Raw genomic sequence first — 72,089 nt, forward strand, 5'->3', positions numbered from 1 at the left:
AGCACCGAGATCTCAATTATAGATTGGTCTAATTAGCTGACATTCTGTGACAGGCAGCCGGCCCGGGCGAAGCTTCCAGTGGCGGCCATGGAAATCAGACCCGTGGAGAATCATGTTTCAGTCATATCGAGGAGTGATAGCGGGTTGATGCCGAGGCCATACAAACCTAAGCTGTTTTCAATCATACACCCAAGTTTAATGATTAATCCATCCTGCAGACACTGGAAACGCGCGACCTGATTAGTTGGGTTTGGTCAGGCGGCTCACGGTGACCTCGGTTTAGTGCAGGTGCTTTAATTTCTCGACGGCCTACTGAACATGCGTCTCAGCAAAAATGAACTTATCTCACAGACGTTCTGTAAAAAGAGAACATTTATTGTAATGAAAGTAATCCATTTGTACATCGTATGAACTGCAATGGGTTCACTTTTTAAAGTTGCACACCTCCAAAACACATTTAAAATGGTAATATTGGACAAACATATTTCAAGAATATTTAGTCATTATGTTATGTAATATAAATATTTAGTACAAAATATCACAAGATTTAAAGCAAAGTAGTACATGGACATCGCCTAGTTTCCCAATCCACTGCAACAATGCACTGTTTCATAGAACCACGTTTTTACAAGTTAGCGTCATTTTTACATCACTGACAAAGCACAGGAATATTGGATGTAAAATCTGTATGCTGCGCACGCCTAAAACACAAATATTTACCTGCCCTTGCACTGCTGCAAGCCCAGTTCAATCATATGTATATTTTCATCTTTTCATCCCCCTCGATAACTGAGGTGGTGGATGCAATTCCAGACTCATTTTGCGGCTGGCAGAGAGGGCAAAATAACAGGGCGGTGATTTATTTTAACATCCCGGTCATACCTCACCGTCAGACTGCTGTGATTATCATTCACAGAGGGGATGAATCACCTGTGTTTCATTACTTACAATGGCGGCCGATAGTTTCTTTGAAGAGCAGAGGATTGGCAGAGGAACAAATTTATTAGAGAGCATAGGTGTGGAAAACACTCCTAGCTTTTTGACCTTGTCTTTCATAAATTAAATGCATGGCAACCATATGCATCTCCAAACCTTTATCCTACTGTTTTGGCAGAGCATACTGTATCTGATGGTTTTTTTTTTCTTTTGCTTAGATATTTGAATAAGATAAGTTAGTTCCACTTGTCTGAGCAGTAAAAGTGGGAGAAAAAAACGTATGGATGTTTGGTTTCGGCACAAGTCATTAGGTGAGCACGTAAATATGTTTGTCTTGCGAGGGGGGGATACAAATTTGGAACAGTTCAGGCAGACATGTGCCAAAATGCAGCATAAATCCAAGTAAACCACATTTAGTGTTTATAATGAGTAGATGATTGGATGCTTCTGGCATTTTTTCCAGTGGATGATGAAAACCAGCACCAATCATCAACTACCCCCCCCCCCCAATAAAAATTCTTGAAGCACGGTCTGCTCTTGAAGCACTATGTACGAACAGATTTAAAAAAAGTAAAAAATGAGCACATGATTGACGTTAAAGAGCTAAACTGTGATCTCAAACACACAGCCGCTAACACTTATATAGAGAACGTTTGTGAGCTGCTTGCCACACGCCGCGGCCTGGTGGAGAGGAGACCACATCGCTTTCGTGTTACTTCCAGACACGCTCGTGGAGATGTCGGTAAAGCTTTGGTGGCAGCTCGCTAGCCAATTCACTTCACGCTGGCTTCCAAAGGCTTTTCAAGTGATGCGACCTCTCGCCGCTGCTAAACTGCTTTCGGCAGCGTTTCTCAGGACGGAGTTCTGAAAACGTATAGTGGGCGTTTTCTAAAGGACATTGGCAGCAATACGAAAAGTAACATGGCCGAGGAGCGTGGCGCGCTTTGCCAATAAAAGTCGGATTATCCAAAAAATATGCCACACAGCGATAACCTTCCTCCCAGAGAATTACGCGCAGAGGAGGAGCCGACGCAAGTCCACGTGGAGTTCTCTTGCACTCCTTAATGCTTTAGCCTTGCAGAGTAAACGGTCAACAGACTGGTCCCGCGGGGTGACTGCCTGTGTGTCGGACAGAGTTGGGGTCTGAAGACAAGGGCACTTTGTTAGTGTGGAGCTCCGTCTGCACGCTCCGCGCTCGGGGGATGGCGCCACGGCTCTGTTAGGAGTCCCAGTCATCGTCGTCCCCCCCGTACATGTCGGCCAGCTTGCGGAAGCGCGGACCCCACTCGCTGAGGTAGTTGTAGTCGTGGGCTCCGTTGGACGAGGCCGAGCCCAACGAGCTGAGCGACTCGGCCACAGAGCCACTACCCTCGTAGGCGTATGTGGCCAGGGAATCGTAGGGCGGCGCCGCGGGACTTCCGTCGTGCTCCTGCACTCGCTGGCTGATGAAGTCCCGCACGTCACCATCATCCCGGGCCGGCGCAGCGGCCCGTCGCGTGACGGCCGGCGCATACAGCGGCTCCGAGGGGAGGATGTCTCGCCGCAGTTTGCTGCACTCCTCCATGGCCTCCGGGTGGCGCAGTGCGCCGATGTCGAAGGCCTGCGTGTCCTCCTCGCCACCGCCCTCGTCGTTGTAGCTGACCACGTTGTCTCGCACGTCCTCCTTGGACATGATCAGGGGCTCCTTTTTCTTTTGGCGCTTCATCGCGGCGAACAACACCACGATCACTGGGGAGAGAGCGAGAAGCTTGTGGTTATTGCGGCAGATAACAGGCGAGCACCAAGGAGAAGAATGCGGACCCGCGGCGGGGTTTTCCCACTTCACCGACTTCTGCATCGTTCCTTTTTTGAAGCCACAGTGGTCAGTCTCCTGCACAGGCTGCCCAGTTAACCGGCCCTGATTAGGAGAAAAAGCCCCTGGAATTACATTCGAACGCTAGATCTGAATACCAGTGGTGTCGAGAAAGAGACAGACACGGACGACAAGGGGAAAAAAAAAAAAAAACGGAACGTGGAGGGTTTCGGGAGAGAGGAGATTTAATCTTTCCTCGCAGCTTCGGAACAGGCAGGCACTGTGCGTGGCAACAATTCAACAATTTCAACAATTATGCCCTCCGTGTGCACGATGGCCTGTCACCTGGGCTGGAGAACCGGTAAAGAGTAAAGAGGCAGGTAGTGCTACCGCATGCGCCTTTAGTAAGGGGCACCGCACAGACGCATAAAATAGGGCTTATTTAATATCGCTGAGAATGAGCTGACTGAGTATCCAAAGGGCTGGGGCACACTTCCCTGCTAAGAGCGGTCTGATTAAACGTAGGCACAAGTGCTTTCAACAATTGGCAAAAATTTTGCTCCGCAATGCAAAGCGATAATATTGCACTTTTTTGTTGAATTAATTTAAGACGGATTTAATTTTGAAATCTAGTCATTGTTCTTCGGAGTCCTGATTCAAGGGCTAACAATGAGCATACGAATCACATGGACCGTTTAGGCGTGCGAGATCTTCTCTCCCCCTGTTCACATTTTGCATTCAGGCCAGATGTGCACGTTTCCGACCACCGGAAAAGTAATTAATCTAATGCGCGAGCAGAGAGAGGCGCAGACTGACGGGCAGGAAGCACCGTCTCCCTGAAGGGAAACTGAAGGATGGATGAGTACTCAGACACGGCACCAACAGATCTGGAGACAGAGAGAGCGAGCAATGATCAGACTGCTAAAACCATAGAAACGGTGGGTTCGGCCCAAGGAGGACGTGGTATTTTGACTGGGGTTCTTATGGGAATACTTGGAGGGGGTGGGGATGGAGGGGGGATTTTTGATTACCATAGCAACAATGCAAAGCATCAGGGCTGTGCCTTCGATATGTCTCTGATGCGACAGTAGCCTTGGTGACAGCGGATCGAACGGTGCTGTGGTCATCGTATTTCAGGATCATTTTTAGCTATGTTTAGCTTCACAAGCAAACTAGTAAATTGCTAGATGTGTAAGAACCCCTCATTTATTTCCTTATCTGTAGATCAGATGACCTCATACTAGTTATCTGCCAAACTCATTAACTGCTTCTTTATTTACTATGCACCTTATCTCTTAATTAATGAGTCTGTTCTCACTGCCTGCGGTCGTTTATAGAATGAAGTTGAGTGATTTCTTCACTAGATGTAAAAAAAAAAAATGTTACCTGTAATTTGCAAGTCCATGGGCATGATTAAAACCATTTACCTAACAATTATTAGTTTTGCACAGAAAGGCGATGGCCTTGTCAGTCCATTTCCACTGACGTAAAGCATGCGCCTGGGTCTATACCAGTGGTCAGAGCCCTCTTCCTGCAGAGTTCAGTTCCTGTCTGCATCTAACGCAAGGTCTGCCTACATCAAACATCTGATCCAACCAATCAAGGTCTGGAGAAAGTACGGATTAGCAGGATGAGGTGTGTGCGATCAGGGGCAGGGCTAAAGAAAGACCACGAGGAAAAGTGCTGATCGACACCAGTAGTCGGATGGTTCTGCATTCATAACCTTTGGCTACACTTAGATTATATTTCAATTTCATAAGATTAAATAGCAGGCAGGTTGTCCAAACGATTAACTTTGTCATATGATACCAATTGTTGGCGAAAGTGTCGGTACACTGGGGCTAAACTCTGGCCGGAGGGGTTGGGGTTGTGCGGCGTGCCGGGCCACTCACGGAGAAGAATGAGGATGCAGAGCAGGATGGCCACGAGCGCCCCGGTGCTGAGGCCTGCTGCTCCCCCCAGGGCTTCTGCGCCGCATGCCTCCATGTTGCCACTGTGGTCGCACGTGCACACGCGCACCGTCAGCGTGCCCGTGCTGCTGCGCATGGGGAAGGTGGCATCCGAGATCACCACGGCGACTGCGTGCGCACTCTGCTGTGTCCGCCGGAAGCCTGTGCGGCGGGTGAGGATGCTGGCGGTGTTGTCTGTGGAAGAGGAGGTGGGCAGACAGGGCAAACTGAAGCGGGTACAGGCTGTAAGCCGAGTAGGCGGGGCTAAGTGTGCAAAGCCGAGGGGGCGGAGCCACTGTAGGGTGATTGTCCTGGACAGGCCACTCACCGTCATTGTCTCGCACAGAGAAGTTGGCCCTCACGGAGCTCTCTGGCGCCAGGCTGAAGTAGAATCGGTGTCCCCCTGGCGGCTCATCCGGATCCACCGCGGTTATTGTTTGGATTTTCTGACACAAACCATCGACAAACATTTTCTTTACGCATGGAGCAGCACGCACACACTTACACAGACACACACACACACATTCTATTCAGCTACTTGCTGAGTTTAGTCAAATGGTTTGGGGGGAAAAAAAAAATAAAATAAATATATATATATATATATATATATATATATATATATATATATATATATATATATAAAATTTGTGTCTATATATATATATATATACAAAAAGTAAACACAAATAGAGTATGATGAGTCAGGACAATAGTTTTTTCCCACAAAAGTAAACAAATCAGAAAATGCAGTGAAATATTCAGTCTCAACTCCTACAATCTCAACTCCTACAACTGCTCACACGCGCATACACTTGCACAGTGAGTTCATCAGGAAGGAGTAGACAGCTCGGCGACAGAGCTCAGGGTTGTCTCGTGAGGCCACCAAGGGCGATTCGAGGTTAAACGTCTCGCTGCGGGCCACATCAGCAGAAAGCTGGGTCTAAAATTGAATCAGCAGTCCTCCGGTGCTAGGCGGGTTTCTGCCTGTTGGGCATAGCAACTGGCCTGGCTCCTGCCACCACTGGCTTGCTTACCTTCCCCTAGGTGGTACGGCTAGCCTGATCAGTGGGAAGAAAAACATGCGCGCGCACTCCCATGCATGCGGTGGGCCCTAATCAGCTTCCATTTTATGCACAAGCAAAATGCATGATGCTGTGTTCAATCATTACCATCAAATGACTGTTTAATTACATAATTTTTCATTTTAGCCAGACTTGAAGTCTGAATCAGCTGCGGCGCGTCTGGGCGACTGGTAGGAATAATGGCACAGTGAAAAGTGCATTTGCAGGTCTCTTGGTGGAGGAGTGTTTCTGGGGGCCGTTGCCCAGTGGACGGGTCAGCGAGCCATGTGATGATGGATAGCAGGTATGGCGTGCGATGTCAGGCACCGGAGGAGAGGTGGACAGTTATTATAAAGTGCCTGTGGTAAGTGACAGCCTCTGTCATCTACCGTGACACATAATCTCATCAGGCATGACAAAAAAAGGACCCGGTGTCTAATCCGCAGAGGAGAAATACTCATCACTGATCTTTGTCATCACCTGAGGGGGGCACAGAGTCCCACAGAGGTCACACAGTGTTCCAACACTCGCGCCTGCTTTAGGCTGACACGCTGGCCCAGTGGCCAACGGGTTGAGGTGATCCAGTTCCTGCCAATCTTGCACCAAAATTGACACGTTCACCAAAAAAAGCTTAACTGTCTATTTGGGTGGCCCTTTACCTGACCGGCCTTGCCGTTTTCGCACACAAAGGTCTCGTAAACGGAGGCCAGCGTGGGGGCGTTATCGTTGACGTCCAGTACGCGGATGTACACGGGCACTCTGCTCGTCTGCTGGGGGTTGTCTGCCGGAAACAGAAGGGAGTCCTTTAGAATGCGGCACGCCAAATTGGCAGTGCATGGGAACGTCAGGCACAGGCCAGTTAAAACAAGCTTGACGGCCAGACAGTATTTGCGCTGCAAATAAGTTGTAATTTCGTTTTGTATATAAAGGAGACAGAGTCAAATATTTTAAAAATGTAAACCTGCAGTTAGGATCATGTTGCTAGCACTAACATGCAGTTTTTTTTCAAGCTAAGATGACAATAGACTCCAGATACTCTAAGCAATATTCAATAAATTCACTTGCTTGACATAATACAGTTAACTAGCTCAGGAAATAATATATGTGCACGTTGCATAGAAAAACTCCCATTTATCATATAACAACACTAATAAGCGAATTAGCAAACTCTTAAAAGGGAAGGCCAGCTAGCAGGTATGCTGTCATTTCTCTGTGCTGCTGAACAGCAACGTTTGGGAAAGGCTTCCCTTGAATACCAAGTTAAAACACCACCTTAAACATTCTTCCAAGATCGTGGGTTCCTAAGACCTCCGCATTCCCTGAACTACAGTGAAGATAATGGCCGGCAAACTTAATATTCCCAGTCACCACGGGGTCAGACTAGAGATGCAGCGCGCCCCGAGGAAGGCTAGCGTCAGAGGATTCGAGCTTCTGTCTCACCCCATCGTGAAATAAACGTGATTGAACGCTGAGTGTCAAGTGTGAGCACCACTCTCTTCAATATTACCATACGGACAGTGAAATAAACTTGTTGTTTTGCTTGCTCAAAATAACATTATACGAGCACAAAGCTCAAAGCCTATGCATCTACTGTGATTATACTAAAAATATTGAATGGCCATGTCATATCATATCATCTCATACGATACTACAGCTCAATAAGTAACAGCAACTAAACATCAAAACCATTATTGAAATCCTACATGCAACTAAGTAACGTAACTGGATTGTATCATGCGATATTATGTCTTAAGTGACAGATCATTCTAATGGCAAAGGATCTAGTCAGTCAGTAGTGTGTTTCTTCGGTGTTCAGTACTTTGGTATAAACTCCAAAAGATCCTTGTTCAGATCTTGACTCACAACCAGCTACGGCTTTGGGTCCGGGCCAGAACTTATGGCTGACTTTGGGCCAGGCTGGAGCCAGATACCCCGCTTTTTCATCTTCTGAGACATGGATTAGGGCAGAGAAATCTTGAAATGAACATCAAGGTGGGACCTGAGTGTGTGCGTGACTTACTGAATTCCGCCGCGATCACAGAGATGTTATGCCATGCAAGGTCCTCTCGGTCGAGAGGTTTCTGCAGGAATATAGACCCGTTCCCGGAATGCACGTTAAAGATCCGGTCCACGTCTGTGTGCCGATCGATTGTGTACCTGGAAACGACACCTTTCACTGAATCAATACTCTTAACTATGGAGTGATGTAGCCATGGTGGTGCATGTGAAATGAACAATCAGGCTTCGTGTTGAATTCCCCCGTGTTAAACGAACAACTGCGAAGTTGAATTAACTCCTCCAGTGCTCATTTAAATTCCGCTTGGCACGAACACAGCTGACGTTGATTCGTTGCGGGAGATTTTCACCGGGCTTAGGGAGAGCTGGTTAGAGCCGGCTCGACCATACGGTGACAAAGCCAGGGCGTGGTGACCGTGCCCACCTTTGGACCCGTGCCGTCTGGGATGCAAACGTGCATTCAGATGCAACTCGGCATGGCAGAGCATGCGTTTACCCTTCGGAATCGCTGTTGCTCGGCCCTCTCCTTCGTGCTCCTCGGGGAGCACACCTGTCTGCTCCACCCGTCCAGCGTGTCCCTCGCATCCCTCCACCCTTATCCGGGGTCACGCCAGAACACGCATCTGCGCTCCGCTTAGGTCGGGGCTCTCGCATGCATGCCCCGATCGCCTGACCGAGGAGCCTGCTCACGTATGCACGGTTACCATCCTGAGTGCCCATCTCAGTCACAGTGCCCTCTGTCATACTGGCTCTTTGGTTGGGTGGGCAGAACACGTTTGCCCACCTGGGGTTTAAAGCCAGGCCTGTCTGATGATCTGCTCGCTATGCATACTGAAGTTCCACATACTGAAGTAAAAGCAACAAATAAATAACCCAACTTTAGTAAAAATGTGGCAGGTCGATGAAGTCCTGATACTTCCAGAACTGTACTATACTTACTCAGATAAAACAGTATCTAGGAACACAGGAAGTTAAGTTTGTTAGGCGATGTTCTTTTGATGATATTTTTGGTCTCACATAAACCCACGTAGCACCAACATGAGAACATAATGAACCTCCCCACCACCACCAGTAACAAGTAAAAAGCAGATTGCCTTTCTCCCAAATATATAGGAGTATGACGTAATGTGCTATATTACAATACTCCAAAAAGTAAAAATTAATCAGGATTGTAGTTAAATACTTTAATTACGGAGCAATCACACAGCAATCATATATTAATCACGTTAAGGCTCTGAGAATCAGTGAAACAAACACACACACACACGCACGTACGCACACACACACACACGCACGCACGCATGCACGCACACACTTGCACACACGTGCGCAAACACAGAGGCTGAAGGCCACTCATGCCCTGTGCCCAATTGTTCTCATCTCAGCAGGCGCTCACAATATTGCTCCTTCAGACTCAATCATTCAGGGGGACTGCTCAATTTGCTAATTATCGTCCTGATCTCCGGCAGGGACATGGCTCCCGTGTATGCCCACCCGCCCTGGTGCCTTTCTGATAATTACAAGCCCCCGAGTCCCACTCTCTGTCTGCCAAGGCGCTTTAATTGCGCTTCCGCGCTTTGCACTTATTTACCGCCGTCTCCGGAGGCGAGGAAGACGAAGGGCTCGTTTATTGGAGCGGCGAGCCCGCATCGCCTTCGTCGTTGGCCAGCACTGGACAGCGATAATATCCTCGTTTATTCTTATAAAGGAAGCCTATTACGATTATCTCGACGAGTGCCTGCAATCAAGGGACCTTTCGATTTGAAGTAGCGCGCGGCACGGGCACGCTGTCGGGCGACTGTGACAGGCTGCGGGGCGCAAAGTGAAGCTGTGCAGGCAGAGGTCTCGGGATCGATGAGGACGGATGCTTGCGCACGCTGCTGAGTCAACACTCACATTAATGCACACGAGATTACTGTGAAAATGCTGCATGTAGATAACATTCATCTCACAGAAAACAGCAGACATAAATAATAATAGCAATAACAATAATGATAATAATTATAATTAGCCAGCTATTATTATTCTGCATGTACACTTCAAAAGATTCCATAAAGAGGTTAAAGTACTGACATGGTTGTGAAAGTCGCAGAGGAGATCACGTTCTCAAATCAGGTGGAGTACGCAACTGAAACAAACTAACCAATTTTTGTGATGCTTGTATGTATTAATGACCAAAATGTAAAAAAAAACAAAAACAAACAACAACAAAAAAAAACTGATTTGGGATTAGGTCTTCTCTGGTAACACAACTGATGTTCTACATCAGCAGTTTTACTTTAAAACGCTTGACAAATATGACCCATTGTGTTTGTATTGTATTTGCCAAAACACACAGAGCTCAAAATGATTTGACAGTATCTCAGGTCACTGAGACCAGGGGGCTAGCACACTGCAGCTGTGGGAGGGGACCTGGGCATAGGGCCGGGCGGGGCGGTCGGAGCTTGGGGCCGCTTACTTGACGGGGACGCGGCGGATGTCTGGGTCAGCGGCGCTGACGGAGCTCACGGTGGTCCCCACGGCGGCATCCTCCTTCACCTCCAGGACGTAGCTGGGCCGCTCGAAGCGGGGCGGCTCGTCCACGTCCTCCACGCTGATGCGCACCATGGCCAGGTCCTTGGAGTCCACGCTGACGTAGCGCGGGTCCGGGTGTGTGTTGCGCACCTGCAGCTGCAGCGTGTACGACTTCTTCCGCTCGTAGTCCAGGACCTGCAGCGCGAGGGCGGGTGGTTAAGGGCCGCCCTTCTTCAATGGCCTGCAACTCCTCTAAAGGCTGGCAAAGGTTGCCATGGAGTCGCTTACCTTCTTGACGGTGAGGACTCCCTCCTGGGTTCGCCCGTCCGTGGCTATGTCGAACGCGTCCAGGCCGTCGCCGCCGACCACGGTGTAGTCCATCTCGGCATTCCTGCCGATGTCGGCGTCCAGGGCTCGCACCCGGCCCGCCACGGCCCCGGCCGGGGCTAGCTCAGGGACGCTGAACTGATAAACACCTGAGGGCAGAGGACCACGGGGGTGGGGGTGGGGGGGGGTTAGAGGTAGGGAAAAGATATTGAGGAATAATTGGGCTATGCTTGTTCTGTCCATTGTGATCAGCATTATCACCCTGACCCGATGCGCTCTGCGGAAACCGGAATGCCAGCTTCCCCTAGTCAATGCCCCCCTGCACCCCCGCACCCTCTGTGATCCCGAGCACACCCATCATGCGTTCTGATGCTTGTATTAATCAAAATGTACCAAAAAGTAATAAATTGATATTGGATTGAATCCCATATCTGTACCACTAGCGTTGTCCTATATCAGCAGGTTCACTAAAATGACCCATTGTGTTTGATTTGTGCTGGGTTTGCTAAAACACAGAGCCAGCGATTGATCAAAATGATTTAGCAGTATCTGCGTGACTCCTTAATCACTCGTTTAGAAAAGCACATACGGACAGAAAATAGGTAAACTAAAGCAAGACTAAAGAGCCTTCGCAAAACCCCAGTGTGTGTTGTGCGGACTTACTCTGGGAGAACTGGGGGGGGTTGTCGTTGACATCGGTCAGGGTGATGTTGACCGTGGTGATGCCCGTTAGGCCTCCCCGCTGGCCCGCCATGTCCTTGGCCTCGATCACCACCTGGTATTGCTCCCTCTGCTCCCGGTCCATATCTGATGGCCCCAGCGCTGTCCGGATGATACCTGTGGGGAACACACACGGTTTGGGGGATTTTCAGTTATTTTCTGGTTATTCTTTGGAGGTGCGGCATGCACTGTGTAAGTCGTGGTTGCTGATGGAGGATGCGGCGAGCGATGCGATGCTGAACACTGTGTGCTACCGAGACAGATTAAAGCCGTGTCTGTTCTAGCTGAGGCTGGTGACTGAAGGCCCACGGTGCTCCTTGGGGACGTAGTGGCAGACGTTTCCATAGCAGCTGCCAGAACGGCGCAGCGCTCTCGGGTACGGGGTGGTACCAAGCATCGGCGCAGCCCCGGCGTGGGCGAGTTTAACCCAGCGGCAGGATAAAGGCATATAAAGCACAAGCGGGCTTCCTTCAGACCCGCCGCTTTGGACCCGGCTCTCGGAAATAGACGGGAGACAGATGATGGTGTTCTGCTTCAGCTAGCACTCGCCTCCTCTCTGAAAAACCTCTTTGTTATGTGGCGGCAAAAAACTAGCACTCATGGCGAATGCAGAAAATGTAAGGGTGCGGGCGACCGGCTGTAAAGGTACCACAGGCGTGGACGGTGCGTCTGAACCGTGCACGTCCACAGGAGCACAGGAAAAGCCAAGCGAAGCCGATAACTCCTGCGCTGAATCACGCGTGCATTACTGTTGTTCTCAATGCCGCTAACTCTTGTCAGATTAACCGCGGATCCTGATGAACGTGTGTGCCCCCCCCGGCAGCCCTAAGCTCTTCTAGGACGGCTATGCGATCCTCTACATCGTCATTTGTGTCACATCCTGGCTAACCTGTATCGGTGTTAAACCGCGCGCTAATCTGCCACGCAAGCTTTTGGGCCGAGATTTTGCCTTTGTTTAAAAAAAAAAAAAAAAAAGGACCCCACTGGAGATGTTCCAGGGTGCACATTAGCATGATTAAACAAGCGGCGCAAGTCTGCTGGCCTCCGGTGCTCGCGCGTTGCGGGACGTAATGACTGCCTTTTGCGTTGCCGAACTACTGTCGTTCTCTCGTTCTTGCCATCTTTAATTGTCTCTCCTTGTGTTTCACCGTCTCTGCGCGTCTGCGTTGCCTGTGTCGCGTGCGCTGTTTATCTTTCTCTGTGTTCTTCAGTCTGTTAATGGTATAATGGCACAGCTGCGGATGCCCTGACCTGTGTTGGGCTCCACTGAGAAGTATGGGTGGCCCTGGCTAATGCTGTACACCAGTTTGGCACTCATCCCGAACATCTCGTCGTCGGCGTCGTGGGCTGTGACCTGAGTAACTGAAGTGCCTGAAAAAAGAGAAATCGCAGAAAGTAAGTGATTTTACCCAAACAAACAACTCCAGTGCAGATGTCACTACCTGTCATAGATGCAGTGTGTTTGTACATAAACATTAACAGCACATAAATTACACTTAATGACTTGTTCCTTTGTTGTGGTTCAACAAAAGGAAGACAAGGCTGTGTCAGGTAGGTTACAAGGAGTGAACAGAAATATAATTAGAATATAGACTCAAAATATTCTCTGACATGAGAAGCAGTAAATCTGTTTGCAAATATAAACTGTATCTGCTGCATATAAACACGTCCGTGGCGGGAAGGGCCATACCGATATGTGACCTCTCGGGCACACTGGCCATGTAAACCTCCTTCTCGAACTTGGGCTCATTGTCATTGATGTCGTGGAGCTTGACGATGAACTCCGTCTCGGGTTCCAGGGGGACGCCATTCCTCTTGTCGACCGCCTGGGCCCGGAGTATGTAGGACGCCTTCTCCTCGCGGTCCAGGCTGCGCGTGGCATGCAGGTCGCCCGAGGTGGCGTCAATCACAAATATCGTGCCGGCTCCTTCGCCCGTGAGCACATACATCACGGTGCCGTCTCCCCGGTCCATATCGGAGTGGAGCTGGGAAAGAAAAGGCCGTTGAGGCAGTTCGTCAGACACCCTCTGCCTTTGGCATCTGCCTTTGGTTGATAACGCTCCTTAGAATGTGTATTACGTTCAGGATTCTGGAACTTGTTTCCGAGGCAGCTGTTCTTATAGGAAACAACAGAATACACTTAAATTACAAAAAAGAAAAAAGGAAGTCTGCTATCTGCGGGTACTGCAGGGCAATATGGGAAAATGAGGCTGCGGAAAATTGAAATCTGATTGCTTATCACATGAAAGTAAGGAACATCAAATATGCAATTAAGGTGAATACATATTCATTACAAAGAGAGCCATTCCCACCTGCTATCTCTGTCTGGAGCAGACCCTTTTCCCATGAATTTCATGAGCGAAATCAAACAGCGCTTTCCCTCACATCCCTAGAGAGGGGGTGTTTGAAAGCTGCCTCACCCTCCAGAGTCATGACATTCACGCCAGCAGTTTGAGAGAGGGAGCCCTTTTACTTCTGCGTGTTAAAAACCTGGACCTGATTGCTGTCAACAATGGCCTCTGAGGACAGAGAAGGAGGACTGATACTGCATTATCTCCACAGTCTGAGTGGGCCGCTCTGGTGCTCACGTTCTTTAAGTGGGTCTTCTGGCATTAATAACACTGTCATAGAATGCGTCACCCCTGCTCTTCTCGAACCGGAACGTTGTGGTGAGGGCACATTAAAAAGGCAGCATGTTGGCAAATCTGAGTGTGTGCTCAGACAGTGGTCCTTTTTGCATTGCCCTGTTCCCACTCTGGAATGGCATTCCGGTTTTCGAACGGCCCACAGCTCTGTAAGAGAAGGGGTCTTTCCCGGCTTGGAGAGGGTGCGCAATCCACCTCTCTAATCTCCTTCCTGGCGCATACTCGAGGCTGAGTCTCGTGCGGAATCTGGCCTGCCCTCACGTCACCCCCTCCACTCACCCCCCCCGAACGCCCTGCTGTGCAAAGGCCCTCAGCAAAGCAAGACAGACCCTGTGCAATGGCGCTGAAGGGTTGTTTTTAATCATGTATTCTAATCTTTGATCCTTTGTCCAGACCCCTCGTGTTGGTGAGGGCTGGAAATGCGGCGGGAAGGATTTGGCTCCTGCTGTCTCCCTGCTCCTTGTCTCCGACCTGGCAGGAGCCGGTGTGGGAGAGCGCTACTGTCTCCCTGAGCCCACGCGTTTCATCTCTCGCACCACTCGTTATTAAGGGCAGACAGCGGAGAGACAGAGGACAGAGAAAGATGATGAAACTCCCAGCGCTCTCCACCGACTTTTCATTATTCCGATCCTATCCGGAGCCGTATCAGCTCCCGTAATGAAACAAGGATACTCGCATACAGTGGGAAATACAGTATTGGCACACCGATGAAAAATTCAACGCCTTGCTATGGTAAGGCTGTACCATCTGCCATTGCTTCCGAATGTTCCCTAGATGGGGGACGCTTGCAGGAGCCTTCACATTCTTGGTGTTCTTACAAATTGGATAGTGACATTTAAAACACACCTGCACTTGATCAGGCTCGGAAAAAACTCTTCGCTTATCTTCAACCTTGTTATCAATTGCTCCCATCTGCCCATCATCAAAAATCTACCTACATAAACCACTGTAAACTGATGGAAAGGTTGAGTTGAGAGTTTTAAGGTATCAAAGCAACAACATACAGCGGTCGCAATGTACAATATATTGCAACAGGATAAAACATAATGGAGAATGCTTTATGCAACATGGTAAAGACTGACCTGTTTGACCAGAATTTTTCATATTTGCTGGGTCATATGAATTCCCTGAACCATCAAAACAACTACGGGAACGACCACCGTCTGCGCGTCCCATGAGTCTCTCAGCACATCGGCGTGAATGAGAAAAGGTGAAGGGGCCGGCTGCAGGCCATGTCCTACCTTGCCGATATACTGGTAATCCGTGCCGGTGTACTCCTCCTGCAGAAAGAACTGCTTCCACATCCAGCCCCTTCTGGAGCGCCTCAGAGTCTCCTCACCTCCTTCCGGCCTCCGCCGCCCGGTCCCCTCCTCGCCGAGCGTCCCTTCGGGAAGTGCCCGGGCGTGCGCGCTCCGGGCCGCCCATGCACACACCCATAACAGAAACATGGCCCAAGTCCTCATCCTGGCTGGCCCCACCGTCGTCCGCAACTGTCGTTGGTCCTATCTGCCCAGGTTCAAGCCTCGTCCAGTGCAGGCGGCGGCCACCTTCATAGTCCGCTTCGCTGGCGGCTGGCGGCAGGCACACGGTACCTGTAAAACCAGAGAAAGTCAATCTATAATGAAGGCCTCAGACTGGACCGGCCAACAACCGGTGGGAATCCTTTACTTTTTTTTTAATTAGAGGCTGGAGATGACAACCATCTGCTAATTAAAAGATATCGCTTGGAAAAATATGATGGCAATTGGGCCTTCGTAGAGACTTTGTAGAGACTCAGGCGCTGATATCTATATAATTGGTATCCCATAATTTAGAGAGTGCAAAATAGTGCGCTTAAGGCTCTGGTTTTGCAGAAGGCTGGTTAGCAGGAGTGTGATAACTCTGATAATCAGAAACCCCCCACCCCCACAACATACACACAAAAGCCATTAGCTTCTGACTCCAAAAAACTCTGTGCAGCAAGCCAATGGCTCTTGCAAATCTATTATCAATTAATCAATGCTAGTCCACTCTAACTGTCCTGCTTCTAAAGACCGAAACACTTACGTAGCAATCGAGTTAGGAAAAAAAAAAAAAAAAACGCCAAAAAACCCTCATGTGGCCACAGAAATGTTTCGCGGTAATGGGGGGGACAGTTTTATCGGTGGGCAATGGGAGAACAGCGTGGTCCCACCATGGTGACCCGTGGATTGGAAAACGTAGAGACAAAAGCATCCCGTCGCCATATAATGATCGGCAATCACCGCGCTTCCCGTGACCGCATCAATCATAAGCCCCGTCTGCTGCCCGCCGGCCAATCGCTGGCCCTCTTTATCGAGTGGATTGCAAATGTGATTGCGGTGGGTAGGCTGTGGAGGGCAGACAGCCCTCGCCGCTGTGGACCGCGTTTAAGTGCCTTTTGGATTTTGATTTACCATATTGCCAGTGACATTTGCATGCGTCGGCCCATCGATACGGGGCGAGAGAGGGTCTCCCCGTGTCTAGGAAAGGGAGGGGGGCGTCGGAGGGAGGCGACGGCGTCGGGCCACGGATTGTGCTGAAAAGGCGGTACGGTGCTGCTTGTCTGCTGCCTCAGTACGCCTGCCAATCGGCGGCATCTCTCCGCTGAGCTCTCCATTTTGCTCAGCTTTATGAATTGGCTTAATTGAATAAGTTAACAATGGATACTGGGTAGTATTGATTCCGCTGTCAAAGCAGATGAGCTCGAATGTACCATGGGACCCCTACGATGCATATGTGTGCAATTGGCTGTGTGCATTTGTGCGTGTGTATGTGTGTGTGTGTATGTGGGTAACAAAGAAAGATAAAGGAGATGCAGGCTCTCCCGTGTCGCGCAGCCCTAGTTTGTGGAGGCCGGTCTTTATGGATTTCTTGGGGTCCAAACTCCAGAGAAAGGGCTTGGTGAACACATTAGTCAAACCCAGGGAGCCATTTTGCACAACTCTATGACCTGGCAAATCCTCTGACACAGTTGTGGTGGGAGGGGCCGGGGGGGGGGGTTAGTCAGCTAGATGTTGGGATGTTTTTGTGGTACTAAACTAAGCACACAGAGAGAATCAGATCGGTCTCTAGTGCATGCTGAGTAGGTACCTGGGCTTTATGTCCTAACTACACATGCTTTGGCAAGTTACGATAACAATAAATGTATTTTCATATCCGTATCACAAGCTAATTAGTAAGGGTGGCCTATCCTGTGTCTCCACTTAGACTGCTTTTGTTTCCAGACAACTTAGCATGTCGTCTGACCTTGAGACATCAGCCGATTCATTTTTTTTGTGTGTCTTTTATAAATGCCTTGTTTTTATTCCCCCTCAAAGACACGGTCCCCTCCGTGTCTCTCGGGAACAGCCGAGAAGGGCTGGCCCAGAGAGGTTACGGGGACTGACAGGAGAGAAGAAGACAGTTGGGGTGGATGGATGTTGTGGGTGGTGGTGGTGGGGGTGGTGAAGAGCAGCGACACCTGTGGAGGACGCAGGGAATCGAGGGGGGTGCGCGCGTGCGTGCGAGAGAGAGAGTTCCACGGCGCTGCCCTCTGCGGCAGACAGCCACGCCGCTCCCCCAAGAGTCCCGTGGGGGCAATTAGGAGCGGGAGAAGGAGAATGTCAGCCACGGGTGGCGACAGGTAACGAGCCCTGCTGTGGGAGGCGCAGCGGAGGAGGGGGTGGGGGTGAGGGGGCTAGGCATGATGGGGCCGGCTAGCACCGCGCACGCTGCCTCTCAGTCTTCCCACATAATGAATAACGCGCTGGAATATCGCCCGTCAGCTAGTGCGCCGGGGCGCCATGCCTCTTAAATAGGCCAGCCGTGTTTTGTATGCCTGATCCCACGTGATAACGTGGCTTAGTTTGATGTTTGATTACCTTGTATTGATATACGGATGTTGTCCCCCCCCCCTCCCCCCCGCCCGAAGGTTGTCATGCTGGCCACGTTGGCTAGCCCTCAAAACGAAAACGCAGGGGCTGCAGGTGGGGTCCTGTCTCATCACGCTCATGCGTCACGCACAGAGACAGGCGTGCCATGCTGGATGGCGGCCGGCCCCTCTCTCTCAATGCCGAGCGCCGGGCAAGGGGAGGATCAGGTGGAGTCAATTGACTCGGGGTGCCACGCTCGAGCAGAGCCGGGCCGATCCTGTTTCCATTCCATGGACTTGCTGGCCAGGCAGCCAATCCTGTGTCATTCCCCCAGGGCGCTGGGGGCGATCGATACGCATCGATCTGTCTGTTTGGGGGGGAAAAAGCTGTCTAGACAGCTGGGTTTAGGGATGCTAAGGTATCATTTCTACTGCGTTGCTTCTAGAGAATGGTGATTGATTTACTCACCTTGGTCATCAGTTTACCACGGTGGAACTACTGTCCATTTCCCACACCTGTTCGTACCGGCCTGCCGCCATCCCCTTCACGGTTACACCCCATCTGCAGAGGCCCGATGAAGTCGGTGGTGGTGGGGGGGACCTACTTCTGGCGGGGTCTGGGGACGCGTGTTCCCGTCGCGCTAGCGGTACATTGCTAATTCTGCGCTTATGACCACTTGTTGAAGGTGGAACGAAGCCCGGAGCGTGCGACTGCTGGTGCGCCACACTGCCAGCCCATACGAGGCGTAATCCTGTGGCCTGGTCCTGGTCTCCGAACAGACGCAAGGGTCCCACAAGTCCCCCTCCCCCGCTAATCTCCTCCACAACATGTTGTGGAGGTAATGGATTAGAATGTTTGAGATGCTCCCTCCTTCTTCTTTCTTCTTTTTTCTTTTTTTTGCTCAACGGGACGGTCACATGCGCTAATAGAATTAGTGTCAGGGAGTGTTGCCTGGGCCAGATGGGACCGCTTAATTACCCAACGCAAGAAGCCGTAATGGGGTGCGTGAATGACGCTGTGACTGTTTCTTCTGCTTGGCCTGTGAAGTGGTCTGAAAGAGCTCGCTTTTTAAAGTGCACGCCCACCGCCTGGCGAACGGAAACAAAAGAATTCCACCCTATGTGCTAAAATCCGGCGTTCCCAAAGTGCCCATTCAGGTGCGTGGCATTCATACGCGCGAGGGGCCCTACCACAGTGACTAGGGGCCAACCGCAGTCGGAGCCCGTACACTGCCATTGTCTGTCAGTGCTGTTCAAACAGGAACCGCGAAGCCCCTGTTAACCTGTGTGTGGTTGAGCGTGTGCAAGCCCACTGGTGCGCTTCCCCTGTTATCCAGAGGCTGTATTGTGGGTTGTTTGTTTGGGAATGTCTGAGTAGGGGTGGGGGGAGGTGTGGGAGACCCCCATGAGAACCGACGCTTTCGTCTCTGTGGGAGCTCTCGGGTCAGCGGCTTCCCCTCAGCACCGTGCTTCTGCGCCAGAATGCAGTTCCCCTATTGCAATGCAAATGTGCCTCTCTCTGTGTGTGTGTGTGTGTGTGTGTGTGTGTGTGTGCGTGTGTGTGTGTGTGTGTGTGAGAGTGCACGTTTATTTGTGTATTGCGCGCTTGCTTGTCAACTTCCACCCCACTGACAAATACGCAAATCAGGACTGCACCCTGCTAATAGAGTTGTTGACGTAGTCAAAGTCAGGGTAAACTTTTCACGGGTCATCGTTGATATTTATTGCGTGCGTTTCCCGCAGGACTTCGGCAGTCTGACAGTGCCATTAACTCATCCGAAGACTCTGACCCATCTCGGAAGTTTGGAACTTCACTTTGGTAATCACAGCAGGCCTGCACGTCAGAGTGGCATCTCCATAACTATTCCTGCGTAGGAATATACTTCAGTTTATGGGAGAGGATTTGGTTGGGGATACCTGAATGGGAAAGCTTGCACTTTAAGTAGTACCTCTGGAATAGTGAAAGTCTATAGCTCTTGTTTTTTTACACCCTTTAAGACTGTATGTGTTTTTTTTAACAAAGTAACAATGCTTTCATTTTAAAAGGTCACGCAAAGTCATCTTGATTGCAATCACAATATAGTCTGACATTTTGATTTTGTGCCTTACAGTTTAAGCTCCAGAAGAGAGAGAGAGAGAGAGAGAGAGAGAGAGAGAGAGAGAGAGAGAGAGAGAGGAAAGAAAAACATGTATCAACAAAATTAATCGATAATGGCATTTATTGACATTAACAACTAAAGAAATAGAAATAAAAACCCCAGAGCTCTACAGCTACAAATAAATGAAAGCCTATGGCAGCATTTGGGAAATTTCTAGAAATAAAATGTGCCAGGGTTGTTGGAGGCAAATCCAGAAGGGAGGTTAACAGATCTTGATTACACTGTTTTGTCCTGTTCTCCTGTCCCCCGTTCCGTGGCTCAGCCGCAGTTGTCAGGCTCTGATGTTCTGTGGGAGAGCTGAACGCGCTGATCCTGGACTTTTCGGGTTATTAGTTCGTCCTTGCCTTGCCACCTCGCGTACAAAAGAAACGCGTTTGTTCTGCCAGGGCCCGAGCTCATCCGCTGAAATAGGAGCGCGAGTGGCCCGGCCCGCCGACGCGTGTGGGTGGAGCCGTGTGACCTCCGCGCAGCTGCGCTCCCGTCTCCGCCACGGCAACCAGCCTCCGGCGGCTGTCAGTGCGCGAGGCATCTTTCTGTCGCTGATAGCAGACACGGCTTGAGGGGAACAGTTCAAGCGAAGATATACAGAGTGCTGTACCGTAAGGACCTCGTTTAACTGGGATTTCGCAGCAATAAGCACTTCCTTTCCTCTACGTTTTTTTTTTTTTTGGCGAAATCTGGCCTGTTGTACGTAGGGTTCACCCGATACCCTTTGAGATTCACCACTGCACGGCACTGGGTGAGGTGTCACAGGCTTGGTGAGATTCGCTATTCAGTCGTGCCACGTGCCGCTCATCCACTCTCAGCTTGAGCTGACTCGTGCAGTCAGAGAGAGCAATCAATTGACAGATCAAAGCCAGGAGGGAGGCAATCTTAAGATAATGCCATTAGGCTAGGCCTTTGTCAGTTGAGACTGAATGGGAAACGAACAGAACTGGAAATTTGCCTTTTCACAGCTGCAGCTTTGAGAGTAAATACTTGCATACATTCCAAACTTGGCACTGGTCTACCACAAACTTCTATATATGCAAATACGCAGTTGGCTACGTGAGATTGTTTATGTGAGATTGTTTTCATGGGGATATTTCATTACATACTTTTTTATCTTTTGCAAGAGACATGAAAAAGCTTGTTGTAATTAATATATTAGTAATTAAAATGATTCATATAATACTAAGTACAGACAAGTATATTCATTAAAACTAAAAAGAATAACTCTGGTTGCCAGAGGATTAAAGTGTGGAGAAGTCAAATATCAGTGAGATAATAAGAGATGAGATTTTTTTTTTAAATGCTGTTTTCATTACAGTACTGCAGGATAGTGTGTGTGATAAACCTATAGTCAGGCTTTTCTAACAATCCTGGCTTTGTCTGTAATGTTAAACATGGTAAGCATATGAGGACCTAGAGAGCTTGAGCTTCCTTGAGAAGAAGCGGATGGCTCGGGTAGACCCAGGAAGTCTTGGACGTCCGGAGGCGGCGTATTCGTTCGAACCCGCAGCCGCCCGGGCGGATCGCTTCAGACTCGGCTCGGCTCCTCTGCCCGGTCCCGAGCCTTTCCGCCATAAATCAAACTATCCGTGAGGAGAAAGCAGCCTCTGCCCGCCTCGGCGATCAATCTTGAGGTGACAGGATCAAGGTGCCTTCCGTGATAATTTGGCTACGGTTGGGGGTTTCCTGTTTGCCTCGTAACCTCGGGGAGGGGGCTGCGCAGGAGGAGTGAAGCCAGGCTTTTCTTCACACGCACGAAACACGTGGGATGGCTGGACCGGCTTGGCCCTTAATCGGCGACGCTGTCCGGGGGTCACGGCAATTTCCATGTAAAACCCAGCGCCTCTGAGGTCGCCCGTGTCGCATGTTTGGTGACCAAATCGCGTTAAAGCTGACCGAGATGCAGAAGACTTTCTGACCTGGCTGGCTGGCACCATGACCCTCCCACTCCCTACAATCAGTATTCCTATTTGTCCAGGCTACACTATTCACAAAGAAAGCTGGCCCTACCCTTATATGTTCCAATACGCAGGCCCGGAATGGCAGAAATATTCATTATGCATTTAGAATTCCGTTTTAAGTTTGTTTTTCATCATCAATGCCATTTTTCTCCTACTCGACTGTGATCTGCCCTGTCTCTTCGCTCACCGTGCGATGTGAGCAGGATGGAGCGTGTCCAAACCCTTTGGACTCTGTGCGAGCTTTCCTGTAGGGATGCTGCAGATGAAAGGAACAGGGCCAGCCATTGTCATGTGTCTTAAAATGCAAAAATAATAGATGTGGCATCTGTTCTGTCTGTCCAAAAAAATTAGAGAGTGTTAGAGATATCCGCACCTCCTCCCCAAAAAGCAGAGCAAGAAAACAAACAAACAAACAAACAAACAAACATCCTAAGTAATGTTTTTAGTGGGAGTGTCTGGCCTGGGCCATGGGCTCTTGCAAAGATTTCAGCTTCCTGAATGAAACAAACTGCCACTTGTTTGTGAGCCCAATGATAACAACCACCCACCGCCACTCAGCAAATCCTATCATGGCCTTCTGTGAGGTGGAGAATTACTAAATATTGCCAGAAACTGATAGACAGGCAACATACAATCAGCACCCATGTTTTCAATAATATTCGGAAACACTTTTAGTCAAGCGCCATTTCCAAAAGTCACACCAACACACCGAAACCCTGGAAAATTCCGTTTGAAACTCTAGCTGTAGGAACGTCGCTGTTTCTTTGAAATGGCTGCCAGTGTGTTGGGCCACTCATTTATTGCTATCTCAAAGTGCTCTTCTTTGACATTGCAACAACCATGAAAAATTCCATTAGTGACGTAATGGCACTACACATGGCTTCATAAATCACTCTGGGGTGAAATTAATTACAGGCGTCTGCTAATCAGTGCTATCCAATTCCATCTTCTGCAGCAAACACAGCTGACTGTAGGCTATTGTCATGTCAGGTGACAACGGGCACTGATCTAATTAGCATACAAAAGTACTGGGAGCATTTGCATACAGACATTCTTTTAGCCTGGATGACTGATTCTTCCAACCGTTTGAAATAGAACAAGGAAAACTAAAGAAGTAAATACATCGGTTTGAAAATGCACACAGTTTCTATTTATTTATTTTAAAGATATGTACAATTTGCATGGTGAGGTCCTGAGCAGTTCAGGTCTCCAGAATGGCAGAGTGCTTAACATCTACATGCTATAGTCAGAAAAGTATGAACCAAGTACTGTCACATGTCATAAAAAATTAATTGAAACGTTACTCAAGGTGTCTTGTCTCTTTCATATCAAAAGTGAGTGAATGAAAGTAGATCATCTTCTTTTTATTAAATGGCCATTTTAGATTGATAAAGATCATTATGGTCAATTGTCCAAATTCAAAACATAAGTGTAAAGATCTTATGGGAGCGCTCTCTCGCTCTCTCTCTCTCTCTCTCTCCCTTACACACACACACAAACACACACACACACACACACACACACACACACACACACACACACACACACACACAATGAGTGCAAAATCATGCATGCTTCTTTAGTCTCCAGTCAGTTATTTTACATATAAACATTTTAAAAGCTGACATGCTGGAAACAATGATATACTCGCTGCAAACCAACATTCAAAATCCCCAAGTGTTGAATTAACAGTGCTGAATGAACTTTAACCGTGTTCATTTGTGTCCAGGCGGACATTCATTATATCAACTGTAGCTGTTCTGTTCAACACTTAACATTTTGCGCTGTTTCTTTCTTCACAAGTATGTAAAGGATCACATCAGGTCTTGAGGCCCACAAATCGGACCTTCCAGTAGTTAGACGATAAAACGCAAACATGGGATAAGACATACTGTAGATACGTGACAGTAGATATGCCAAAAGTGTTCACCATAAAAAAGGGGATGATAATAATATAACGATTTGACGCACAGTATAATCTGAGGAACGTTTTATATTGCGTAACCACGAATGATCGATTCATTATCATTTACCTCTTTATTAGCCATTGACAGCTTCATCTTCAAATCGACAGGTATACTGTGCATGTGTTGTACAATTCACCGGGTGCACGAACGTTTTCTGCGTTGATTAAACAAACTTGGTCTATCATAGAATTACGACGACACAAAGGCAAGATTAGACAGATATAACTGCGAGATATTGCAGGGCCTCTCATCGATTTATAGGCCTAATTCTGTACAACTGTATCTCTGTATGAAAGGAAGACCGGGGATATGTGGGCCTCGTTACAAACGGACTAAAATGAAAGGTTGCAGCAGTTCCACAGAACTACACGGTGCATGTAACAGTGAGCCGTCGCAAATGTTATTCTTTATCATCTCTGCCAAAGGAAGAGTTACTTCCTGCCTTCGCAGTCAGCAAAAAAACTTTAAACACGCATGAAAGAAGGCATATTTACCTACATACAGCGTGTTAAATGTGGTATATGTGCAACTAAGCGACGTAAAGTGACACATCGACGTAAACTCTTAAAATGATGACTAGTTTATTTATATATTCCATAATCCCGAAAATCCAACATAGTCTCACAATATATCCTCCAGTTAGGTACCCATCATATGTCTATGTAACATAAAATTAAAACTTCCGAGGAGTAGCCAACTGCGATCAAACATAGCCGAATACAACTTATTGGTACTTTATCAGTTTAATAGACGGCGTGTTCCACAATACCTCGCAGCCCACACAGCAACAACAGCATCGCGGACGAATAAAAGTCACGTTAGGCTACGGTGAACGGTATCTCCTCCAACTGCATAGTGGATTCGGTTCTAAAGTGCAGAACTGGTTAATAATTTAGGCGCAAAACAAACAAATAAGCAGCAAAAAAAGCCCCTGTCAGACTCACCGCAGTGGCGAGCAGTCGATGGTAGTCCGGGGTTTTAGATGCGTATCCTTTGGATGCAGCGCAGAAACTGTTGTTGCGAGCGTCGCTCGCCTCTCCCCCTCGCGCTTCCTCCCCTCCTCCCTTTTCCTCGCGCGCAGCATCACCGGCTCGTTCCGAAAGCCGGCGGAGTCGAAACGGACACAGCCTCTGATTGGCTGTCATCCGAGCCTCCGCGACTGGGGCATCGTGGACCTCTGCCAATGTGAAAGTAGTTCGGAAGTAAATCCTTAAACTGTGCCGTGCTTGTTAAGAGATTTCAGCGCGAGAGTTTTTAGCCCCTCTTTTTCACTTATGCAAGAGGTCACGCGAGGTGCGTGTTCCGTCAGCTCTTTTGCGGGTGGCGCGTTTGATTAACGCAAATCAGCAGTTTGACCGAACTGCTTACTTTCTAATGCTCACTTAAAGAGCTTTACTCCCCCCCCCCTTGCGCAAAATCCATAGTCCACCGGTCCGTGCTGAAAACGGAGCATGATGAAATATTCAATCCATATTGTCAGCCTTCAGCGCGGGGTGAACCGAAACTGTGACCGAGCCAGTGGCCAGCGCTCGCCCTGGAAAATTCATGCAGCGCGGCTGCACAGAAGGAATACGACGATACGTTCACGGGACCGCCTCTTCACTCTCTGCCCCTCTAAAATTGGGCTTGATGAATGAATAAGAATGAAAAAGTGTGAAATTCTGTCCTATTAAAAAGTAAAAACAAAACAAAACCGAATCAAACAAACACACTGCCTCAATCAGCGTTCGTGCTGCATGTAGTGCTGGAGTTTCCTAGGCACGCACAGGGTGGGCAACACTGCAGGGGATGGCAGCCTTGAGGAGCCGTGCGCGCTGAAGGATGCCAGCGGCTCGGGGGGACAGGGCACTGCAGGTTAACGGAGCACCTGGGAAGCGCCATATTGCGTTCGGGGCAGGAGAGGAGGGGAGGGGGGCTCACTGAGTAAAAGAGATTATCTAGGAGTCGCTAGGAATCAACTATCGCAGTACGGAAGCACCAAAAGGAAGGACATTGTAGTCTGGGATGTTTGTGTAGCCTAAAAAATATGGTCTGTATATTCCCATATGTAGTAAATAGATGCCTAGATCAGAAGCGCTTTAGTCCACACTTTTCTTATTTCATGCCATTAAAAGTTCTAGAGTTATATGCTCCCAATTTATCATTGTGTAATTTACTTTGTAATTCAATGTGTACTTCAAGATGGAATTCGTAAAATATCACTGACGCATTGAATCCTAATGGTGATTTGATCAGATTTGGTTGTTAACTGCTGAGCTCTCCATAACGAACCCTAAAGGGCCTGCATGTGCCCCTTGGAGTCTTCTCACTGACTCTCCAGGGTTAACGTTCAAGAGACGAGAGTGCTACAGATACCAGCACATTCCTCAGAGGCGGTGAAATTCCACTCGGCGTGAAGGTCCTTCATCAGTGGGGCGTGTGGGAGAAAGGCGCATGCGGAGCACAGTGCATGATCCTCGCGTCTCTACAGGAAGATTGCTCATCGCATGCTTCACAAGGATCTAACAGTCTAGCACTCATATATTCATACCATGTCAAATATTTACTTACTGAATGCTGAAATATATATATATATATATATATATATATATATATATATATATATATATTTTTTTTTTTTTTTTTTTTTTGTAACAAATTGCATGCACAAGGTTTTAGAGAAAGCCTTATGGAGCAGGAACACAATCATTACATGCAAAGGCACGGACCTCCCTAGGAATAGCAGCACTGCAGATTGTGCACAATAGATGTATTCTTTGTGATGTCATTGTGGCATGGGGTACTCTCAGACATGGCTGCTGCTCTTTGTCGGGCTTGCTGACTGCTGACAAGGTGGAAAGTTGAGTCAGTTCATAAATGATTATTCACAACCATGGGGGGAGACGGGGGGGGGGGGGGGTCACGGGAGGTTAAAAGGAAGAAACGGAAGTGAAATGACATTCAGTTCATTCTGTGCTGATTTGAAAAGATGGCTCCATGAGCACAAAATTGTGATGCAAACACACAGGCTGAGGAAATAAAAAGAGGCTAATAGCGCAAACTGTGTAGATTGCAAGCAGGAGTCTGTTTTTTTCCTCATCTCTGGCTAATAGTCCTCAGAGCTTCATCTACTGGACAGAAATTGACATTTTAGGCCAGATTACCGCAGTCATGATGGGATGATTCAAATGGGCCTGTGAAGAAGGGACAGACAGTCCACATATTCTGAGTTAACAGCCAATCTCGTGTCGTGGCAGCTGTTCGCGTATATATTGCTTTAAGTGCTATATATCTAATGGAAGCTAGTTGACATGATGCACATTCACTGTCATCCTGTCATATATATGAAGAAAAATGACACAGAATGTCAAACGAGGCCTGATTGAGGGAAATGGAAGATGTCGAGGACTGTCAGAGATGTCAGTACCGTATGTCTTCTGAGGAACCAAACAGCCTATATGCACACTAAAAATGACTGTTGTCTTATTTTAATCCAGGTCTGCCGATGAGAATATTTTAGAGGATTCTCCAAATCTTAGGACAACATGCCTTAATCCGCTTTAAATCAGAAACAGCATATTGGCGGAGGCTTATCTCTCGCTCCCTCTCTTTTTACACCACCCAAGACAGAGTTAAGGAGCACATGAAAATAATAAGAGTAGATCGGTCACAAACTGCTCACTAATGTGATGGGAAACACGGAAAAGGGACGTGACTGCCCAACGCACAGCGTATATGCCTACGTCCTCGACTCTTCAGCTGTACAAAGAGGAACACGGGCGCGTCGCTCAGCCAGGCCAGTGCTGCGGCGCCCCAAGAGGCCGATTTCGTAAGCATCCATCCAGCAAGCGTGCCGTTCACGGCCGTGACTCCTTGGTGAGCGTTGAAAATCGGCAGGGCTGACTCGGCTCCGTGATCGGAATGAGATTACCACTCTAGGCAAGGGAGTGGGTCCCAGTGACCCGGGGCAATGGCTCTACGGTAAAGGGGAGGTGATTTATTAGCTGGTCCTCTCAATAGACTTTGTCATGTCACGTTTGCAAAGTGATAGGGGAAGGTAGGGAGATGGGTGAATTAGACTGTCAGCCGTCAGCTTGTTTCATTGAGTGGTGATGAAGAAATACTCTGTAGTACTGACTGGATGCAACCGTATGGCAAGGTTGAATACAAACGCTTCCAAATGTCTCAAAACCAAGGGCACTCCTTCATAAAATGAACCGATTAAAAATATTAATCTTCAATGTTTATTTCGTCGCAGAACAGACATTTAACATTAAACTCTTGTAGCTTCTGAATTTTGCGGATAAAGATGTTGAAAAGTGTTATAAGCCATTTGGGTAAATTAACAGGCAGTTAGACTAGGTGGAGTATTTGCTGTGAGACCGCTGAAGGTTGCCAAATTAATCTCATTTGTGTGTATAAATGGGGGCTCTTATGCGACCTGTCAGATTTGAACAGTGAGGTGGCTGTCAAATAACACTCGTCTGACACAGGATAATCTTTCTCAGTTTATTTGAAAGAACGGAAAGAATGAACAGCAGCTTTTCAGGCCACTAAACAGATTCCTTCATCGACTGTCCCTACTTCCCGTGCCTCATGGAGCAGAGGAGAGGTGGCTTGTGACCCCCTGCAATCTTTTTCCCCCGAGCCCACCCCACCCCACCCCACCGCCACTGCACAGCCTCAACACTGAATCTCTAAGTGTTTTCCTGGATGGCTTGTGAACACTCCAAGAATCCTTTGTAAGTGCCTGTACATTCCAGAAAAAACCCCAGAAAATACCTTAGATGCTGCATATGCTGTTTAACTGTGCACTGATCCTTTCCTCGTTCCTCCAACGATCATCCAGAAATCTGAGACTTGGCCAGTAATCTATCTGAATTACTCTTTTTTTTCCCCGGAGGATTATGGGAGTGACAGTTTCAAGAGGAAGGAAAAATGTAATGCCCTGCCTAAGCCTTTGGTCTCATTAAAAGACAAATTGTCCTCCAACATCAACACGAGTGCAGCTTCCCTTGCTAAACATTTCATAAAGTTGATGGATTTTCTAAATGCAAATAGGGGTATTTGTGTACCGTCCCTCAAGAAAATCACTTTTCACACTCGTATGGTTTTGCCTCTCCGAGGGGTGCGATTAAGTACTTGGCATTTTTAAGAATCTACGGAGCCCATTGGGTTGATTAATCCCAGAGGTATGCTTAAATCCAGCTCCGAAATTAGTGAGGCAAAAATGAGAAATTCTTTAGCAAGACTCCAGTGTGCTTAAGAGCCTTTTCAGGTGTCAGTGGTTTACAAAGCCACCAAACGTAATCCTCTTCTTGAGCAGCCTAAGGTCTGTCTCTCCTTGCTGGTTTTGAGGACCAGGTCTGAGGTAAAGTGGAAATGAGGGTAATGACCCACAGAGCTTTTGCTTCAGACAAAAGAAAAATAATTAGGGGGGAGGGTAGGTATGGCCATGGAGGGGTGGGGTGTGTGGAAATGGTACTTTTCAGGTAAAATAAAAAAGCCTGGCTTAGCAAGAGGAGGAGAAACAGATTTCAACCTATAGTAACCTTTATCCATTCTGGAAAAAGCCCTGAGAAAAAAAAGAGTAAAAGGCACTAATTCACGAGTCACTGCATTATTCTCAGACGGATGAAATCCCACAAGGAAGACAAAATAAGTTTGGGCCGCAGTAATTAACTTTGGTGCAACCTTTGGCCGGAGAGCGCACCCGACCCTGCAGTTCTTTGGGCACAGCGCCTGCAGCAGCGTCGGTATCAGGCTCCCCGCAGACCGGCCCCGTAATGCTGCTGCAGAGACTGACCACGCTCGCCACCACTTTATCTCGCGCTTCCAGTGGAGTTTCGATCAAACCCAGTGGAGTTTCGATCAAACCTTTGCAGAGTATCACAAACCGCCACAAAAAAAGCTTTTCAGGAGTATAAAGTACAGTAAGTAAAATGAGATCGCAGTGCTTATTTTATTTTTTTGTACTCGTGGAATTTTGTGGCGTTATCCCCCAAAAGATATTCTGAAAGTCACCATATGTCGCTATGCCTGCTGTTTATCTTACATTTCCTCGAGCTTAAACGCGCGGTAAAATATTACTGCTTTTTTTGGCATTAGTTGCATTTTCGAGGAGCCTTGCTGTCAGGAAGCTCTTACTCAATCCCGTTGCACCTCATCCAGCCTTGCAAAAAACAACAAAAAAAAGAACGTATGCCAAGGTATTTGCGTGCCGTGTCTAAAGCCCAGTTCGTGCACCGGTCCAACTCGGCTGCAGCTCGTGTGAACGCGGAGGCTTGGAAGGGCTCGCGTATCCTGTAATCACCTCTCCCTTTCGCGGTTGCCTTGTTAGTGGGTCGGTATGCTGATTCATCAGTGTCGCCTATTTTAAACGAGGCCCCTGGTCTAGATTAGGCCGTAATCCCGAATAACTCATTAGGGGTGTGCATATTTCAGTCTCATTCGTTGGGCCGGTGTCACTACGGTGAGATGCTTTTAAAGCTACCTCGAAACCCTTATTGCTACTCGACTAACGCTGGAGCAATTGATACGACGCTGCACAAAGCGTGTCTCTCGTGAAATGTAGCACGCGCGATTGCCGAGGCCGTGGGCGTGCCTCTCCCGGTACCCATCCCCCGCCTTTTATGCACGAGTTCTCACCGTTGCGGATCTCCGTCTCGCACAGCGAAACAACTCCTGCTGCGTTTCCCACCGAGAGCCAGACCTTGCAGGTATAACCCTGATCTGCTTGGACTTCTAACCTACTGGCTAATACCGCACTGGAGAGATTATCTCAAGAAGAAAAGACCACCGGCGCGCCACACTAATTTCAGATTTACAAGACTGTAATCAGCAGTGCTTGACAATAATGTAGGGATCAGGGTAATATATATATAATGTACTATCACGCATGTGCACAGTGATTAAATGACTTAGGTAAGACACTCTGTACAGGTATTTGTTATGCAACACAAGTAATTAGATATTTAAGGAAAGCTTGTTCTATTATACTTTGCACGTTATGGAGTACGGTCTCCTCACGTCATGCTGCCCGTACACTGCCAAGTGTGGAACGGCGTTTTCGCATCATGCATTGTCTGTTTTTTTGTGTCCCTCTTATTTTTTCCTCGAGCGTCTGTGCTGAAATCCCATCGGCTGAGTTTAAAATTTCCCGACTTACGCTGATCTCCCTAAATACCAAGAGACCTTACTCTAGATGCCTTCCTTTTGGTTCTTTCCTGTCTGATAACCGGGTTGGGGTGGCGGGGCGTTAGAAGCTCTGCTGTGTTTACCGGGCTGAGGCAGGCTGATTTATCTGCTGTTGTGTTGCGAGACTCCCAGTAAAAAGAACAGGAGGAGAGGCTCTCTTTCCGATAGGAGAACCGGAAGAGGGGCCATGTGAGGACGTCGGATCTGACGCTCGCCGCTATCAGCGATGACCAACTGATCTCTGTGTCCCTTTGTCCCCGACAGGCGATTAGCATTGTCTTTCTTATCTTCACCTGATGATGACACGATATTCCTTATAACCTGTGGGGAGGGGGGAGTTATGAAACACTGTTATCAGCTTCTATTAAAAAAGCATTGTTTGCTCTGGTTTTAAAAAGTAATCATGTCTTTAAAGGATATGGAACCTCCCTCCCTGGACAGCACAGGGCAGCTACGATATTGCACTGGCCCTCTTTATGTAGGCAGCTAAGGGCCACGATCCCTTGAAGGGCTGTACCAACTCCATACGGCTGCCCACGGATGCTGCAACTGGCAGGCAGCCTAACTCTCCACCCCTACTTTTTTAGACCTCAGTGCCAAGCTCCCAGCGAGCCATAATGCATGCCGGACCAGCGGCGCACGGAGGCAGCATCTCTGGCCGCGCTGATCTGGCCTCTTCCTCCCAGACCACCGTTAACTCTGCGGCGCTCGGAGAATTTTGATTGCTCGTGCGGACTCGGTCGGCTTACTTCTGGCAGGAAGTCGGCTCGCTTGCGGATGTGGTGTGCGTAGGGAGATGGGGGATCGGGGCCGTTAAACGTCAGTCCTGCAGGAGCTCGTTTTGCATGCTAGATCGGCGAAGCTGAAAGCAACCTCACACCAGACCGGTTCTTGGCAACCTCGGCAGTCAGTTGTGTGGAAAACAGAGAGGAGTTTGAATGGAGCCATTAGAATGAAATAGTCCATATATTAGTTTCTAAGCAGCTACATCAAGGGAGCAGATTTCATCAAGAATGATAACATTTGTGTAGCATTAGGAACTTGACTGTCTCCGCTGTCTCTCTGTCTTCCTGAAACGGAAGCGCAGATGTGATGGGCAACCCGGTTCTCCAGAGGAAGAAAACCTCCTCACTAATAAATCAATAGCTTCCACGCTGATGAAGACAAATATCAGATGGCAGAGTTTTGAAGTGCCGTGATTAGACGGAAGAACCCGGGTGGCGAGCACGTTTTTTGCCCGTTCTGTCAGCTGTTTCACTGGACTATCACCAAGAGCATCCGAAATGAGGCCTGGACTTCGAAGAGAAACTTCAGAGAGAGGAGGCTTTAATTACTCATGTCTCCTAGGAAACTGTCAAGATGGAAGCCGGATTGATAGAAATTTTCCCAGTCAACATTTTGCATTAGTCAAGAAGGGAGAACAATAAGGTTCGTGTCTTTGTTCAGACGTAGTCATCAAGGTCAATCGAAGCAAATTAGTTAAACTCACTTTTTGTCACGACTTAGATGAACACGAATCCCCTTAAAGGACATGTTTTCTGCCTTTTAAAACTGTTCCCTTTCTTTAAACATTCACAGCATGACCTTGCCTTTGCATTTAGGATTGAGAAAACGTACTGTTTCAGTGTAGTGGCACAATGGACTTCAAAAAGGTGCTGTGTGCTTTTATAAATGATGGCAAAAACATTTTAAAGGTAGGGGCTGAAGAACAGCGAATCCGTCCTGTAGTTCTTGTGTCTTTTAAACTATCCTTAATACATTTTGCTTACGCTAGGCATATGCTTCCCTAAATCTGATCACTCTGGTGTGGTAGACAAGAAGACAAAGTTCAACCTCAGTATCAATGTCATGATCTCTGTGTTCAGTAGTAAAGTCTAACTGTTGTGGCTGTAATTTATTTATACTGTTATTTTTTTAACTATTGGGATATTGTTGAATCTAAGACACCTGTAATGATATGATATAGAATTAGATATTCAGTCTTTGATGTTTCCAATATGAGTTCATCTCAGTATACATCTGAAGACATGAGGGTCTCCCATGCACGGCGCATACCTTAAACAATAGCATGGCCTCTATTTCTGGAATATTGCGCTCCAGACCAATTTGGAGGGAACATATGAACAAGATCATAGGACAGAACCAAAACAATGCCAGTTCCTTGACTGACTCCAACCACTTGGTGAGCCAATAATGAAGTGTGAAATTGAACTGTCAGTGCTCTGTGATTGTGTGTCTTCTGTCGCTGGCGGAATCACATTGGAGCTTGATAAAGCAACGCGCAACGTGGCATCTGACACCTAGCTATTGTAAACACTGCCTCCACCCCTGGTCTCCACCTATCTTCACTTCCTTTCTGGAATTACCGGTACGACAAAAGCACCCCCCCCCCCACCCAACACTCTGTTGGCTGTCATATCAGATGCCGCGAGAGACTGATAATCCAGACGAAACGCTGATGAATCTTATTCGACACCCAGAGGAATGACATACTAAAGGGGGTGTTGATGGAGCAATCTCTCCTTCACCATCCCCACCTCCCTTCTCCTCTTGTCCTGTTGTCCCATTCACAACAAAAAGCAGCTGTTGGCACCATGTCACACTTATTCCGTCTGCCGAGCCCTGGGTGATGTTTGACTCGCTTGCTACATGAATATTGTAACATACGACTACTGTTACATATTCATTCGGAACGTTATTCTCTAATTAGAGACAAATTAATGATTTTGCGATGAATGATTAAAGAAGAGGCAGTGCTCTTGCTCTGCCTCATGAAAACAGAAGGGATTTATTTATTTTTTTTCATTTTAGGACAAACTCTTTACCTGCTTCCTCGAGACTTCACAATTCGGTGGTGCGCTATTTTGAATAGGACTCCAGAAAACGGATGAACCCTAACAGTAAGCAGACAGAGAGGGAGACAGAGCGAGAGCGAGAGAGAGACAGAGAGAGGATTGGAGGGAGAGAAAGCCAGAGAGAGAGAAGTGAGAGAGAGTGAGAAAGGGGGGGGGCGGAAGGGCGGGTGAGCAAGCATCTCACGTTGCCTGGTGTGCCGCTTCTCGTCTGATCCTGTGGCCGCGGTCTTCCTGTATTTGGTGGGTTTACCCCGCGCTGCGGTTGGCAACGATGCGTCGTGGCCTGCCAGGACACACTCTGACACCCGCCCCACGGGAGCCCGTTTCCCCACACGACCCCTGAACTGGGTCCAGCCAGGCGCGAGTCTTTTATGAAAGGAGCTGTGCCCCCCCAAAGCCACGTCACCACGGTCGCCCGGGCAGGTGTGCTCTGTCCAGCATATGTCAGCTGTCTCATACTGTCAGCTGGAGGCCAAGAGGAAAGACAAACACAGTGATGGGAGGTTTGGCGCCGGGTTCTGGGATCGGTCGCTGGGACAGGATAAATTCTGCCTCTCACTCAGGCTGTAAATTGACTGTGACATTTAAAACGCCGCATGAGACGAGATGTTTGCATTAATAAGTCGAGGGAGCTTCCCTCTAGCCCGGCTCCCTGCGGAAAAGTGCTCATTTGCACTCCGGCTGCCTAATTCCAGCTAAACGAAGCAGCCACAGCTCTCCTCTGGCAGATGTTGTTGTTGTTACCGCCGACGCTGCCATTGTTTTTTCACCTCCCATTTAGATCGCAAATTCCTTTCTCCCGTGACCCAAATAGGTGTGTGACTTTTCAAGACTGCGATTGATTGGTGTTATTGCAGAAACTTATAACTGTTAATTAACTTCGGCAAATGTCTGCCACACTGCCAGATAGATTTAATTCGGATAGATTTGAAACGCACACGGACAATGCGGACACCGGCGCCGTGCTGGCAATGTTGTGAAAGTCGCGCCTTCCTCTCTGGATGGGCTCAGGCTGCTCCACTCCTCCGCGCGGATATTTCCGGTTGTTCCCGTGTGCTTCTGCCCTACTCCCGGCTCCGTTACACCTCTCCAACGCACGAGCTGAAACCTATGGCTGCGAGTCGACTAAGACCACAGCGAAAGTTGTAAGTGATGAGGTCAGCAGAAGGTACTGGGTAGCGAGCCTTTCTGGAGTGACCTCGTTGTGGTTGGTCATGCGACCATGGTGAAGAGTCACGCACATGCCACGGTGTTCTCACCGTAAATGCCACTCGATCACTGGTAAGTTAAGAGCTAAGCTTGAAAAGACAAAGGCAGTGTTGTGCAATAGTGAGAAGCAGGACTGTGGTTGGGCCCAGTGACAGACAGGATGCAATGGATCATGGAAGCATAGAGAAGCTGTCTGGTTCAACAACCCCTCCTCCCACAAGCACACACACACATACACACACACACACACACACACACACACACACACACACGCAGCACAGGCATCAGTGTGTCTTGGAAGCATGCAAGGTAGAATTGCAACATTGTAACCTCTGCACATTCATATTTATGTGTGTGTCTGTGTGTGGGTGTGTGTATGCGTTACACACGTATCATTATAAGAAACGCAGGTTTCAGATGATGGAAAATGTGCGTCATCATCATCTTTTTTTTGGTTCATGTGTCCTGGTTTTGTTGCCATCCTTTTTGCAGGAAACATCTGGCATGTGATGCTAGATTTACCGTGGGAGCAATAATTAAACACATCACAGATAAACCCATCACTACAGAAAAATATGAGAAAGAACGAGAAAAAAGATAAAGTAAAAATGAAAAACATCAAAGCGGTGCAGAATCGCGAAGGGCTCGATCACATTCAGAAAAATCAACATGGTTGCGGGTCATGGAGTTCCCAGGGCTCAGTGGATTAGTTACTGCACTCATCAAACTGAACCGAAGAACAACATGGTGAAAATGAGACTTACCCTACTGGTTTCATTACCGTGTCTCTGAGCAGGACTGGACCGATAATGATGTCCCACTGTGGGGATGTGCAGGACCGTAATTGTTATGTGAGTGGTCAAGCAACACACGTGTGTGTGTGTGTGTGTGTGTGTGTGTGTGTGTGTTGTGGGGGGGGGGGGGGGTGCTTTTTGTTCTCTGATTTGAATTATCCATCATGTGTCCTGAATTTGTTTAGTACAGGATTTAAAACTGACACAGACAATATACAGAAATCAAATGTGCACACGCACTCAATTTAAAAGTAAATTAAAAAAATAGAAATCAAATGTGCACACGCATGTTTCAAGTTTCAAGTTTCAAATTTGGTTTATTTGTCACATACATGGTCATACACAGTATAACTCGCAGTGAAATGGTTGAGAGTGCTCTGTCCAAACTGGGGAAAAAGAAAACAGAGGTGCATAGAGAAATATATATTCTATATATGTACAAAAATATATTAACAATGTATGTACAATATATGTATATTATGTTTATATACACAATGTACAATGTATATGGTTGTGTATATATGTATGTACACAATGTACAGAATGTACAGATCCATCTTGTAAAATGACATATTTACAGTTTTTATGTTACATGGTGGTAATTGAATATATATACAGTTATGTTACATGGTGGTGGTGGTCCCCACAGTTTATCAGTTTCCCTGATTCAGGGCCCGAATGGCCTGTGGGAAGAAGCTCCTCTTCAGTCTCTCTGTCTTGGTCTTCAGGGATCGAAAACGCTTCCCTGACCTCAACAGAGAGAAGATCCTATTGTTGGGATGGGTGGGGTCCTTCACAATCCTCCTGGCCTTGGTCTGGCACTGCTTGTAGTAGATGGTCTGCAGGTCAGGAAGTTCCGTGTGAGTGATGTGCTCTGCTGAACGGACTACCCTTTGGAGTGCTTGTCTGTCCTGTTTGGTGCTATTCCCAAACCAGACTGTGATGTTCCCCGTGAGGATGCTCTGGATAGTGCAGGTGTAGAGGTTCCGCAGTACCTTGGAGGGCAGTCTGAAGTCTCTTAGGCGTCTGAGGTGATAAAGACGCTGACGAGCCTTCTTTGCCAGGGAGTTGGTATGGCAGGACCAGGACAGGTCCTGCGAGATGTGAACACCAAGGTACATGAAACTATCTACTCTCTGCACCGTGGTTCCACTGATCCTCACAGGTTGGTAGTGCTGCTCCTGCTTCTTGCTGCAATCCACGATCAGCTCCTTTATCTTACTGACGTTTAGGAGGAGATTATTTTCCTGGCACCAGTTTTCCAGGTGTTTAATCTCCTCCAGGTAGGCCCTCTCATCGTTGTCCGAGATCAGGCCCATGACAACGGTGTCGTCAGGAAACTTGACAATGATGGTAGAGCTGGAAGTGGCTGTGCAGTTGTAGGTGTACAGTGAGTAGAGCAGGGGGCTTAGGACACAACCCTGAGGAGCTCCAGTGCTGAGGGTGAGGGTGGATGAGGCACAGTTGCCCACCTGTACTGATTGTGATCTGTCTGTTAGGAAGTTGGAGATCCAGTAGCACAGGGATGTGTGCAGTCCTAGATCCTCCAACTTAGTAGTGAGTAGGGAGGGGATGAGAGTGTTAAATGCTGAACTGTAGTCGACAAACAGCATTTTAACATAATTACCCCTCCCTTTGTCCAGGTGGGTCAGTGTGCTGTGGAGCAGATGTGCAATTGCATCATCAAATTGCAGTGGGTCCATGGAGGCTGGCAGTGAAGATGTGATGAAGTCTCTGACTAGCTTTTCAAAGCACTTCATCACGACTGATGTGAGGGCAACAGGGTGGTAGTCATTGAGGCCGGAGGGTCGAGGTTTCTCCGGGATGGGGACGATGGTGGATCGCTTGAAACTGGACAGGACGATACCGAGCATCAGGGAGAGAATGAAGATGTCGGTGAATACCGGGGCTAGCTGATCTGCGCAGGCTTTGAGGACCCTCCCGCAGATACCGTCTGGTCCCACCGCCTTCCTGGTATTCACCCTTTTAAACACTCTCCTCACGTCACTCTCCGTGATGATGAGAGGGCGCTGTTCTATGGTGGGCTCTGCACATGCACCGTTGGCTGCGCCGATAGTACCATTACTATTAGCACTAGCGCTGTTAGCATTAGCGCTGCTAAATGTAGCCTCGAAGCGAGCGAAGAATGTATTCAGCTCGTTCGCCAGAGACTCATTCGCACTCATCAGTCCGGAGGGTGGGCTCCTGTAGTCCCTGCCACATGTACTCACACATTTAGATACACACACATACACACACACATGCACAAATCGCACAAAAACCTCTGAAAGTGAATTCTTTGAGAAAGCTTTGATTCATTATATTAGACAGACTGCACTCTTTGGCTACAAGTTATGGCGAATAAACTGTCCCAAAGGAGTGCGCTGTGAAAGATGCAAGTGAAAGGAGCGCTGGAGATCTCGTTCAGACGAGTGCGACAAAGGAGGCGGGGTGAAACGCGCAGGCCTGCGGAGACGGGCGAGCTTCAGTTACAGGCCGCTCCGTCAGCAATTTTCCCCTTAAAAAAAGTTTGAAATTCTGTCGTGAGATACAAGCAATACGACAGGTGCCTGAATACACGCATGATCGCTCCCTCATAGCTTGCAGTGTTGGGCAGTACCGAGCTGCGGGAATCATACGCTGACAGGTTGTGGGAAAGGGGAAAGGAGGTTGTGGGTAATCCGGCTTTGCAACCAAAATGTTGCTCCCAGTGTGAAGAGATCGAAATCTTCCATTTGATCCTATAGTCTCAGTTCTCTCAGAGGTACAAGACATCATTTTTAAGCGCAGAGGAGGAGAGAGACAGACATACTTGGGGCATTTGGGTTGAAGGACTAGTAGCTTGCTGTATAGCCAGACTGTAATTACTACTCCTCTCAGCAGAGAGTAGTCATGTCTCATTACTGTCACTGCATGATGCCGTTACTACTGGTGACCAACCCAGCACATTTCCATGCTATTCTCTCTCTCTCTCTCTCTCTCTCTCTCTCTCTTCCCCTCCCCCCTCCCCCCTGCTCGCAAGTTCGCTTGGAATCCTTTTTCATGAGCGACTCCCCCTTTTTAAGTCCCTCTCCTCTGTCATTGAGCCTCTCTCTGGGAGAGCTTGTGTCTCAAAGACTCCAATTTACTCTAATTCAATTCCATATCGGACAGCTCATTCGCTATGAAATAATCTCTTGTAGAGGAGTACAGCGCTTTAGATCACTGGCACTCTGACGCACCTTATTACCCACGGGCTAACTTGTCATCACTTTGATTCCACTCATGCTCCTCCCTTCCTTTGCGGGTGTCGGCTCGACCCGACCCGTGTTTTTTAAAGGGGACGTGGCCTGCGAGTGCTTGGGCCCCTCTTACTGGAAGTCCCTGGCCACGCCACCGTCAGCTGCATTCGAGCGGATTATCCGTAAACGGTGGTTTATGTCCCGGACATAATGCCTCCCTGGGTCAATTGCGGCTCCGGGCAAACAGAAATTTGTCTTCCCGTGTTCCACCTTTACTGCTCCTAGTCCATGCGGAAATGAGTCTCCTTAGAGAGCAGGGTCGAAGTGGGATCTGCCGTATATGAGTTTTGACCATTAGCTTTTTTTTTTACCATTAGCGGGTTTAACGTTGATTTGACTAGTGGTTTTAATAGTAGATTAAATGGATTTTCACAGTGGAGCTCACTAAATCTTTGCAAATTGCAAACAAACCAACAAACAGACTTAACTGCCTGCTAATCAAAATTTAGGGACTTATTTGGCATACATCGAAGCATGGCTGGGAGTAGATATTACAATATCACAATATTATCATATTCTTCATTGGTAATAGGCTTGGGCTTTTTTTTCTGGTATAGAAGTGGAGTAAGCTTCTAGCCTCAAGCTGAGGGTTTCGCTATAACACCAGCACTGTATTTTCATCTGCAAGCCTGAAATCGAGATCAAGCTTTGTGTTTTCTCCATCAGACAAAATGTGCTGATGTAACCCCTTGACATGCTCCTCGAGAAACAGTTTATCTACACTAGTGCAGCATTTAAGAAGAAATGCGCTTTGGCTCTTGCCAACCTCGTAATGTAAAGATTTCGAGCAAGGCTGAGTGATGTTGCAAAATCCAGCCTACATGCGGGCGTGTTGCGGCACGGTGGCCAGTGTCTATGGTTGGTGGATGACCTCGCCTGGCCCTTCAACACAACGGAGTGGCCAAAGCTACAAAGTCTGAATGGAAGCAGCCCCAACGCTGTGCTCGGGAACAGGTGGGAGCGAGCCCGTCGGTAACAGTCCCCAAGGCAACCATGCCTGGCTGGGGATGCAATTGGCCACGGGGCCGCGAGGCTACGGGCCGAGGGGCCAAAAGGCCAATGGATCGCTGACCTTGCATGCGGACAATCGGAGCAGTGTGCAGCCCTTGAGTTCTGCTGCAGGAGTGCTTTGATCCAATTATCTCTTCACGCAAGCTGTCCATCACACTACGTCGCGAGGCTGCAAGACGTCTGGTGAGACTTCTCCCGTGCAATTCCAATTCAGGGTGAGGATTTCAGACTGAATGCAGGACATTAATTTGTTGCCAAATAGCACATCTGGGCCAGCAGCTGGTTCTCATTATACAAAACAGAAATCAGGGATATTACTGGATGTGTTAACATATCACCCATATCTGTGTGCTTGCTAAGTGCTATATCATTCATGGAGCAAAATTTCAAATAAGATAGAATATGGTATTGTAAACCAAACCATGCAATGAAAGAAACTATATCTGTTGTTGTTTTTTTCTCAGCAGAGAGTTAAACCAAAAAGACATTTCATCCATTTACACATTTTTCTGCTCTCGTTCTGTCTCTACTTCCGGCTTCCTTATTCATCTCTTTTTGCTGCCCCACCTTCTATTATCGCAGTTTAAGCTCTTTGTACAAACCAGGTGGCCCAAGATACGGGGAGTTAATTTGCACAGAACCCAGAATAACAGAATAACACTTTCAACCGTTACCTCTTAGCTAGTGAAACATCTGTCAAATTTAATTATGTTGTTGTTGGAAGATATTTAAGACAACGCTCTTTGTTGCCATTAACTGCTCTGGTCTGACACACCTCAACAGATGTTTGCAATTAAGCTTTCTCTTTGACAGACCTAATGTTTGTACCCAGTCTTTCCTTTCGTGAACACACCAGGCTCCCTTGGACCGCCTAGACAGTAAGACTCATACCTTTGATAACATTCGGCCACGACGCGAATTAAACTGCTGAGACGCTGAGAGTAATTCATGTCCCGTTTAAAAAAGGAATGAAGAACTTGGAGACGTACAGCCAAGCCAATGATTATTTCAGACGGTAGGGAATATGAGGTGGGGGACCAGAAAAACAAAGATCGCTGCCCCAACTAGTCCGCACAGACACCAGCAACATAAATTACTTAGAATAAAGCACCTCATCTCCATCGTTTACAGTCCCAGCAGAACAGGAAATAATGATTGAAAATTCCAGCTAAGGCCAGCTAATGAGGTTTTCCTTGAATCCATAAAACACGGATCGACAGAGCTTTAGCGTGCGATGTTATGGGTCATGCAAGTGCATACCGAGCTACAGAGCAGGCTTTAGGTGCTAACGAACTGTTAGTGCGCATTTGAAACATCACATTCAGACACACGGGTCATGGGGGATACTCGTTCCCTCAGTTGCGTTACTTTTCGGGCTTCGTCGAAGGTTCTGAAGGAGTCTGGGAAGGCTCTTCACTTACGTAGCCCAAGGCCTCCTGGACCACGGGAATGTCCAAACTCCTAACGTCTGGCTCACGTGGGCTGAGGCTGGGGAGCGCACACACGCTCTGCCAGATCAAAAAAAAAGGAAATCCTTGGAGTTAATCACAAAATATAGCCGACCTATAATGAATCAGCTCACAAAATGATGGGAGTTCAAAATAGTTCAACTTGAGTGTCTCCCATCAAGGATTTAAAAAGTGCAGATGGTAATTTGCTTCTAAGCCACATGCTAGTACTATAGTACCACCAGCTTTGAGTGGTAACACATGTCCTGTATTGATTTTTTTTTCTATCAATTGGTCATTTATGGGACTTTTTGGGGTCTTGAGGGTATGTTGGTGCTGGCAACAAATGGTTCTAAAATTACCCCAGTTAAGTAAAAACATCTGGATAATTACTCTTAACTGATTATGCCTCGCTTCTCTAACCTTGACATATAGATTATTCCACAGTAATTACAAGGGCACTCATGTTTGCCATGGAAGGTTATTTTTGGCGCTAATATTTGGCAATGCAGGGCTGGAGGAGACTGTAAATCAGATTTTTTTTTGTCCCTTGTACTCCTCATTCTGATAGCTGGACGGGCTTCAACCCATCCAGGGATGCTCAGTGCAGCTCAGATCTGTCTCTGCCAACGAAGAAGGTTGGCGTCTCGGAGCATCGGGTTGGCCCTGGAACATCTGCGGCACACGCGCGTTTTATACACATCGTGGCTGATTGCCTTTAATTGGGCATAATTTGCCAAGCCCAGACAGTCGCAAGGCCATTAAATGTTGGACCCTGCAGGCCTGTCGTCGTTGAGAAATCCAAGCCCACGCTTGGTGAGGATGGACAGACCAGCCAGTGTGACACTCGACCAGAACAAAAGCACTTTTCCAACAGGCCTTACCGTGGGCTCTCTTTTGTACAGGCGGTGTCGGGTCTTCCCGAATCCTTTGATGGCAGCTCCGTGTGGCTGACATTACGGTGTTTTCCATCCCTGGCGTGACTCAAATCTGCTTTTGTGGTACTCTGCCCTCACACAACTGGGCCGTTTCGCACACATATGGCCGCTACATATGGCCGATGCGTATGACTGTTAGAGAGTGAGAATCAGAGGACTTCACGTAAATGCTGTTCGTCTGAGGGGATACATGCGCTTCTTTTTTGGCAGATGCTCTGAGCCACATGTGGAAGACATAAATGAGCCACGCCTGTCCTTCTGTATGGCCTCACGTGGCTGGATCTGCCTGTGTTCTGTTTCTGTTTTCTCTTGCTCAATCAGAGAAGGATTGTGCTTACACTCCATCCTGGCTCTGACACCCCCGGAGGGAAGCCCCACGCCCCCCAGCCCCGCCGCTGCCGACTGCGAAGTGGTGATGCCAGAGAGTTCAGACAAGGACATGGGGACCCAGGACATGCCTGGTCCCTGTCCGGATACAATGAGAGGGAAATTGAATCACTGGCAAGGGACTGAGGCTCAAGAAGGGATTAAGGGGCTTTTGTCTCATTGGTCAATGGCTGGCCAAATCAAAGGGTGCAAACGGGGAGAAGTCCTGGTGGGTGGTGGCCCAGTGTGAGTACTCACGGGGGTCAGCAGGAGATTAACTCGTCAGCATGTGGGTGTATGTGCGCGTGCGTGTGTTTATTTGGGTCTTTCTATGTGTGTGCACTTTTCTTATTTTTATCTGTACCTTTTACAGCAAAGAAATGTAATAATAAACAAATAAATAAGTAACATCTAAATTGCGTGTATTTTTCTCCCATAATCCCTTCTCCTCTGGAGTAACCAGTGTCCTGGTTGCTAGTGCCCTCCATCTGTTGCCTGTTTGGCATTAGGAACGCAGCTCAGCATTTTAAACCTGCCTACCCGCAATAATTACCCAGTCGCCTCCAAAGCCCAATCACGGATTTCTTGCGGAATTGAAACATAATCCAAGGAAGAATATGTCTCCAGATTTTCAAATAACAAAGACCACATGAGGATTGGCCACACAAAAACTAGCCAGAGAATGGTGGCCGTAACAGCATCGTGAAAGAGAGAGCCTGCTCAGAAACAATGGACAAGAAATTGGAAAGTTGATATACAGTCTGTGGTACAGTGAGGTGGAGAGTATGCGACAGTGACAGGCCTATGTTTGCACTCCGAATATAAAAAAGTGAAAAGGCTCCAGCCTTTGTACTTTGTTATAAAGTCATTTGTGGTGATGGATCTTTCAAAAGATAAAGAAATGATAACAGAATATTGCAGATTCAGAGGAGACTTAGAGATATGAGTGCGGATTCCCTTTCACTAGCACGACTCCTTTACCCTTGCATAGAATTTCTCTTACAACTCGTATACCATACATAGCTTCCTTTATCAATCTTTCACCTTAATGGCGCTGTGCTGTTGCTATTGGTACAACAGTCAATATATCATATGGAATAATCTGGCCGGCACATTCCGCTGTGACTTCCCGTCCAATTTCACCTCCTTGAATATGGTTGCCATGTTGACTCTGAGGGAGCACAGAAGACCTCTACCATGGTCTTCAGTAAAGAATACTATGAGTCTTCCAAAACAAGAACAAGAACATTACTGAACTGTGTTCAACTCTGGCCATTCAGGACCAGAACTGAGTCCTGAATCGCCAGAGTCCTGAGGTGAAAAGTAACTTGAAGAAGAAAAAGGTCTGAGATATTCTTATAAAGTTAGTGACCTTCATTGTTGTAACTGTGGCCAGCAACAACCATTCTGTTCAAACAATAATGTTACTTTTAGTTATTTCCTTTTTTTAAACATGCTGAAAATAATATATGCACTTTATTCCGTTGGCAGAAAAGAATGTGAAATATTCCCAGAACAAAAGCACTGTATCTGTAACTTCTCAAGGGATGAGGTATTCAAGGTTTAAGCCATTTGTGTACCACATGCTACACAATATAACATTCATATTTTTACCAAACAGAGAGAGGGAGAGGGAGAGTGAAAGAGAGAGAAAGGGGGGATTTGCCCACACTTCCTTCACAGAAGGAAGTGGCTGCACCCCTCCCAGCGGCTGTGGGGAGTTGAGCTTGGCGAGCTGACTGCTGAGCAAGTAGCTTTGGCCTGACCGCGCAGGTGGACAGATTTAGGGAATCTAACCCCCCCCCCCCCCCCCCAGTCCCACAAATGTTTAACGAGCTGGAGAAATGCACTGCCTCCGCCCCCGCGTGGCGAGGCCCACGGCCGCCAGATGAACTGCGGCCCACTTGCTCGTCTGCAGGAGCGTAAATCACTTTCTGCTGCACCGCCGAGAAAGGGTAGGGTGGTGTTGGGCGCTCGGAGCTCTGAGTCAGGCTGGTAGAGAGCACAGCCTCGGGCTGTGGTCAGCTCCACACCCCTCTCCCCCTACGGCCATTATCACCCCGGTCTCAATAAGATAATTATCGCGTGTGCGCCGTTACGGGAAGCCACGACCCCGACCCCGAACTCTCCGCTCCTTCTCATAAAAGTCATGAACTCAGGAGTGCTCGAAACACCCACTGACATTGTGGTTCTGGGCTCGGAGTTTCCAGATGATCGTCGTCAAGATTCTGACGAGGACAACATGTTGGTGTGATAAAGAAATGCAAAGAAATGTGGGTTTTTTTGTGGGGGGGGGGGGGATGAAAATTCCACATTGCTGGTTTGTGGCTACAGGACCAGAATCCCAACAAACAGAGAAATGGACTCCTTAGTTTCCTGATCTACTTCTCATTAATGTGTTACATTCAAAACCTACCATCAAATACTATTTCTTCTATGTGGTCCTTTCTAATAATTCAAGTTTTGGGGAAAAAAAAAAGCTACTTATTATAGCTTTAACAGTGTATAAACACCCTTATTCTACTGCCTCCATGTCCCCCACTTTAATTTGAAGCTTATGTCATAACAGTGTGCATGCCAGTATGATTCTTTTTTACTGTTGTGTCCTCCGGCAGTTCTATCTTATCCTGTGTCCCCTCAGGACAACATACGGTTTTGATCAATTACAGCAGATACACCTTGGTGTCCGATATCACGGGTGTTTGTCACAAGGGTTCTCTTAAGACGATCCGTCTCACACTCCAAATTAGTCCTTGTCACGACAGCATACCGTGGAAAAGAAGACAGAAAGTGAACTGGGCAGATATATATATATTTTTTATAGAAAATGGCAGTTGTTTTCAGATTTATTATAAATAAAATGAAAAAAAAAGTTCAAATAGGCCAGAGACGAGATTTATTTCATGTTCTGCACGTTTCTTACAGAATGTATTTATGACTTCCACTGGCACAGCAGGTTCATGAGCTCTCCTGAGCACACTTGCTGAGAGTTTCACATGCAACCCATATTTACACACACACACATGCACACACACACACACATGCACACACACGCACACACACGCGCACACACGCAATCACGCACACACACACACACACACACCCCTCTGTCATTTCAAACACGTTGTTGATGTCTTAAAGCACCATTCCCTCCCATCTGGTAAAAAAGTCCAGACTGATAAAAAAACAAAAAACAAAACCCCTTGCTTCTTTCTTTCTCTCTCTCTTCCACACCCTTTATTTATTTCACACAACGGATAGTAGAATATGTTTAACTTTGATAATGTATTGCAGATATTCTAAAGCACAAGGTTATCAGTCAGAAAAAGGTCGTTCTCCCTATACGAGCATGACAGCGGTGATGGAGTAGGCTAGGACAGAACTAACCAGATAGCATGTCCCCAGCGCCTTCGGAAACTAAGGAAAGAGAAACACAAACCAATGCATTTAAGAAGCAATAGCGTGCGCTATTAATCATGCACCCATTAGCGCCGTGCCTTTCTGCAGATCCGGCGAAGGCTCACACACTTATCGCAGAGCTAAGCCGATCCAATCACTTCACTAAGCTAATGGGGAGTCTGAGGATGCGGGGCAGTATTGGTCAGGAGCTCCACTCCGACGGTCATTTGTCTGGATTAAACTATGCTGCTCTTACGTCCGCGCGGGGGATTCTGTGACCTACATTGCCTCATTTAAATAGAGGTGGGGTCAGAGCGTAATGGGATTTACAGTGTGAGCCTGAGACTATGGTACTAACTGAATGGACAAATGAATAGAGGACTTCATCCTTCAATAACACTTCAGAGATCTTCTCCCTGTCCATCCTGTTTTTGTACGGTCGTTTGGGTTTTAGGGCTTTCTTCACTGAGATTCACTGACGATTTTAAAAAAATTTTTTTATTGCAAAACAGATGGAACCCATAAAACCCTTTTCAAATGAAAACTGGGGGGAAAAAAAGCATTCTCTCCCACTGCTTAATATAAAGAGTGAGTTCTTCCATTCTTCAAATAAAAGGGCTTCAGAGATTCATTAGAGTAACACAACAGATGGGCGATGGTCAAACGCACTTGGCAATCTCCGGTCCGCAACCCAGTATATTATTACCTTGGCATGACTGACATATCTGTTACCCTAAGCAATAGCACACGAATGTTTATCACAGGCTCTCCTGCTAACAGCAGACGCTGTAACAACCGAGCGACAGCCGAACGAAGCGGGACACTGCTGCGTGGGCTCTCACTGCTCAACGCTAAATGAGTGTGACCTTGAGACGGGCCAGACAGAGCACACTGGCCCGGCGATTACTGAGGAACTGGGGGATTTAAACGCTCTTGGCGCCGCCTGGGGTTCGGCCATGACCTTGAGCGAGGTGTGCCCCCCCCACTGGTGCGCAGGCTCACAACCTCCGAGCCCACCCTCCCTCCCGGCATTACACGTGCCTGTGCAATGGCTCTCCGGTTAAGCTGGAGTAGAAAGCAAAGAAACCTGCAGCACTTTCGGGGAAATCTGCGTGCCGCCATCAGTCATCGGCTTGTCGTACTTTTTAATCGACAAATGGCGATGATGGTATCGGGTGATGTAATATTTCTGAAGCAGAAATACATCCCCTTCATTCTTCCAATCGCATAGAAAAGTGGGAAAACATAATAAACAAGTTGGAGTTTAGCCTGCACAAGCTTTGCTGTATCATCCTTCAATCACCCCCCCCCCCACCACCACCATTTGACAGTTCTGCTATTTGTTAGAAGTGTTTGATAATGGGCACGTCAAACCATGTACCCCATTCTCCGGCTCTTCTGGCTCAGATAAGAGATGGAAGCTCAGAGTAAGAGGACGATGAAAGTGCAGGAGAGGTTTCTGTGTTCATCCAAGATAACAGCGTAACTCCCCCCAGACAAGGATATCACCACTCCTTCCTGCTATTCCCACTCACGACAGACGCTATTGCAGAATACGCGCTATTTCAAAACATGAACTTTACGAACGCTCCAGAAGTGCATTTAAATCACATTTCCCGCCATAATTTTATAAGCTGTATTGCAGCAATATTCACGGGTGCCAAAACGCATTGACCACTTGCTTAATTCGTAGCGAAGTGGTCTCTAAACGGATATCACAATCAGTTTAGCAGAAAATGCAAGGCCAGATATTCGTGGCTTGTCTCTCTACCTGCAAGCTAACCACGGATTTTCAGGTCACCGTAACCTCTCTCCGGTTTGTGGCAGGATTTGCTTCCATACTTGGTCACAATTGCACAAAAAACAGCTGGGGGGGGGAGGGAGGGAGAAAGACTGAGTATGCCGAGAGAGACTGAGCAAAACTTGTCACGTTGTTAGAGAAACCTTACTTCTTAGGTAATGGGATATCATTGGTAAGAAAGAGGTTGTGATCCAATTATTAAAATTGCCAGAGAAGAATGATTGTTCTCTCTGATTTGCCTCAGATATAAAACTCTGATATGGATAAAATAGCCTACATCAAAAACCTCTGAGTTCTGTGAAGGAAGGGTTCAGTAGACTAATGGCGTTTAATACTTGTAATAGATGGCAGACTGCCTTATGGCAATGAATCAGACAGACAAAGTCAGCAAAGTCTAGACTAAAACGTGAATATATAGCATCTCGCTACAGTGAATGTGGCGTGCTCAGTTCCTTTTGATTAGTTTTCATTTCTCATGTAGATTTCTTTGGCGTGTTAGATGCAGTGAAGTGTTTTGTAACAAAGGCTTCTTTTATGCCACGTATGGCATGTTTTTCAAACACGACGTTATATATTTTTTTTCTTCAAATCAAGGGTATACTTTGTTCTCTACTTACGATAGCACAAAAGGATTTCCCCAGAAACAAAACAAACCAAACCTATTTTGACTGAATCATCTAACTCACCAAAAAAGCTGATGATTTCAAATTGACTCAAAGCCTGTTTACAGTTCAAGGTTCTGTAAAAGGTTTTCTCCATTACAGCTTATTCACTGGAGAAATGGAGAATTCCAAGAGAGACAGGGGAAGTCTACCCGGCGGCGATGCGCGGAAAGCGATGGTGTCAGAGAATGAGCCACACCTGTGGATCCGGCCTGCACAACACAGGAAGAAGGCGCTGACAGCTCAAAGTCATCCCCTTTGTTGGTCGAACAACAGGAGGCTCATTGGCCGAGCGGAGGCCAAGTCTGGTCAGCACCAGGCGGGAGGCCGAAGCCAGCCGTAGTCCTCATGTGCTCGCCCTGTTCCAGATATTACCTTTCCCGCCGGTCATGGTCACTTTCCAAACGTGCCCTTTATCATCTGCCTGACATGCATGAACCACTGTTATTTATTTGTTTGTGTATTTGTGGCTTACTAGGGGTCAGCGTAATAAGAATGGGAATGAGGCCTTGACCCAAACGTCTTTTTTCAGAACAGAGTGTTTACTTGGATCCTGCAGTATTTGATTGGCCATTTGGAATACAGATGAGTATTCCCATTCTCGTTCCTGTGAACACACAACCAAACAAAAATAAAAAAGTCAGTAGGTGTGTTCAAAGTAAAAATCTCCAATAAAACCTGATGCACTGTTAAGAAATCTAAGGAATGTGAATAGACTTTAATGTATTGAATGTTATATGGTGGCAAGAAATGGAGGCTAATGGTGATCCTCATACAATAAAGCAATGAAGTGCACAGCATTACTGTGGGTTTTGCCCTTTGTGATAACAAGCCCCATTGTATGGTTACTCATACAGGTAGCAGTGACTTACAAAGCATGTCACTCTCACTATAGTCTATACCATACTCTATGACTATATATTGATCGCAAAGAAATCCCACCATGTTTAGTTATCGCAATACATATTTCAAATGAGAATCTTTTTTGACTGCTTCTTTTTCAAGGCAGTGAAGCAATTAGTGGATACCACAATGGAATTCACTGCAAACACCCAAAATCTCTTTTACCCGAGCCATTTTCACTATTCACACATTCAGACCTTCGCAATTTTTTTTAAAGAACTTCTTTAATCATATCAAACCGGGTGCATTGAAGAAAACCGAAAAAAAACGAACCTTGCACCTTCATAGGCCTGTGAAGGAAACCCAATTACCTATGATCTAGACACATAGAAAATGAGCAATGCACTAACACCAGCCTGCTAAAACATCATGGAAACCGCCTCTCGCGCAGGAAACGCGGCACCGAACAAGCAAGCGACATTATCCATTCATGCACATTATTAATGGAACTGTAAGCTGCTTTGGCTCTTTGTGCTGCGTTCCTCCCCCATGGCCGCATGGCTGGCTTCAGCGGGAGCAGCTCGAGGTACAGCAGTGATAACATCAGAGACCCCAGTGGATTTAGCTCGACAGAATGCGGGGCTGGAACACGGGGGCCTTCCTCCGACGGCTCCTCTCCGTGCCTCTGAGGTTAACAATCGGGGGAGGGGGGAGGAGGAGGGCGAGGGGGCTGCAAGAAAACGAAGGGAGAGTGAGCGAGAGAGGGATAGGAGAGAGAAAAAAAACACATTAAGTTTTATAGAAAGTCTGCAAGCTCGAGAGAGGAAGCAGAATGCGGGTTCTCTCGCCCCCCCCCCCCAAAAAAGGATCAACACTTGGAAGATTAGCCTGGGTCTGTGGCACTCGCTCATGTCGCCTGTCCTTTTCTCGTCAGGCAGCCACTGGAACCCTGGAATCTGTGAGTGAAAAGGGCTCCCCTCCGGGTCGAGGCCTGACATTAAAACGGAAAAGCAAAGGCGAGACGGAAACATGCCTACTGTCAGCCGGGGAGGCTCCACACCCGCCCGGCATTTCATTAGGAAGGGCCGTGTATCAGAAACACCATGTAGGTTTTCAATCAGAAACTATAGAGAGTCTGTTGCCGTGCATAATTTGCATTAGCCATCGTCATTGGCTTCGCGTCAATTGTCGGTTTCTGATCACAAGACTGCTGCTTCAGCATTCTGAACACAGCTCCTACAGTAATATGGCAGTGGCAGGTGTGTGTTTTTTTTTCTGGTGTATGTATCAGGCACAGTGGTGTTACTGTAGTTTTCATCATTTTTCTGTTGTTGCTAGGTTGAGGTAGGTCTGCCATCTGAAGAAAGAAATAAGAAACCGCGACAAACATTAGCTAAACAAAAGCTATTTAGTGTCGGAGCTGCTGAAAGCTATTTAGAATCACAACTTCGTATTTTCAGGAGTGCATATGAGGTTGAATAAGGTCGCTCCAAACCAACACACACAATCAACACACACAACATAGACAAAGTCAACACAAAAACATTAAATGCTTTAAAGACATTTCTGACATCACCCAGGAAGAGGGCAGTCAAGCTGCTCACCCTCTCCACGCAAGGATGAGATGGTGTCTTTACAAAGATGGAGTGTCTGGGGCTTTCTCCGCCATCAGGCTGTTAATGAAATTACGATGAAGGCCCAGATAACGGTCAGAGTTTCGACTGCTCTTTGTTGATACAAGATCCTAGTGGCCTGCCAAAGAGATCAAGCCTCAAGCTGAAAGAGGAGGTGGGCGTGGCAGAGTGGGAGGGGAGGATCTGTAAGATGTTGCCATATGTTCCCCACGGTGAGGTCGTCATCTGAGTCATACTCGCTGAAACATTGCTTCCCGGCAAGACGTGCTGAACACACCCACGTTTTGTGGTTGGTGCAATTTAATGGCTGTTTAATTTCGAAAGCCTTTCTCCTTGTACACAAAATGACAGACTCTTTTGACCTTAGCAGAGAGGTAAATACCATTTTGCCAATAATAGCATAATCCCTTTGTCTCTTGTCGGAGACAAAATGTAATTTAGCAAATGGTATCAGAGCCCATTAATTTCTGAAATTACACCGCTCTCACAGTCACTCATTTTAATTCACAGTGCTATCACTTTGTGCACTCCAGATAGTGAGACTATTAACAAGGTTTAAAATGATGTTATCCAGGGATTTATGAGTGAGAATGAAACCTCTCTGTATTAAATTGATTCCGAAAAGCCAAGAGCATTTGCATTCCGTTTAATCTCTGCAGAACAATTATACCTCTATAAGAGAACTAAGGTTGGCAAAGGTGAAGAGATTGCAGGATACAATTAAAACACATGGGACACTGAAGCTGTGCTTTGGGGCATCTCTGGTAAATGGAAATCCTGGGGAATATTTTCACAGCAACAAAATGTTAATACTTTTATACACAGCAGTTTGTCATAACTGAGCTTCAATGTAAACTGAAATGTTATGTGTTTATGAGTTATGTGTTAAATAAAAAAAAAAGTACATAAAAACAACATTCCATGCATTGATTCAATGTCAATAACTAGCTTTGTAATCCAACAGGGAAACTCAGTAATGACAGCAATTCGAGGCCGGTCACCCTCAGCCCCCCCCCCAAGCTGCCATTACATCTTCCCTGAGACACACAGTGAGTGAGGAGGCTTTCCACAGAACATTGTTAGCTTCCTAAGGACCTTCGGTAACACTCATCGCACTGAAGAGAACATTGTTATAACATTCAGCATGAGCTGCTGCTAAAAAGGCATTTTACACAACCCCCCAATTAAGGCATTTTATACCCCCCCACAAAAAACAAAAAAAAACAAAAAAACATTTAGAAGTATTTGGGGCCCCTAAAGCCGTCCCTGTAGGGGAAACTGAGGGGAATCATTTAGGGAGCCTTAAAGATACTTTATAAAGTTGGGAGCCTTAAAGATGCTTTATAAAGTTATCCTCCACACGGATGAGACTAATGAGACATGTGGTCAGTGTCCCAAATTGAACTCCAGCCCAACACCATTCTATTGATAACCATTTTCTATAATCAACTTGTGATTTTTGATTGTCAATGTGAGGACCATACTTTCCGTTAAAGTTATTAAAATGCCTGCATAAAAGGCGTTGTAGTGTTATAATTAAAATAGCACTAACAATGACATTATGTAACACATTTGTAAACTTGCTGTGTAGCAATACAAAATACATCATTATATCTGCCTATAAAATGTTTTAAGGAATTTTTGCTGTTGAAGTCTTGTTTTTGAGAAGGCCTTGATGAAACTGATCAAAGTTGCATAGAGAGGACTACACAATTATATGTACTGCAGTACATCTGAACTTAATTGGCTTCCCTACAATTAACAATTTACTATTAATGGCGAGTTGTACCGAGGTACTCTTGGCCCCACTCTTGCACTCTAAAGTCAGTCCTGTATTGCACAACTTTACCGGCGGCTTTAATCACTGACCTGGTTTTGACCAAAGGACAGGTAATTGCTGGATGCTTTTAATATTCATATACTCTGCAAATGCACCTCTAAATACTGTTTGTGCATGCACAAATGAACACACACACACACACACACACACACACACACAAAAAAAAAAACTACAGTGTGTGTGTGTGTGTGTGTGTGTGTGTGTGTGTGTGTGTGTGTGTGTCTGTATAAATATGCTTACACGCTCACACACAAAATATACATCTGCCTTTTTACATCTGGAAGGTCACTTGTAAAAGAGACTGCAAACAAGGCACAACAGTGCAGCTGTGCATAGAGTACGATTATATTTGAAAGGGCTGTCAGCCTAGGCATGGAGTGGATCTCTCTAATAAACTTTATATTCCACATAGTAAAATCTTACTGCTCAAAGGTTGATCTTTTATGGCTCAGGATACATAAGATGAATCTCACTTATATCTGATTTTAGTATCACCTTTGTCAGAAACGTCCTTAGGAGAAACCACATATGACAAAAAGGAGGCAAATTATTACTGAGATAAAGCGAGTGAAAACTGCAAATTTGGTTTGAGAAAAATATTAGACCACGGAGATTTTTCATGTAATGCTTTAATCTTTGCCAATAAAGAATCGACAGAGATTAAAGCAATACAAGAAAAATCTCTCCAATGGAGCAACGGCAGTATAAAGTAGCCGAGAGAGGCTACTTCTGGGTATATCTTACAATTCAATTAATCTCTCCCAAATGTATAAACTATTATACAATAACTATTTGACAACATACTATTCATGTTTTTTTTTTTTTCTGGACAAACTAGAGAAACACACTATCCAAATACTAGAGAATATAACAATTAAAGGACTGCAGACTTGTATTTGAATTGGCAACAGAAAAATCTTGTTGAATTCTAGATAGCTGGTTTCAGTGTTTAGAGAAGTAAATGTTCCATCTTCACAAACATTATGTTGACCTTTCAAAATACTCTGATAAATTTGAACTCAGAGTCACAGGCCAATGCTAGCTAGATATAGGCTATGCTAGGTGTAGGCTAGCTAGATTTTAAAAGCTGTCTAGCTCAATTGGCCAGTGTTCAATAATGACAATTATTCCTATGAACTTCACACGTTTTAAGATAAGCTGACTATCTTAGCTTACTAATGCTTAGCTTACTAATGTTGAGGCTATGATCATCTTAGATCTCCAGTGTCACTTTAATGGTTTTGTCTTTAGCTTTAAGTCTTAGACATGTTTCCTCCTCATGAAAAAACTAATTTTGTTAACTAGCTATCTAGCTAAACTAGGTATGATAGCTAGTTAAGGTGTACGGTAAAAGGTGGTTAGGGTTGGTTTTTGTTCTTTTTTAAAATGTGCCCACGAGTTTCTCATCTTGACAAATCTGAACACGGTAACTATGTGGCTGTGCTGAGATGGGTTTATGGTGGCCTTTTTGCTCGGGAGAAAAACCTGAGAGGCAGGAAACTTAATCAAGTCCCCAATTCCTTTCCATCATATCTTATCTCTGTCTAGGAGAGGCACTAGAGATATTAAAGAGATCTCTTTTCTGATTTTCCTTTCTCTCCCAGTGGAGAGATTTTAGTTTGCATTCTTGTGGAACCACGCGTGAACCCTTCTTTATTTTGTTTATTGTAGTAGCCGCACTTTTAATTCCAAGAACAGAAAACATTGATTAATTGTTCTGTAACTATTTCGAAACGTCGGTTGTCTCACTGCGGACAGAAGCTCACCGCTTTACTCTGCAATTATGCATTGGAGCGCTTGATGTTGATGGTACGCATGGATGGCGAATTGGATGAGACAGCACAAAGCGATGTCAAAAGTCCCACTTCATTTAATAGTGGGATGCGCTGCATATCGCTCGCTGTCCTTCACACAGCGAGCTTGAGGGCACTTTGGCTAATGCAGACAAACTCATGACAAAGGAGCTTTCAGAGGTTTTTTTCCCCCTTTCCCTGTTGTTGACAAACCCTTTTATGGGGGAACGGGCATTGTAACAGCCACAGAAAGGAGGAAGTTCACGCTTGAGGGAGGGCAGGGTCATGACAGGCAGCTGAAAAAGAGGCTGTGAGTGGTGGGGTTTAGGGGAGGGAGAGAGAGAGAGAGAGAGAGAGAGAGAGAGAGAGAGAGAGAGAGAGAGAAGAGAGAGAGAGAGAGAGAGAGAGAGAGAGAGAGAGAGAGAGAGAGAGAGAGAGAGGGAGAGGGAGAGAGAGAGAGAGAGAGAGAGAGAGAGAGAGAGAGAGAGAGAGAGGAGAGAGAGAGAGAGAGAGAGAGAGAGAGAGAGAGAGAGAGACAGAGAGAGAGAGAGAGGGAGAGAGAGAGAGAGAGAGAGAGAGAGAGGGAGAGAGAGAGAGAGAGAGAGAGAGAGAGAGAGAGAGAGAGAGAGAGAGAGAGAGAGAGAGAGAGAGAGGGAGAGAGAGAGAGAGAGAGAGAGAGAGAGAGAGAGAGAGACAGAGATGGCCCAATCTGGTGTGGATGCAGTGTGTCGATCCACAGCAGAGGCTGGAGAAAGGTAAGAAAATAATGACAAGAACCTGGCAGGCATGACATACTGTTACCACTGTGCACTGATTTTAAGGGCTGCAGCAAGTGCATTTATAAGAGAGTCCATGACATGATATGTGTAATTTTCTTCAGCAGTTAACTGAATGGGCTTGGTCATATTGAAAACATTAACAATCTATAATAGTATAGGAGGTGTGGTGTTGGAGTTGACTGTATGTGCCAATAGAAAGCATACAAACTCGCGCGCACACACACACACACACACACACACACACACAGATACTGGACGGTTTAGCCTTGGAGAGTACGGACACACACACAAATGTATGTGCGCGCGCACACACACACACACACACACACACACACACACACACACACACACACACACACACACATTGTTGCTTTAGCCTTGGCCAGCAGGGAATAAGGCCCCTTTTCATGCCCTGAGGAGACACATACAGGAACACAGGGCCACAGCTACCAGGGGAGGATTCCCATATGGCAATACTTTATTCATCACAGTCACACACCACAGCTCTTCTTCACACTCACCTATTACCTTTTCTCCTTTTCTCCATCTGGGTTTATTTCAGTGTTTCTGAACAGCTACCTCAAGGTTGGTGGTCTTATTTCAGACCTCCACATAAATACATTTGAGCAGTATTATTCCCACCCACGTAAAGCACGCAGAGGGTTTGAAGGTCTTCGCTCTCGGTGTAAACGCCATGCAGTCAGCGGAAGCTCCACTGCGTGTGGTGTTTTTGTTTGCCTGTAGCTACAGTTCTGTCCATGAGGGTGAACGCCGCAACTCCTCAAGTGTGATCTCAACTCTAGTTAGTAAAAGTTCTGTGATGGTGTCTGTGTACCGCAGAATTTGCCTGGAACCAGGGCACCACACACAGAAAGCCAACAGCCCTAGTTGTCAGCTGGGTAATCCAATGCGTTTTGAGTAAGATCTGGGCAGTTATATGATCTGTCAGGTAAAAAGAAACTTTTGAAACAAACTCTCTCCCAGAGGATGCGATGCATCCAGGCTACAATCTCCCACAAATATGGGACCGACTGCAGGCGATAACAGAGAATGTAAACTAGTGGCCAGTGCCTGTTGTCAGTGTCTACAGTATCTCTCTGGGTGCAGAAATGTATATAAGCGTTGTCTGTGTCTTAAGTAAAGACGAACTGCAACAGATAAGGTCTTTGATGTTTTCTACATTCCAACGCGTATGTTGGCCTGTTGTAAACTTTTTGGAGGGCCTTTTTATTAATAGTACCTTTTATCTTAACCTTGTAAAGGCTGTATCCTGTCTGGCTGTTGACACTGGCGTTTAGCATTACAATAGATTACCAGTCTTAGGAGGACTGTCTGCTGGGTTGCCCACAATAGAGCAGCGGGGTATCATTCAGCTACCTATGTGTGGCCACCTCTACAGCTTGTAAGATGTCCTCAGGCTCCCATGCCCTGTTCCTGGCCTCTTGTTCTTCTGTACCAGGAGACTGGCTTTCCCATTTTAAGAGCTCAATCACTGGGATTTTTAGGGCACCCCCCACCCCCCCACACACACACACCAAACCCCACATTGCACTCCTGAACACCCACTACCTCTACCCAAGCCACCCATCCCTGGAGAGTTCTTCCCATTTCTCAAGCCCACCCCATCCCCCGCATCCCTTGCCTGTGACCAGAGCTTGATGCCAGGTACCAATGGGCTTCGGCGGGTAGCCACGTCAGTCCTTCCCCGAAAGGCCCGGCTGCTCATGTGGCCTGCGTCCGACTTCATCCCTTCGCGAGGGCCCTGGTTGCCGTGGCAACGCGCTCGCGGCCCGCCTCCGTTGCCAGGGAGGCTGCTCGACTGCTGGTGGCGAGCGGCGGGGCCTTCGGATCCCCGGGAGGGGTTGCGGAGCTTAATGAGGAGGAAAAAAATAAATCACCAGCCTTAAAAAAAAAAGCACAGGGAGAGATGGACTGGAGCTCATGTTCTGGCAGCTGGCTTTGTCCCAGAGCCCGAGACCCTGCACTGCTCTGTCTCCTGACATTTTGTGAGCTGGCACCTGACCACGAGTGACTGAGGATGAGCATGTGAGGATGATAGTAATAATGTCAAACAGGCCCGGAATGCAGTGACTTGTAAAAGAGGCGAGCTTTCCAGCTGATGATCGGTGTGCATGGGTAATCCCTAGTGTCACACAACCATTCCAGTTTGGAAAATATCTATTTAAATGTAGCAAAACATACATCCGTGTGTTGAGCTGCCAGAATAATTTTTTGCCAAATGTAAGCCCCTTGGGAAACGGCATTGCTCAGTTTGTAGTATGCGTGTATATGCCAAAATGGCATCCCACGAGCGACACGAGGGAACCAAGCACTGTGGGTGGTGTTAAAATGTGCGATAGTCTGTACAGACAATACAGCTCCATTTCTGTTTAAAGGGAAGAAACAGGAAGCAGAAAGTGACTCGACTGTCATTTGAAAGGGTTTGTGTAGACTCTCTTTTCCTCCCCTTAGCCTCTCACCTCCACATTCAGCTGAACAAAGGAACATTTCTTGCTCCTGAGTTTCACACAGGGGTGAGACGATGTCTGTGTGGAGCGGATGACGGGTCTCCTGCGTCGGCGGGAGGAGTGTGGGGGGGGGCTGTTGTCAGTGACTGGCCAGCGATAGTTCTCCCCCTTCAAAGGCTTTCATGAAGCCGATCTGTCAGTGGCTGTGTGAAGTGGGATGTGCACTGGTCAGGGAGAAGGTCTCGGCCTCCTGAGTCCTTCAGAGTTCCTGTAACCCCAGGAAGACAAGAGCAGCATTGGAGGCATCAGGTCTACTTCCTGTCTGGACGGCGTGGAAAAACACAAAGGGGACGCATGGAAGGGTCAAAACACTAAAAAAAAAAAAAACAAACCAAAAAATGCACTCAGAGCCTGTAAGGGTCGTGCATCCCAGGCTGGGGCTGAAGGGCGCCGGCTGATGGATCGTCACATTAACGCTGCTGGCTGGAAACAAAAGCGGACGCAGCACAGTGTCACGCATGTACGCGATCCGTCTTCGGCGAGTGCAATTTAAAGGCGGCCACTCTCGCGGCGAGCCTTTCAGCTCCGCGCCGGTACTGCTGAAACAGACACTTTCCCCCCGAAGCCCGAAGATGATGCGTACCGCCAGGAGCTGCGAAATGCAGTTAAGTTGTGACCACTTCCCGAATTCACCCTTTGTAGATCTTTTTTTTTTTTTTTCTGACAGCAGTGCCCTTCCGCTGTTTTGATAAGATTTGTGTACGTTTGCTATCCCTTGGTGTGCCGGAACGGATGGATTTTCGTTAGTGGATGTGAACTGTGCAGCTCTAGACAAGTGTTCATGCCAGAGCATTACAGATACAGCAAGTCAATTCAAACACAGATTTTGCTCACAAGTGTGTACAAAATTGTTCCCTGTATGTACGTGTACACTTATGTGTTTGGGTTTTGTTGTGGGGATTTTCTTTCTCTCTGCACCTCTCTCTTTCTCCTTCTAGTTCATTCTGTCCCTTGCTCCCTTCTCCCTCCATCTCTCTCTCTCCTTTTCTCTCTTTGGTTTGTCATTCTCTCACTCTTTTCTTCTCTCTCAGAAGATGGGTAATGGTGCGAGAGCGCCGGGGAGAGTGAGCGCGATTGCTGGAAGATGTCTCGGTGCCTGGCAAGCTCCGCTGAACTCGAGGTGGTCTGGGCACCGTGGCGCTGCGCCAGGCCAGCCAACTGGATCTGGCCTCCTGCCCTGGTGCTAACCTCAGGGGGAAGAGGGCAAGAGCCTGGCACTGGGCCGCAGGCACAGCTGAGTCGGGTTACATCTGCTACATTCCCCCTGTATCTCTCTCTCTTGCTTTCTGTCTCTCTCTCTCCCTTGCTCTCTCTCGCTCTCTATCTCACTCTCTGTCTCTCCGTGGCCCTGAGTCTGACCGCCGCCTGGAAAACATATGTACAGGGGAGCTGTTTACATCAGCAGTAATCTCCAGAGCAGCAACACCAGCGTCCGGCGCAATCTCCACGCGAAGGGGATTATTTTGACATGGCAAGTCATTTGTGGCCCGAATAAAGTGGCTTCTGAATACCAAGTCGTGGCGTTGCGGCACGACCGAACGGGGAATTGAATCTGTTTCCAGTGTATCATAGCTCATATGGTATCTAATGGATTTTTATTATTATTTGAAGAAGACGCCCTGCAGCCTTGGGCTCAGAGTGATATCTGGAGATCAGGTTCTCTCCCTAAAGTTGATACTCCTAATAAGTTGAGTGCTACTCATAAAGATCTCCGGCAGACTCCGAGACCGCAGGGGTGAGGGTAAAGCATTTGTGCGATACGTCAGGGAAGTGCCGCGGTGTTAGCCGAACCATGCTGAGTCATTGAGGGAATGGCCATTAAGGCAACTTCGAATGGCTTCGGGAGTTTCGCTCGGCAACCTACGGGTCACTTTGCAGAGCTGAATTCGTCCTATCTCCGTTCAAGGGACAATAGCAGCCGTTTAATTATGAATTGCTGCGATTCTTACGCTTATAGGGCATGGTGTGCGAAGTGCTGTTGGTGGGAATGATTAATGGGGCCCTGTTGCCTTTGTGCCTGCACGTGACTGAGTGTGAATTACGCGAACACGGCTGCTTCTTTTGCCCAGCGCCCGTGCATACTTAATTTACTCCCCGTCGCTCAGAGGGTCAGAGGAGTTACGGCGTATCATTGAGGAGTCCTGTACAGCTATGAATTAGTCTGCCTCGTAGACTTGCAGCAGTGTTTCATGTTTTATAGAGCTAGGTCAAACATCAATTGACCGCAAAACCTAGTCATAGTTAATATATACGAACAAAACAGGCCACGCCTGAAAATGAACAGAGAGAAACGGCAAACTCCTTAATAAGGCTGAAATGCCTTAGAATGAACAGAAGGCTTAGTGTAACCACAAACATTGCATTTGCACCTTTTGTGCATTAATTAGTAATGAGACAAAAACACACTATTACTGTTGAAGGAGACTGAGCCAGAGTGTGGCTAGACATGACCAGGGGGTTAAGACCCCTATGACGTGCACTGCCTGCTACCGCACTAGAACTGTGCTTGTATTTCACAGACGCCAAGGGATGCATTTCTCCTGCGATAAAAAAAAAAAAAAAGCCTTCAAAAAATCATCTTTGAAATTCCTTTAAATGTAAGAGTTGGAACAAGCACCAGCAAAACTTCAATATCATCTCAATTACTGCAAGGTGAAGGTGATTCTGTTTCTTTATGGTGATAACTGGGCTCTGGGGAAGCAATGTCTGATCTGTTTATTACAGGGCCCGGGGCGCTCATTAATTTCTGCCTTTTACAGTTTGTTCCCTCCTTGCAGGGGTCACAAAGACTTCAGGGAGATCTGACCCCTTCTGGATGAACCTTTTTAAGTATTTATTTAATTTGTGGTATGGGGAGAGCTCTTTGCTTGCCTGATGCAGCTCAGGACCTCTTCTGCTCCCGGAACTACAGCCAAGGCAATGGATTTGTGTCGTTGCAGTGCAGTAGCGCAGATGTATTAGTGAGTGAGTCCAAAGAGCTGGCCGGGAGCCCGTTTGGACTGTTAGTGATGTATCGGGAGCCTAAGAAGTTGGATATCCACAAGCGAGATGCACTAATAGCCTGTGGCAAACATGCACAGCAGTGTCATGTTCGATGTGACATTCCTCATCAGTGTTATTTATATTGTCACCATGACGATTTAGTCACACTCTGTGCTAATGTGAACAGGGAGATCAGGGAATCAGTATTGCGGGCCACACACACACACACACACATACACACACACAATCACAGTGCAATCTTAATCCTGCTTAATTCCCTTCTATGGCAAGATGTCCCTGCCCCATTAAAGAGGTTACTGCAAAACACTGGCTTTAACCCAAGGAAAGAGACCAAAATCAGTGCTATGGGCTGGTTTTCATGCCACAAGAGCTTTGCCATCTTAAGCCTCTTAAAGAGAGAATGTACTCAAAATGAACCTCATGTATCTATGAGGTGATCTTTTTCTTTTCTTTTTTTTCGGGGGGGGGGGGGGGCTGAAATCATCAATTTTTGTTTGACAAGAAGTTTAAAACTTTGTTCTACTCCAGTGCTTTTGACACTCCTGGTCTTTTGACAAAAAAAAATCTGAAAAAACACAAACAAACAAATCAGCATCAAAATTAATTAACGACTGTATAATTTGAAAGTGCATGTTGGAAAATTTCCAGAGGAACCCCATCGGTATTAAATAGCAAAACAGGCATGAATCTGCATAATTCATGCTTGCAGATAAGGTCCTCCCCAGGTTTTCTTCATCCACACAGCAGACGTGCAGGATTTACAGCTAAATAAAAGTCTGGAAGGATCTTTCTGACAAGCACAGGGCCTTTGGGTGACCCGGAGTCAAGCAGTGCAACAGCAAAGAAACTCTGGAGGGTTGCGGGCTCTCGGCGTGATCCCAACCATCTCCTCTTAAGCACATCCATGCAACCAGACCCCCTCCTCATCTCCACATCTCTCTCCACACGCATAGCAATCAGGCTCCATCCACGTGGAGCCTTCCAGCGCATACTGCTCGCAGAGGGGCCGAAGTCTCATCCAGAATATGTGTTAACCACACACCCACGAGAAGGGGATTTCGGAAATGAATGGAAAAAAAAGCGATAAAGGATAGAAAGGAGGGGCATAATGTCTCGGAGAGGATTTCTCTCCATACATACAGCTCCGTCACCAGGGTGGGCTGCAGCAGACCGCCCGCGAGCAGCACGGCACCACCCGAGAGCACTAACGAGCCTTCCTCCCTATAAAGATGGAAGGCCTCATTAGTGGACTCGAGCAGTGTGATGCCTGGTGCTGGGATGCCTGCAGATAGCCGAGCACACCGGTAGACGCACCTGTGAGTGACCACAGAGACTTAAGCTCTCTTCCTCGGATACATCCGTAATATGGGCACAAGGTGACACCTGGACGGCTAGACGAACCTGTGTTCGGTGTGTTCAAACCCTTCTCTGCCCAGAGTGAGTTCAAGACCGGAGCAGTCGTCATGGGGGCAATTCCAGTAGGTAGCGGTCATACACTTGGCTTGAAGCAGTCCTTTCAAAAAGAGTGCCATGATCAATTTATTGTGCACAATAAAACAAAATTTGATGATTTTGTAAGTGTGCGTGTGTACGTGTGTGTGTGTGTGTGTGTGTGTGTGTGTGTGTGTGCGCGTGTGTGTGTGTGCGCGCATGTGTGTGTGTTTGCGTGTGTGCGTGCAATGTGCACATGTGGGTGTGCGTATGCGGTAATTTGCATGTAAGTGAAGCAAAGAACAAGGAGAAGAAGAGACAGCCAGTGAGCCAGAAACAAGTTTTCACCCTCAAGTAACAAGACAGTGCTGATTGTGGGCACAGGCCTCGGCAGAACACACGTCTTCGCACATCGACGCGGCCCGGCGTGCTTTGTGCTGAGTAGAATGTTTTGAAGGAACAGAGAGGCCTCTCTGGTGGTCGCGGCCTGGCTGCTCAGAAGAGGAGCCAGTTCATCCCCCATCCCTCAAGAACGAAGACCATCTGCTTCAAATCCATTATACAGCACACTTGGACACGCGGAATAATGCTGTAACAATCAATATCTCACCCTGCTAATTTATTTTTGCCATTTTCTTAATTGGACCCTGACCTTCAAGCTAGGCTTCCTCTGGGAAGCAAAGTGTGGATTCCCCCCCCCCCCTGAATATAAGTTAGGGAGAAAAAAATATATATGCAGGGGCTAAGATTGAGGTACTAATTAAATTGGCCCTCGTTTTTTTTTTTTTGTGAGAGACAGAATCTAGGCCAAAAATAGAAGGATATTGCAACCTGACGTATTGTATGTGAAGGAACTGCCCGATGGCCTGCTTAGGCCAGGGTGAATTCTTTCTGCGGTCGGGACATTTGTGCTGGAAATGAGGTCATCCGAGGTCGTACACGCGACAACGGTACCGCTGCGGGCTTCGAGTGCATCATGGGAGGCGTCTTCTGCGGGTCGGCGGTCCAAGGAGCGCGCTGATGAGTTGAACCCGACGAGCCCACGTCGCGCATGTTGGCAGGAACGCGCAGTCATTTTGGACCCATTATATGCGGCTTACCCAGATCTCGCACTCAATTAGAACGGCTTCATTAGGTGTGGCTTGAACCGCATTGTTCCGAGGCTAATTGCGTGTCTGTTTGGAGCGGGACGAGGGGCGGACACCGGGGAAGTGATTTGAACTTATCTGCCTGACAACCTAATAAACATCTGGCAAATGAACTGCTAAAATGAGCTCTTTTTATACAGCGAGTGAGAATGACAGAGAGAGCGAGAGAGAGAGAGAGAGAGAGAGAGAGAGAGAGAGAGAGAGAGAGAGACACGGAGAAAGCGAAAGCAAGAGAGAGCGAGACAGAGACAGAGAGAGAAATGAAGGTCTCGTCATGTAAAAAAAACATTGTGGACTTTCACACTAATAACCTCATAATAGCCTTCTGCATACAGATTGTCTATTAAACTTAAACGTCTAGACGTCAGGCCAGATTGCACGTGACATCGCTCCGGTTGTCTGGCAGAGCTCGCCGATCGCTCCGTTCCACTGTCGCCCGTGCTGTCCCAGGGCGTAGCTTTAAATCTCAGCTGGTGTTTACGGCTTCTGCCTGCCACTTTAAACCATCTCTTCTGACAGATAAATGGCGCGCCATAAAATCAACATTCAGTCGAGGCACTCTGGATTTGTAAAGAGCACCATTCCTGTCACTTTAGCTGTTGCGTCCTTACACTCCATTGTACAGGATCGACTGTTGCACACACACCGCCTCCTGTGATGAACTTTATTTTTTTTTTGGCAGATGTAAATTATTACATATAGGCACAACGCATTTTTTTTCAGAGGCCTAAACTGTAACTGCAGATGAAGTGTAATTTCGTTTATGCAGTGTTTGGTTAAATGTTTATTTAGATGGCTTTTAAATACAATACTGCAGTATTATAGCCTACAACAGCTACAACAGCTATGATCCCCAGTCACGCTGAGATACCCAGTTCTGCTTTATCAGTTCTAGTGTCCAGAATTCAGAAAGCATAATGTCACTGCATCTGTGTGCACACGCGCGAGCTTATGTGTGTGTGAATGAGTCTGTATGTGGTTGTGTGGGTGTGCGTAAGCAAGATAGAAGGAGAGAGAGAGAGAGAGAGAGAGAGAGCGTCTGCCGTCTACCCCATGCAGCCAGCTGTTGACTTTTTGAAAAGGAGGATCTTAAACCCGATAGCCATTTGGTGCGGGCGCAGATAGGGCCAGCCAGAGGCACTCGCCGACAGAAGGTCCCGGGAGGAAGGCACCACTTATCAGACCCAGAGGGGAGGGGGGAGAGAGAGAGAAAGAGACAGACAGACAGAGAAGTGAGGGGGGGTGTTAGCAGGGGTGGATGAGGACAGGGTGGGCTCCCTGCAGGCAGCTAGACTGCCGGCCGGCTCCCTTACACAAAGCCCCAGCCTCGGCACGTCTAGGGTTTCACCCGCTCGTCTCACACATGGTCCTCACAGATGTTCATATGTAGTCAGCAAATGTAACAGGGGCTGATACCTGTGAGTGCTCAGAAGACATTGTCTATTAACTAGCCTCACTTAAGTTCCCATTGTAAACCCAGCTATAGGGTCACTGAATGGAGAGAGGGGTCAAGGCACAAGTAAAGACCAGTAACTGTATATGTGATATGGATTTCCCTTCATCTGCAGCCCTGTCCTTCCATTAATTATTCAAATACTCTATCGGGCAGGCGGGCAGGCGGGCGGGCGCGGCGGGCGGGGTTTGGGAGTGGCTTGGGTGAGGCCGGGTTGTGTGTATGTAACTGAGCTACATTAAATCAAGTGTGTAAAAGGGTGTCACTGCCCTGTCGAAAAACCGGACACGTGAGAGCTCCTGGAGGCGCCAGGGCAATCCCAATCCCAGAGAGACAGAAGGACAAAGGCAGAGAGAAAGAAAAACTGCATTGATTTTAAATAATGTGACTCATCTATGGGGAGGTTGGGGCAGGGAGGCATTTATCAGAGCCATCAGAGCCCTGAGCTCAGGTTTAGACCCCTGCCCCACCTGCCCCTCCCAAAAAAAAAAAAAAGGAGGTCAGCAGTTAAACATTTTGGACACAGTTCACAATCTGCTTCCGAATTGAAGGTTGAAGATGTCCAGTTGTACGGCAGAGAGAGTAATGATTTTACAAAAGCCGGAGGACGGCTTGAGACGTGTATTGAGACGGGTTGTATTTTTGGATGTGTGACCATAAGCTTTTGCAGCAGGTCGGCTCCGGCCGATGGGGGTGGGGCTTTAGGGCGTGAGCACACTCCGACTGGAAACCGAGTGCTGGGCGTTCAGGATCGTGTGGCTTGGCGTGCTGTCTTGGGTGGACGTGCCTAAAACAGTGGGGACGATGACAGACTGGGTAAGGGGTCACGGCGCGTCTGTACCCGTTCACCGGGGCCAAATGAGCAGCAGGTGGCACACGGCTTAGAAGGAGACAGATGAAAGGGAGCAGGAAAACCCCGTCCGAACATCCGGAGGGGAGAGCCCTGCGTTAAGCGGCGCCACCTGATCGCTAATGCGAAAAGCGGCAGCAAGCGAAGAGCGTACTGTGAGTGTTTGTGAGAGATAGCAGGCAGTCTGGGGCAAACCTCTGAGAACGTCACCCCTCACCCTCGGGCTAAGGGTGAGCACCAGGAGTGAGCCGGGCGACACCCACCGCGGGCGCATTTATGAAAAGTAGTAGGGTCCAGCACGTGAGCATGTTGCTTGTCGGAAGCCAAAGGGAGATGATTGTGTGAAGGCGCTCCCCGGGGAATGCCAGAGCTGAAACCTAACGCCACCTCGTGCCATCTGTGGCAAGCTGTCGCCTGCTCCCCGCTTCAGCGGAGCCTCGTCCTATGACAGGCTGTGCCGCTGACCTCACATCCTGTCAGGTGAGACCCCATCTGGCCTATCTGAAAGACTGAGAGTGTCAGAGAGAAAGGGAGAGAGAGATATAGACACAGAGAAAGAAAGAGTTTCCTAAATAGACCCTGTCTCTCTATTTATCTTGTTCCCTCTTCCCTTAATAGAGGTGAGAAAGAACAGGAAGGAAACACGGGGGCTGGCTTAAGAAATCTCATTATCTTCAGTTAGTCATTTAAAAAAGGAGCTGATGAGTGACCAATAATCCATCAGGGGAGAATAGATTAGAAACAGAAGAATCACTGTAAATTATTACCCAGGAGTAGACGAACGCAATTCAGCCAACGGGATACATTTCCTCCTTTTTTATGTTCCACTTTTCCTTATTTAATTAATTCAATTGATATCGGCCATGTTTGTAGAACAAATCTGTATTCCAACTCCCAGGTGCCCAGCCTAAAAATAACTCCACCTCCTGCATGACTGAGCAATAACCATAAAGCTTCTAAACAAGGAACACACTGACCCATTAATTTTAATCGAAATGTCACCCCAGCACCTGGGGCTAGCGGGACGCCGATACGCGCGGGGTCTCTGTCGACCTCTTCGGCCAGATCCAGAAGCGGAGCCTTCCGTCGCTGACCTATTGCGCTCAGGACGTCCTCGATGTTAAAGGGAGCCAAACAGACTTGCATCATTGGGGCATTTAATTACCCAGCCAGGAGTGGGGTCAGCTCGGGGCGCCGCAGACAAGCGTCAGGCAAATGGAGGTCTAACACATGTTCAGGTCAAAGGTTAGAGAGATACCCGAGTGAAGAGAGGAGCTTAACCCCAGTAGCTTAGGTAAATGGGTCTGTGGAATGCAAGAGACCGTTCCGTTTGGCCCTCGCGCTCAGATTAGATACTAAAAAACACTTCACTAGAAAGCATTTAAACAAAGCACTGATACAAACCACAAAGGTTCATTGTTTGAGATCTGAAGTGAGGCAAATTGTTTCGGGGAAGCTGAAAGTGGATTAAGATGAAAGGTTTCAATGCATCAGCAGTAAACGCTCCGAGAGCAGTGTGTTGCAAAGAGAAGGATGAACCATGGGTCTGTCTGTGAGAACCGAGGAAAAACGTCACAGTGGTTAGGTGAGCTACGTTTGGCCAGGTTTTACAATCATATAATTTTACTTTCTATATTTGTCTCAATAAATATTTAGAATCCAGCTCCGCGTCCAGACGGACTGTGTTAGGGGTGGGGACCACACTAACGTGGCTGAGGCTAGCCTTGAGAAAGCTCTCATTTTCAGACATGACAGGGGCTGGGAAATGTCTTTGTTTTATCGGTCTCATGTGCTGTTTGTCTTCTGATTTAAAACCTTTTAAAAAATTATATTTCCACCTTTCAAGGGGATAAACGTCCACATTAACCCCAGAGACCTGGCGCTGAGAACTCACCCCCTCCCCAACCCTCCTTCCAACCCAAACTTTGCCCTGCTTTACTGTAGTTTCCATTCCTACAAATAATCACCTAGTAACCTCGCTATAATTACACAGGACCTTGTCGGATAGCCTAACCGGCCCTCAACCTCTGGCCGGGATCTCCTGGTTATATCAGCTAAGTGTGGCCTAAATATAAAAACTTATACACAGAGCCACATACGTCTGACATGGGTCTGCTGGCTGAGCTGTGTATTGCACAGGGGAGAGTGGATTAAGCGTAAAAACGCTCTAATCCCCCCCAAATCCTGCCCTCTGCCGAAGGGCCTGGGGCTGTGGATAACGTTGGTAAAAGTGTGAAATTGTCCATTTAGCTCCACGGGGCATGCTATGTCTTACTGGCTAGGTCTTATTGGCCCAGGTTCACTAATTGCTAGCAAGGGGCTGGCCATGGAATACTGGCCAGAGGAATACAATTCCACTCCAGCATATGTTTCTAATATAGCTTCCATTAGCGTGTATTGCCTTAACCTTAGCAAGGAAGGAGCAGGCCGGAAATGTCCCCGTCAGCCAGAATAATATCACTCATATGAATTTTTTTTAGTTTATGCAGATGGAAGATAAAGTAAGCGACATTATCAAATAAACAAGGCAAAGTAAATACAGATAAGTTGCAGGATCAACATAGCGTTCATCCAACATGTGTCAGCGAGGCCAAAGCGGCTTTGTTTGAATTATTTATGCAATTTGTAGTAGTCTATTTTTACTTTTAGTGATTCATTTTAAAGAAGGAAGGAAGCACAGCCTGGGGTCAGTGAGGCAGCCCCTTAACTGCGACATTATGAGGACCACATCCATGGACTGAGTTAAAGGGCCTCACTCGACAGAGAGTTAAACCGTCAAGGGCAACGAGAGGGACTGACTCTTTAGCTTTCCTTAAGCCAAATATTTGCCTGACACTTCAAAATATTGGTGCTCGCAAAGGATGTGCCGAGACGTCGCAGTGCACGGTGGATCGCCGGGTTAAGACTGGGTCAGGGGGAAGCATAGCCTTGACTCCATCCATCTTTAGCTCATACAAACGCTTGGAACCACTGCGCTTTCTCGCCAAGAGGAGAAAAGGAAAAGAAAACCTCACCTGCATTCGCTCACATTCATCCTACAGATATTCCCATCAGGGTTATCGAAATGTTGATTTCTACTGGACAAAGTTTAGAAAAAAAAAATCGCAAATTGCAGAAGGTGCGTTTAGCTCCTGTTTAGCTTTAATAGTATGTTTTTTATTTACAATGCAGGTGGATAAAGGGATCGCGTGACCTCTTGCCCTCTCAGTCATGCGGGGGCCCCGGGTGTTACCATCCCTAGGAAATCCACACTGAGAGCCAGCCCGCTCCGTTTCGCTGTTGTGCTTTTCAAAACTTATCTTTCAAGCAGTCTTATTTATGCGAAGCTGATGGGGGAGTGTTTAAAATGCAAATTTCGGTGCCGAATTAATATGCGGAAGGCTCCGGAGGGGAGGACGGAATCGAGTTCTCATGCACAGAGTATCACTTCACGCTGGCAGTTTTCACCATGAGACAGTGAAGAACTCACCTGAGATCTTTCCTGCAGTCAGCACCAGATCTCACGTCTTATTTGACAGTGGTGACAATATATGCCAGCCTCTGTGAAAGGAAAGGGGGGGGGGGTTCAAACGAACATATTGGTGACGTTTGATGAGCAGACCTGGAAAAACAGCCCCAGACTGCGTTTCACAAAGTTGGCCTAAAAAAGAAGCTCTTATACTGAAAATTTATCCAGGAGACAGTAGTCCTGGCATATTCTTCAAAGTTATTAGCAGATCAGCCTCTGGCAACCTACACATTCCGTTCTGCGCTGTTTGTCGGTGACAAATTTAATTCCGCTTTGAATGTTGCTCACCCCCTGCTCCCTCCGTCGTTAACCATTCCAAACTTCATAAACGTGCTTAAATTGAAAAGTGAAAATCTGAAATTAATTTACATGTGAATGTTAACTCAGACTCCGGTCCACTGTGGATTCTGCTCATGGAAACCGTGTCTCAACAACCCCTGATGCGATTTTTGGACGCCTTGTGCTCATTTAGAAATAAAACGTCCCTCTTCAGCATCTTTGCCTACTACAAGAGGCGTCTGCGACGGGTGGCGCCTTTGACAGTCAACGCTGACGTGCATTTGAAATGCGGCGTCTGGGACGGAGGTGTCGGGACAGAACGGACTCCCGCGCGCCTCCTTATCGGCCTTTCGGCTGTGATGTGCCTCATGGGATCCAGGCAGACTGGGATACGTCAGACTGTCTCACCCATTTGGGGTTGTGGGGGCTTCAGACCGTGGTCTGACCACTTAGACCGGACAGGTGATGGAACGGGATGTGGGAGTGAAGGTCCGCGTGAACACGACGGACCCGCTTTAACCTCTCGGCACACGACCAGACTGGCAAAGGGAGATGGGCGGACAGCGCACAGCTCAGACATCCGTGCAGCCACAGATGGAAATACAGTGGTGTTTCGATCCATTTAATTTTCTGCTCAAGCCTATCTGCTCAAAGAGATTCATTTGAGAAACAGCTTTATGTGAACATAAACTTCCCCATAAGGTAACAGTGCACTAATTGATTTATTGCTGAGGTTTTTTTTTAATCCCTTTATTTTGGTGCTAGTCCAAGACAGCCATGGCAGAAGATTGGAAGCGCCTGAGCTGCGTTTCATCCAGTGGGCGTTGTGCGCAGCGGGGAGAAACAACTTGGAAGTGGCGCGTGCCCGCTCTCCCCGTGGTTTCTGAACCCGCCTGAAAATTAGATTCGCGCTCCGACAATAATATCTCACGAAATATATGTCGCGTGCTCTCCTGCCATGTCGCTAATATCGTTTAGCACCCGAGGACCCTGTACGCTTTAATCAAGCAGAGGATCTCTAATGACATCAGCACAGAACTTGATTAACACATGGAGGGTCGGCACGGCGCGCTGGAGAAGCCTCCACCCCTCCCTTTCCCCCGCCCCCTTTTGTGTTCTCTGCCGTCCGCTGTCCATGGTGCTGGCCGCCGGCCACGCCCTGCCTCGCTGCAGTTGGCTGGGAGACAGCGAATGACGAGGACCTGCCAGAGTGCCATTATGAAACATCATCAGCAGTCCTGTAAGCCCTCCACTCCACAGCTCCTGATCTCAATCTCTGTCGACTGGAACCCTCTTCCACCCCTCCTCCCATCTTGGTCAGTTTTATTTCACTGGGGTGCGGTGTCTGGCTTTATCAGCCTAAGGAGGAGAGAGCTTGCAGACTTATCTGGCCATCCCCTAGCCGGGAAGCCGGATGCACAGCGGTCATAGCTGGTTTCACACAGTTTCCCCCCTCATGCGAATTCCTGCTTCGGAGATAATGACATTCGCTTTTGGAGGATGAAGAGTAGCGGGGGTGCGGTGGGGTGCGGAGGTTTGGTGGGGATGACTCGACCATTACTTTAGACATGTTATTTCATTACATATGGCTGAAGATGAGAGCTCACTCGTTCACCTGGGACCTCCTTTCTGTGCCCCATGTGTCGACGGCGTCGCACGTAGTCTGTGCGCCCGGGTCTCGCTTGCGTTTTCTTTAATGTGAAATCGCTTTTTGTGAAATCCTTTTAAAAATGCCTGTTTCGATACGTTTAGAATGCATTTGCAAGTATTATACTGTTTCCAGACCTGTGCATAAGTGGATATAGAAAGGACAAAACAGCAGGCACTTACACATATATGGTGACTAATGAGGTCCTCTGGGTAGGTGTGAATGATGTCATTCTCTGATACAGATGAACTCTGGGAGAAATATTCCGTGACTGCTACCTGCGGAGAGGAAACACATTGCCCACGGCCTTCACGTTTTCACACCCCAAAGCCCCCCCGCCCCCCGCTCTTCCTGTTAGTCATACGATACTTGGAAAATCGCTGACAATATTGATTTCTTCAGCAAATTAGAAACACAAACAAATGAATTCTGTCCAAAAAAGGGACTTTGTAACCCGATCAGGGTTCGTGTCATTTAATAAGCATCCAGAAAAAAAGAAAATGTGGAAAAAGGAAATCGATGCG

The 72,089-nt window shown here is 47.4% G+C and overlaps 1 protein-coding gene across 1 annotated transcript; it reads right to left on the reverse strand.

The window, feature by feature from the left end:
- Positions 1 to 354: 354 nt before the first annotated feature.
- On the reverse strand, positions 355 to 24,963 carry cdh6 (cadherin 6). Its single transcript, XM_035528341.2, has 12 exons — positions 24,833 to 24,963; positions 15,202 to 15,552; positions 13,006 to 13,300; positions 12,567 to 12,686; positions 11,259 to 11,432; positions 10,557 to 10,744; positions 10,213 to 10,463; positions 7,759 to 7,895; positions 6,398 to 6,519; positions 5,006 to 5,123; positions 4,621 to 4,872; positions 355 to 2,664 (listed from the first exon to the last, which is right to left on the reverse strand). The coding sequence occupies exons 2-12, from the start codon at positions 15,421 to 15,423 to the stop codon at positions 2,156 to 2,158; spliced, it is 2,388 nt and encodes a 795-aa protein (XP_035384234.2). The 5' UTR covers positions 15,424 to 15,552; positions 24,833 to 24,963; the 3' UTR covers positions 355 to 2,155.
- Between the last annotated feature and the right edge of the window lie 47,126 nt (positions 24,964 to 72,089).

Source organism: Electrophorus electricus, chromosome 11 (assembly GCF_041902795.1).
Source record: "Electrophorus electricus isolate QZ-2024a chromosome 11, ASM4190279v1, whole genome shotgun sequence".
Lineage (NCBI taxonomy): Eukaryota > Metazoa > Chordata > Actinopteri > Gymnotiformes > Gymnotidae > Electrophorus > Electrophorus electricus.

Bases quoted from the DNA above. Each gene is read 5' to 3' on its own strand.
- cdh6 (XM_035528341.2), bottom strand. From the start codon at position 15,423: ATGAGGACTTGGGCCATGTTTCTGTTATGGGTGTGTGCATGGGCGGCC. The intron at 6,520-7,758 runs GTAAGTCACGCA...TGTTTCCGGCAG, and splicing joins TGTGATCGCGGCGGAATTCA to ACAACCCCCAGCAGACGAGC. The intron at 4,873-5,005 runs GTGAGTGGCCTG...CCTCTTCCACAG, and splicing joins CTCTGTGCGAGACAATGACG to ACAACACCGCCAGCATCCTC.